Source organism: Meriones unguiculatus, chromosome 9 (assembly GCF_030254825.1).
Source record: "Meriones unguiculatus strain TT.TT164.6M chromosome 9, Bangor_MerUng_6.1, whole genome shotgun sequence".
In the NCBI taxonomy this organism is placed as follows: Eukaryota; Metazoa; Chordata; class Mammalia; order Rodentia; family Muridae; genus Meriones; species Meriones unguiculatus.
The window spans coordinates 54,353,871-54,425,959 of record NC_083357.1 but is presented as its reverse complement, the minus strand read 5'-3'; the positions used below and the strand labels follow the sequence as shown (position 1 = coordinate 54,425,959).

The 72,089-nt window shown below is 42.4% G+C and overlaps 4 gene segments (V, D, J or C); all 4 read left to right on the top strand.

Moving 5' to 3' along the window:
* The first annotated feature begins 8,568 nt into the window (after positions 1-8,568).
* LOC110544430 (T cell receptor alpha variable 13-1-like) lies at positions 8,569-9,201 on the top strand. The segment is given in 2 exon segments: positions 8,569-8,623; positions 8,786-9,201. Coding segments are annotated over 2 exon segments (471 nt in total).
* A 20,268-nt stretch (positions 9,202-29,469) lies between these two features.
* Positions 29,470-36,062, top strand: LOC132656263 (T cell receptor alpha variable 10-like). The segment is given in 2 exon segments: positions 29,470-29,515; positions 35,701-36,062. Coding segments are annotated over 2 exon segments (408 nt in total).
* Positions 36,063-40,120: 4,058 nt separating this feature from the next.
* Positions 40,121-45,159, top strand: LOC132656262 (T cell receptor alpha variable 8-3-like). The segment is given in 4 exon segments: positions 40,121-40,166; positions 40,292-40,573; positions 42,069-42,124; positions 44,950-45,159. Coding segments are annotated over 4 exon segments (594 nt in total).
* Positions 45,160-49,853: 4,694 nt separating this feature from the next.
* Positions 49,854-51,834, top strand: LOC132656261 (T cell receptor alpha variable 13-1-like). The segment is given in 3 exon segments: positions 49,854-49,905; positions 50,066-50,349; positions 51,679-51,834. Coding segments are annotated over 3 exon segments (492 nt in total).
* The last annotated feature ends 20,255 nt before the right edge of the window (positions 51,835-72,089 follow it).

The window sequence follows — 72,089 nt, the reverse complement described above, 5'->3', positions numbered from 1 at the left end:
GGTATATATAAAGAACTAAAGAAGTAAAACAGCAAACAATCAAGTAATCCTTTCTGAGTGGGGATTGAGCATTTTAGCCAGAGTCCTCCCTCTTGATTAGTTTCTTTAGGTCTACAGATTTTAGTAGGTTTATCCTATATTATATGTCTATATGAGTGAGTATATACAGTATGTGTCTTTCTGCTTCTGGGACAGCTCACTCAGGATGATCCTTTCCAGATCCCACCATTTACCTGCAAATTTCGTGAATTCCTTGTTTTTCATTGCTGAGTAATATTCCATTATGTAGATGTACCACAATTTCTGTATTCATTCTTCAGTTGAGGGGCATCTGGGATGTTTTCAGCTTCTAGCTATCACAAATAGAGCTACTACAAATATGGTTGAGCAAATGTCCTTATTGTGTACTTGAGCCTCTTTTGGAAATATGCCTAGGAGTGGTAAAGCTGGATCTTGAGGAAGTGCTATTCCTTGATGTCTGAGAAAGTACCAGATTGATTTCCAGATTGGTTGTACCAGGAAAAAGTAGAAAACAGGAAACAAGTTAGGAGCTTCCCACAAAGGGCTCTGAAAGGCTCTGCCCTGCAGACTATCAAAGTAGATGTTGAGACTCATGGCCAACTGTTGGGCAGAGTGCATGGAATCTTATGAAAGAAGTGGAAAATAGTAAGATCTGGATATGACAGCAACTCCACAAGGAGAGCAACAGAACCAGAAAATTTGAACACAAGGGTCTTTCTAGAGACTCATACGCCAACCAAGCAAGTACCATGCATGGAAGTAACCTAGAACCCCTGCACAGATGTAGCCCATGGCAGTTCAGTGTCCAAGTGGGTTCCAAAGTAATTGGAACAGGGACTGTTTCTGACATGAAATGATTGGCCTGCTCTTTGTTCACCTCCCTCTGAGGGGGAAAGAGCCTTACCATGCTACAGAGGAAGATAATGCAGCCACTCCTGAGGAGACCTAACAGACTAGGACCAGAAGGAAGAAAAAGAAACCCTCCCCTACCAGTCTACTTGGTAGGGTAGTGTGTGGAGAAGGGGGAGGAAGGGAAGGATTGGGAGGGGAGGAGGAAGGGAACTAGAGGGGGGATACAAAGTAAATAAAGTATAATTAAAAATAAAAAATCAAGTAATCCAATTAAAAAATGGAGTACAGAGCTAAACAGAGAATTCTCAATAGAGGAATATCGAATGGCAAAGAAACACTTAAAGAAATGCTCAACTTCATTAGCCATCACAGAAATGCAAATCAAAAGGACTCTAAGATTTTATCTTACACCCATCAGAAAGGATAAGATCAAAAATTCAAGAGACAACACATGATGGAGAGGTTGTGGAGAAAGGGGAACCTTCCTCCGCTGCTGGTGTGAATGCAAACTTGTACAACCACTCTGGAAAGCAATCTGGCACTTTCTCAGACAACTAGGAATAGTGCTTCCTCAAGATCCAGCTATACCTCTCATAGGCATATACCCAAAAGAGTCTCAAGTACACAATGAGGACATTTGCTCAGCCATGTTTGTAGCAGCCTTATTTGTAATATCCAGAAGCTGGAAACAGCCCAGGTGCCCCTCAGTGGAGGAAAGGATATAGAAATTGTGGTACATCTACACAATAGAATATTACTCAGCAATAAAAACAAGGAAATCATGAAAATTGCAGGTAAATGGTGGGATCTGGAAAAGATCATCCTGAGTGAGCTATCCCAGAAACAGAAAGATGCACACGGTATATACTCACTCATATAAACATATGATGTAGGATAAACCTACTAAAATTTGTACACATAAAGAAACTAATCAAGAGGGAGGACTCTTGATTATGCTCAATTCCTATCCAGAAAGGCAAACAGGCTGGACATCAGAATAAGGATAAAAGAGGAAACAAGTCAGGAGCCTGACACAGAGGATCTCTGAAAGGCTCTGCCCTGCAGACTATCAATGCAGATGCTGAGACGTATGGGCAACCTTTGGGCAGAGTGCAGGGAATCTTATGAAAGAAGTGGGAAACAGTAAGATCTGGAGAGGACAGGAAATCAACAAGGAGAACAACAGAACCAAAAAATCTGAGCACAGGGGTCTTTCCTGAGACTGATACTCCAACCAAGGACTATGCATGGAGATAACCTAAGACCTCTGTACAGATGTAACACATAGCAGTTCAGTATCTAAGTGGGTTCCATTGTAATAGGAACAGGGACTGTCTCTGACATGAACTGATTGGTCTGCTCTTTAATTACCTCCCCCCGAGGGAGAAGCAGTATTACCAGGACACAGAAGAAGACAATGCAGCCACTCCTGATGAGACCTAATTGACTAGGATCAGAAGGAATGAAAAGAAGATCTCCCCTATCAATGGACTTGGGGAGGGGCATGCATGCAGAGGGTGGAGGAAGGAAAGGGAGGGATTTGGACAGGAGGAGAGAGGGAACCACAGGGGGGATACAAAGTGAATAAAGTATAATTAATAAAGAATTAAAATAATAAAAATTAAATTTAAAAAATGTACCAGAATTTCTGTTTCCATTCCTCAATTGAGGAACATCTGGGTTATTTCCATATTCTGCCTATTATGAATAAAACTACTACAAAAATGGTTGAACAAATGACCTTGCTGTCTACTTGAGCATGTTTTGGATATATGCCTAAGAGTGGTATAGCTGGATCTTGAGGAAGCATTATTCCTAATTGTCTGAGAAAGTGCCAGATTGATTTTCCAAGTGGTTATACAAGTTTACCTACCCTTTAGCAATGAAGGAGGATTCCCTTTTCTCCACATCCTCTCCAGCTCTGGTTATTGAATACTGTGCACTGGGTTATTTGTTTGTTTGTTTTGTGGAATCCTTGACTGCTCTGGCTCCTACAATCCTTCTACCCCCCTTTCCTCATAATTCCCTTAACTCCAACTAATATATGGCTGTGTGTCCAGTTGCTTTATGAATCCTCTCCAATGGTGAGTATGCTAAACTCTGGTTTACAAGTATACCAGACTGTACTTGGAATCATTTCATTGATTGTTTTCCAGGTCATGTTAGGTTCTATCCTAGGTCTCTGGGCTATTCAGCCCCTGGTACCTGGCTCTCCAGGAAGCATCACATTGGCTCCTTCTCATAGCTCGGGTGTCAACTTGGATCAACAACTGTTTGGCTACTCCCACAATTTTTACTTCACCCTTACCCCACTACATCTTAGAGGAAGGACAATTTTTAGGTTAAAAGTTTAGTTGCTGGGTTGGTGTCCTAGTTCCTCCACTGGGAGCCTTGTCTGGTTTTAGAAGATGGTCAACATGGGCTCGTAATCCACCAATACTAGGATTTTTTTTCTAGGGTTATTCTTGTAGATTGCTGGGAGTTTTTATGGCACTAGGTTTCTATTTTGCTCTGAAATGCTCCCAAATCCAGTCATCTCTCCCAGCACTCTCTCCCTCTCTCCCTTCCTTCACTCCTATTTCCATCTCTACCCACTCCTAGTCCACAGAATCTATCTTATTTGCCCTTCCCATTGAGATCTGTGCCACCCGCCTAAATTCCACCTTGTTACTTTGCTTCTGGGTCTGTGGAGTGTATTTAGCATGATTATCATGTATTTTACAGCTAATATTTACTTCTAAGTGAGTACATACCCAGTTTGCCTTTCTGAGTCTGGGTTACCTCACTCAGGATGATTCTTTTCTAGTTCCAGCCATTTGCCTGTGAATTTCATAATGTAATTTTTAACAGCTTAAAATTATCCCACTGTCTTCCCATTACTATGTAACCCACCTGGACACTAAACTGCCATGGGCTACATCTGTGCAGGGGTTCTAGGTTATCTCCGTGCCTGTTACTTGGTTGGAGTATGAGTCTCTGGGAAGACCCCTGTGTTCAAATTTTCTGGTTCTGTTACTCTCCTTGTGGAGCTGCTGTCCTCTCCAGATCTTACTATTTCCCACTTCTTACATAAGATTCAATGCACTCTGCCCAACAGTTGGCCATAACAGCACCTCCCCTGATAAGGGAGCAGCCTTACCAGGCCACAGAAGATGACAATGCAGCCACTCCTGATGTGATCTGATAGACTAAGATCAGAAGGAAGGAGAGGAGGACCTCCCCTATCAGTGAACTTGGGGAAGGGCATGTGTGAAGAAGGGGGAGGGAGGGTGGGACCAGTAGGGGAGGAAGCAGGGGCTTATGGGGGATATAAAGTGAATAAAGTATAAATAATAAACTAAAATAAAAATTATCCCATTGTATAATTGTACCATATTTTTTTATCTATTCTTCAGTTGAGGACTTCTAGGTTGTTTCCAGTTTCTGTCTATTATGAATAAAGCTGCTGTGAACATAGGAGAACAAGTGCCCTGGTGGTAGAATTCAGAATCTTTGAGTATATGTCCAGGTGTGGTATGGCTGTGTTTTGAGATAGAATGATTTGAATTTTTCTGAAAAACTACCATATTGATTTCCAAAGTGATTGAACATGTTTGCACTCCTATTAGCAATGGAGGAGTGTTCTCCATGCTCCACATCCCTCGTGAGTATGAACTGTCACTTGTGTTTTTGATCTTAGGCATCCTGACAGGTGTAAGATGGAATCTCAGAGTCATTTTGATTTACATTTCTCTGATGGCTAAGGATGTTGGACATTTCTTTTTTTAACTTTTATTAATTACACTTCATTCACTTTCTATCCTCCCATAACCCCCTCTTTCCTCTCCTCCTAATCCCACCTTCCTTTCCCCTTCTTCACGCATGCCCTTCCCCAAGTGCACTGATAGTGGAGGTCCCCCTCTGCTTCCTTCTGATCTTAGTCTATCATATTTCATCAGGAGTGGCTGCATTGTCAACTTCTGTGGTCTGGTAAGGCTGTTGTCACATCAGGGGGAGGTGATCAAAGAGCAGGCCAATCAGTTTATGTCAGAGGCAGTCCCTCTTCCCATTACTACAGAACCCACTTGGACATTGAGCTGCCATGGGCTACATCTGTCCAGAGGTTCTAGTTTATCTCCATGCATGGTACTTGGTTGGAATATGAGTCTCTGGAAAGACCCCTGTGTTCAAGTTTTCTGGTTCTGTTGCTCTCCTTGTGGAGTTCCTGTCCTCTACAGATCTTACTATTTCCCACTTCTTTCATAAGATTCCATGCATTCTGCTCAACAGTTGGCCATAAGTTTCAGTATCTGCTTTGATATTCGGCAGGGCAGAGCCTTTCAGAGGCCCTCTGTTGCAGGTTCTTAAAGTGCTTCTGGGCTGTTTGAGATTTCTCGGTTGAGAATTCCATTTATATCTAAACCACATTTTTAGGAAATAGTTGATTTGTATTGTTCATGTCTAGTCTCTTGGATTCTTCATCTATGTTAAATGTTAGCCCTCTATCAGATTTGGGTTGGTAAAAATCCTTTCCTATTCTGTTGGTTGCCATTTTGTGCTTTTAGAGTAGGTTGCAACTGGATAGCCATTTAACTGTGCTCACTCTATGATGGTAAACTCCCTTTTCTAGAGGGTTTCTAAAAGTCTCCCCTGATCTAGGTGACCCCAGGTATTGTAAGGAGCTAAAAATTGTCACATAGCCCTCAGCACAGATTACAGGACAGACTTTTCCCTAATAAGGAAAGTGCTCTAGGAAGCATCTAGGAATTCCCCAAAACACCCCACCCTGCTAAGGATGTTATTCCAGCAGTGACCTGCAATTGTACTTGGGGATGCCCTCCCCGATAGAATAATTAAGTACGGTATTTTCCTTCTTGTCATAGGACCTTAAGTACCCCTGACCTCCTGAACCACTGGCCCCATTGAATCAAACACATTCACCTTCAAAATCCCTCCCTCTGCTCAGGGTTTATATTGCCTTTGACTACACAGGAGCTTTTCCACATCAAAACCATCTAAGATTTGTCATTTGTCCTCCTATGGGCTGAGTCTCATAGGGTTTGTCCTCTAGCATGCGGGGCCTAGACCTTGCTGGGCCTGTGCCTCACCAGGCCTGTGACTTGGCTGCAAGCCCACCAGGCAAGAGCATTGTCCTGCACCTCTGCTGTACTAAGCACAGCAACTTGACCAAGAGCTGTAACACTTTCTACCACCATAAGTTTGGAATGGCCTGCTTCCATTGCCACTGGCAATTTCATGCTAAGAGACCTAAACTGTAACATTTTTGTGGAAAATCTTTTACACACGCTGGCTTAGCATCCTTATGCCTCATCCTAAGGTGCTATAGCTGCCCCTGAGGGAAATGGAACCCATTGTCTCTGTCTCAGAGCTGAGTTCCAGGACTCCAGCTACAATCCAAGCCTCTGCCAACAGGAATGACAGGTTTCTTCTCCTTTATTTATATCATTTGTAGATTCAATCTCTTTATGGTGTCCTTGCTTTCATGGATATTTTCTCCCAGGGTTTGTTTGTTTGTTTTATTATTGTTTTGTTTTTGTCTTTGTTTTGATTTAACATTTTCTTTGACTAAGACATCTGTCCATTTCTTCCACCTTATCTTCAAAGCCTGAGATTCCATGTCTTGTACTGTGTTGGTGAAGCTTACCTCTGCGGCTTACCAATGGTTTTGTTGTTGTTGTTATGTTTTTGTTTTTTTTTTTTTTTGTATTGGAGGATGACATAAAGGAAAGGAGGTTAATTAGAGGGAGTTCTAAGAGGATCCACAAGAATAAGCCAAGCTCGGTCTTCTGCAATGTTTGGTGGAATACATGAGATATGGAAACAGAGAAGGACAGGCCCATTCAAGTGGTCTGCTTCATGGGTAGGGTTGAAACTGGGGACATTTCACTGTAGGGCATGATGTTGAGTGAGGATGGAGTACCTGTTTCCCAGGCAGGGGTGGCCTTCAGGTTCCCAGGAGGGAGTGTCTCTTTTGGTATTTGATGCAAAGTAATAGGGGTGAGGGAGGAGAGGAAATACAGAGAAGTTCAGCTGAATTCCAGAGAATGGAGGAAGAGTGAAAGGAAAGGTCCATGCAGGTGGTCTGTTACAGGACTGGGGATGGTACCAGGGAATTGAAATGGAGGACAGTAATGCAAAACCTGCACTCCTGGTGCAGGGTCTCCGTACTGCTCCCTCCCCCAAAGAGACTCACAGACCGTGGTTTGATGCAAAAGCAAGAGGCAGTTTATTCCAATCGCGATGGGGGTCGTCCCTTCAAAGCAGGAGGCAACCCGGAGCATACATACCTAAAAATCAGGCCTTTACATTGACTAGTTAGCAGAAAAGATAGCAGTTATGCAGCTGGCAGCTTACAGTTTCTCAAGGACAGTCCTCCCATCTCTCCCATCTCCCGGTTTCGCGGCTGGCAGCTTACAGCTCCAAGGACAGTCTTCCCAGTCCCGGGTCCCTTATCTTAAAACAAGCTTGTCCAGTCTTTTGAGGGGGGTCATCTGGTCTGGCCCCTGCTCAAGATTTAGTAGCCCTTAATTGCCTGACTTGTTTTTCTTTCTTAGCTGGCCCTTATTCAAGGTCCAGTTGTTTTTATTTCTAATTTGGGATGGTCCCATTTCTCAGTAACTCTGTCCTACCTGCTTCTTAAGCCCACATACACTAGATTTCCAGCTAGATGGTGTTTTTAGATATTTGTATTTGACACAAAGGAAAGGGCATGGGCTAGAATCAGAGGGGTGCTACAAAGGAACCAAGGAAGGAGGAAAGCTGGGTTTGTTGCAGTATTTGGCAGATTCTGCAGGGGATCCACACTACTTTTCTACCAGTTATTCAGTCTACAACACTGGATGCTGTGAGAATAAGCCACATGGATGTTGCCGCTCTGATGACCAAATGACTTCTGAGACCTTTTCTAAGAGTAGCTATGTGCATTTGTGATTCCAGGCTGGTTCCTATGGAGGGCAAGATGAAAGCATAAAAACGCCACAGTTATATTATCAGCAAAGACTCACTGAAATAGAATAAACCTTGTCTTCTTGCTACTGAAAGCCCATGAGAGACTTGAAAAACATTTTCTTGAGTGCTATAATTCACAAGCACAACTACAAACCTAAGCATATTTCTCCAAGAAATGGGAGAATACTTGATGAGTGATTCAAGAATTCTGCAGTTTGAGAGTGGAAAGGTAAAAACAGTTCTACACAGAACAAATGTTACACACACACAGACACACACTCACAAACACACCCATATATACGCCATATATATGCATTTATATATGGACATATTATGGATATACATTTGTATATGAAGCATCATACATGTCCTATACTACATGTAAAGAAAAGAAACAGCTTCACTAGTATGTACAAATACCATCCTTGGTCTCTCAGTACTAGAAGCCATGTGATATGACACATTGTGTTTTATGTGTCTGAGTCACATAGGGTCAGAGAACACTTAACCAGACTCTTTGCTGGTTAGAGATTCACCACAAGGTGGTAGTAATTCTCAACTGCTGGGGAGGATGCAGAGAATTCACTTCCTTGTGTACTGACTGTGCAGAAGCTAAGCCCTTTCCTCAGTGGCTGAGGGGAAGACTCCAGAGCTAGAATTGTTACTGAGATAGAACAACACCCTGGTAGCTGTAGCTGACTTGCCAGCCAGCACGATTGACACTGGATTTCAATTTCACTGGGAAGAATGATGAAGTCATATGTTCCTACTTTATTCATGTTTCTGTGGCTGCAGATGGATGGTAAGTTAATATTTTAGGGCCACAAAATAATCAGTAGGCATTACTGAGTCATCTAGGGGAATCAATATTTTATTCAGGTTTTCTCTAGTTACTGTAGAAAAGAGATTTCTGGAAAGTGATGACCTGACAACCTTCCTCCTTTCTCTCCATCGTTCTGCACAGGGATAAGCCAAGGAGAGCAGGTGGAGCAGCACCCTTCCATCCTGAGAGTTCAGGAGGGAGCCAGCGCTGTCATCAACTGCACTTACACAGACAGTGTCTCAGAGTACTTCCCTTGGTACAAACAAGAACCTGGGAAGGCTCTTCAGTTCATCATGGACATTCGTTCAAATGTGGACAGAAAGCAGAACCAAAGACTCACAGTTTTACTGGATAAGAAAGCCAAACACTTCTCCCTGCACATCACAGACACTCAGCCTGGAGACTCAGCCACGTACTTCTGTGCCGCGAGTGCACACTGCTCCACTGGCACCTGCAGCCTGTCCTCAAACCATGGGGCCCTGTCCACATCCTGTGTCACGGGCCTTCCAGGGCCTCATTTGCCAGTTACTAGTTTGCAAGTGCCAAGTATAATCTAGACATTAAAAACACAAAATAAGAAAGATAGCTTCAACTCCCTCAGACAACTTAGGACAGTTTTGTCCATCCTTTAAAAAATATTTTATCAAAGAGCCAGCCACTGAGTTCATGTCAGAGACAGTCCTTTTCCCTTTACTAGGGAAACCACTTGGAGACTGAGCTGCCATGGGCTACATCTGTGCAGTAGTTCTAGGTTATCTTCATGCATGGTTCTTGGTTGGAGTATCAGTCTCAGAAAAGACCCCTGGGCCCAGATATTTTGTTCTGTTGCTCTTCTTGTGGAGCTCCTAGGTCTTTCTGTCTTCCCCTTATTTCATAATATTCCCTGTGCTCTGCTCAAAGTTTGGCTATGAGTCTCAGCATCTGCTTAGATGCACTGCTGGGTAGAGTCTTTCAGAAGCCCTCTGTGGTAGGCTTCTGTCCTGTTCCCTGTTTTCTCCTTCTTCCAATGTCTATCCTCCTTGCCTTTCTGAATGAGGATTGAGCATCTTACCCAGTGTCTTCGTTCTTGCTTAGCTTCTTTAGGTGTATTTATTTTAGTTTGATTATCCTTTACTATATGTCTAATATCCACTTATAAGTGAGTATAAACCATGTGTATCTTTCTGTTTCTGGGATACCTCATTCAGGATGATCTTTTCTAGATCCGAACATTTGCTTGAAAATTTCATGATTTCTTTGTTTTTAAATGCTGAGTGGTGTACCATTGCGCAAATGTGAAACAATTTCTGTATCCATGCACCAATCGAGGGACATCTGGGTTGTTTCCAGGTTCTGGCTATAACAAATAAAGCTGCTTTGAACATGGTGGAACAACTGTCCTTGTATACTTGAGCATCTTTTGTATATATGCTTAGATGTGGTATGGCTTGTACAACCACTTTGGAAATCATTCTGGCGCTTTCTCAGACAATTAGGAATAGTTGTCTGATCCAGCTATACCACTCAAAATCCAGCTATACCACTCCTAAGCATTTCTTTAAGTGTTTCTCTACCATTCTATATTCCTCTACAGAGAATTATCTGTTTAGCTCTGTACCCCATTTTTAAATTTTATTTCTTGATTGTGGTTTTATTTTATTACTTGGTTGTAGTGGAGCACACTAGTAAGATTTGCTGAAGGAAGCAGAGGCAGAAGGATCACGAGTTCGAGGACATCCTGGGCTACACAGTCTTAGGACTGGAGAGATGGCTCAGCTATTAAAGGCTAGGCTCACAACCATAAACAGGGTCATTTTGATTTGCATTTCCCTGATAGCTAAGGATGTTGAACATTTCTTTAAGGGTTTTTCTGCCATTTGATATTCCTTTATTGAGAATTCTCTGTTTAGTGCTGTACCCCATTTTTTAATTGGCTTGCTTGATATGTTACTGTTCAACTTCTTGTGTTCTTCATTTATTCTGGATATTATCCCTCTGTCAGATATAGGGTTGGTGTCAGATATAGATTGTTGTTTTGTTCTGACAACAATATCCTTTTTTTACAGAAGTTTTCAGTTTCTTGAGGTCCCAATTAATGATTGTTGAGCTTATAGCCTGTGCTGTTGGTGTTCTGTTCAGGAAGTTGTCTCCTGTGACAATGAGTTCAAGGCTCTTCCCCACTTTTCCTTCTAACAAGCTTAGTGTGTCCATTTTTATATTGAAGTCTTTGATCCACTTGGACTTTAGTTTTGTGCAAGGTAATAAGAATGGATCTATTTGCATTTTTCTACATGTAGACATCCAGTTAGATGAGCACCATTTGTTAAAGATGTTATCTTTTTCCATTGTATGATTTTAGCATCTTTGTCAAAAATCAGGTGTCCATAAGTCTGTGGGTTTATTTTTGGGTCTTCTTTTTTATTTTTATTTTTTATTATTTGTTACATTTTATTAACTCTGTATCCCCACTGTATCCCGCTCCCTCATTCTCTCTCAAACACTCCCTTCCTCCCTCATCTCCTCCCTCTCCCTATCCAAGTCTACTGATTGGGGAGGAACTCCTCCTCTTTCATCTGACCCTGTTTTATCAGGTATCCTCAGGACTGGCTGCAAAGTCCTCTTCTGTGGCCTATCAGTACTGTTCCTTCCTTGGGGGGTGGGGAGGTCAAAGAGCCTGCCATTGAGTTCCTGTCAGAAATAGTCCCTGTTCCCCTTACTGTGGGAAACCAATTGGTTACTGAGCTACCACGGGCTTCATCCGAGTAGAGGTTCTAGGTTATATCCATATATGATCTTTGATGGAATGTCAGTTTCAGAAAAGACCCGTGTGCTCTTTTCTAATTGATGCCCATGATCCACCAGCCATTTTGTCCCTCAATTGAGGAATGGATACAGAGATTTTGGTATATTTGCACAATGGAATACTACTCAGCAATTAAAAACAAGGTAATTATGAAATTTTCATGCAAATGGCAGTAACTAGAAAAGGTCATTCTGAGTGAGGTATCCCAGAAGCAGAAAGATACACATGGTATATACTTACATATAAGTACATATTAGACATACAATATAGAATAATCATACTAAAAACTGTGCACCTAAAGAATCTAATCAAAAAGGAGGACACTGGGAGGACCCTGCCTCATTCAGAAAGGCAAATGGGATGGACATCAGAAGAGGAAAAAAAACAGCACAGGATCCTACAACAGAGGGACTCTGAAAGAATCTAACTTACAGTGTATCAAAGCAGAGGCTGAGCCTCATAGCCAAACTTTGGGCAGAGTGCAGGGAATCTTTTTAAAGAAGGGGGAGATAGAAAGCCCTGAAGAGAAACGGAGCTCCACAAGGAGAGGAAAACAAATAAACAAACAAAAAAAGACAACCAAAACAAAACTAACAAACAACAACAAACTATATAAAAGTATATATACAAATCAAAACAAACAAACAAAACAAAACAACAAAATATCTGGGCACAGGGATCTTTTCTGAGTTTGATGCTCCACACAAGGACCATTTTTAAAGATAACCTCGAACCCCTGCACACATGTTTGTATGGTATCTCAGTGTCCAAGTGGGTTTCCTAATAATGAGAACAGGGACTGTCTCTGACATGAACTTAGGGACCTGCTCTCTGCTCACATCCACCTGAGAGGGTGTAACCTTACCAGGCCACACTGAAGACGATACAGCCATTCCTGATAAGACTTGATAGACTAGGATCAGATGGAAGGGGAGGAGGAACTCCCCTATCAGTGGACTGGGGGAGGGGCATGGGTGAAGAAGAGGGACAGAGTGTGGGCTATGGATGGAATGAGGGAGGGGGCTAGTGTCAGGATACAAAGTGCATAAAATGTAATAAAGCAAAAGAAAGAAAGAAAGAAAGAAAGAAAGAAAGAAAGAAAGAAAGAAAGAAAGAAAGAAAGAAAGAAAGAACGAAAGAAAGAACGAAAGAAAGAAAGAAAGAAAGAAAGAAAGAAAGAAAGAAGAAGAAGAAAGAAATTTTAAAAAGGCAGAAGCTGGGAGAGCAGGAGTAAGAAGCAAAGTTGAACTTCATAAGACCCTGTTTCAAAAAAGAGATAAAGGAAAAGTAGGAAAGAAGAGATGGAGGAAGGGAAAAAAACATTTTAAACAAATTAAAATGTTTCTCTCACACATATGAGGCCCTAGGTTCAATACCCACACCATTCCAAAAGGAGGGATTTACACACACACACACACACACACACACACACACACGCACACACACAGTCACACAAGCACACACAAAACAATAAACCAAACAACCCAAACCATATCAAACCAAAAGAAACCAAACCAAAACCAAAAAACCAGAAATCAAACCATTGAACAAAAAGCATAGGCATGGAACCTTGAAAACCAGAAGAAGTGACTCACTGAGTAAAGGCACTTGTTGCCAAGCTTGACAACATGAGTTTGCCCACTGGGATGCACATAGTGGGAGAGGCCAACCAACTTCTGCAAGCTGTCTTCTGGCCCCCACACGAGCTATGGTACACCCATGCGCGCGCATGCACACACACACACACACACACACACACACACACACACACACACGAATAAATACATTACTAAATACTTTGGAAACAGATTCCCAAACTAGGCAAGTCTAAATACTGTATTGTCTAATGACATAGACACTCATGACCAAATGATGTAGAAAAGGCAGAGCTCCTTGCAGAGTCACACAGAAGGTCAATGAGAAAAGGAAGGCTAGCAGCACACTTCTAGGGAGGAGACAACAGAGTGCTCCGGATATTCTGGAAGGTTAATTGGTCACAGTGGGAAGAGGAAGACATGGCCATATATATGACAATATGCCCACCAGCTTTTGTGTTTTGTGAATGGACAGACACTGCAGTGAAGAAGCATGGACACTGCTGTGACAGCACAGGGGAGACAATGTCCTTCCCCTTCCTTTCCTGCTGGCTGTGGCACATCCCACTACCATTTAGCACTCATGACCTTCTGCTTGGAATACTGTTAGCAGTTCACAAGTATGTCTTCCTTTGCGCTTTATTTGTTCATTTAGCTGACAATTATGGAATGTTCCTAAAGTGTCAGCATGCAGAAAGGGATATCACTGAAAGGAATATCCAATAAAGAGGATTCACCAGCTCTGTGGGTATGGTGACATGCCTCAGATCCCCACAAGTTGGAAAACAGAAGCAGACGGAATAGGAGTCTCAGTACAGCATGAGGTACATGAGACCCTATTAAAAACCTTAATAAAAACAAAAATAAAGAAAATTCTCTCTTCAGAGTGGTGGAAAGGTTGACAGAGCTATCTGTACAAATGTGTTGGCACTTTGTGTTCTCAGGACCTGTCACTCAAAAGGGACAGGATTGGGGGGAGGGGCTGAAAGCTTGGTCTGTTTGACAACCCAGCCTAGGTTTCTCAGAGCAGGCAGACCCCCTCCCTTGCCCCTGAGCACAGCCAAGAGCATGGAGACAATTGCTTGGGCCTGGGGATATGAAAGTCCCAGTTATCACTCAGAGGAGACTCCCCCAGCTTAAAGGCAAGCACATTCACAAAAGTATTTGGCTTTTCTTGGAGTGGACTTCATGGGGTTCTGGCTCACTGGAGCCTTACTGATAAGGGTCTCTATGGTGTACATGTAGGTTTAGTATCCAGAGGGCCTGAATTGAGTGTCTGTGCCAAAGCCCAGGAACCTGGAAGTCAACATGTCCCTCTAGTGTCTCATGCATAGTCTAGGGATATATCTGTTCTGTGATGAAAAAGGAACTTTAGAGAGCAAAGGTCCTTGTGAACACAGATGAGTACTGGAGAATCCAGGGAAGTCAACACAGAGACTTAACCCACAAAGAGAGGAGATGTTTACTAGTCTCCCTCCAGGAATGGTGGGACAGGGTGTGGTTTAAAGTCTGATGAGCATTTGTAATTTGTAGAGAATGGTATGACCCATATCACCAGAAATGATGAATATTTGTCCTGTATGCTTCTCACTGGACTCTGGAGCATTGCCTCTAAGTTTATTAAATCTTTCCTTATGAGAGATGTCATTTGTAGTTTATAGTAACCTAAGTCCCTTTTATGTGATTTTAGGGCCTGGTCCATCTGGGTTACAACTGGCATTATGCTTACCTCAGTGATTCTCCTCAGACCTTAAATTTTGAGCACTGTTTCTGCATCAACATTACCCATCTTTCAGGGAGATTCATATGGACTTTGAAAAGAGGTTCCGTGTAAACATGTCTTAAGCTTTGTTGTAGACACAGGATGAGTTAATTGTCTTCAGAATACATTTTTTTTTCAAAACTGGTGGTATGTTTAAATATGACTAAAACAAAGAACATGATGCCAGACTCTAGAAGTATGAACCCTTTATGGACAGGTAATTCAAGCAAAAGTGTTTCTTGTCTCTCCCTGGATCCTTTGGCTTCTGGCCAAGAAGCCTTCAGGGACTCCTGCACATCTTATTATTTGGGAATCTCACAAATTTCTGAGACTAAATAAAACTAAGTATAGAAGAGAAATCACATTCCTCTGAAATTCAAATGAGTCCTTCTACTCAGGAGTACCTCAAAGAGTCTACTTGCACATTCCTTTAAAAACATACCTGGAAGGTACAGTGAGGTGGAAAAGAGGCAGACCTGGGTTTGGAAATTTGTGGCTTGCACAGGTGTGTATGTGTGTTGTGCCTCTATGTGTGCCTCTATGTGTGTGTGTGCCCGTGTGTGTGTGTGTGTGTGTGTGTGTGTGTGCCTCTGTGTGTTTCAGGTTGTTAGGATATTGTTTTCAATGCTGAATGCTGAACCCAGTGATTTGAGTATGCCAGGCTGCTCTCTACCATGGGTATGAATATTAACCCCCTTTCTTCTTGCCACATGAGTTGGATCCTCCATAACTCAAGCTTTCCTGTTTGCTTAGTAGAAAGACTAATAATGATATGTATATCAGAGGGTGACTCTGAGGACTGAGTGATGGGAAGCTAAGGAGCCTGGGATGCAATGGACTCCACACTGAGATTTCAGGTCCCTTTGCTCTTGTCTGCTGGTGAAGAGGAGGGCAGTGCTGGGGACAAGTCATTGCAGGGAGGGAGCAGCTGCCTCCCAGAAAAAAAGGAGGCTCAGAGAGGTAGAATACAGGTAACAATCCTGGAACACTGAGGAGGGCCTCCTCTTTCCTGAGAAACCAAGAGAGAAAGGGAAGGAGAGGAGGGAGAAGAGTGGGACTGGAGTGTAAAGTGATTAAACAAATAAAAATTTAAAATGTGTGAAGAGTTGGAATCTGCATTTTTAAAGTTTTGATTAATGAATTATTTTTTAATATTTTTATTAATTACAGTTTATTCACTTAGTATCCCTATGTAGCTCCCTCCCATGTTTCCTCCAAATCCTACCTTCCCTACCTCTTCCTCACCCATGACCCTCCCACAGTACACTGATAAGGGAGGTTCTCCTCCCTTTCCCTCTGATCCTAGTCTATCAGGTCTCATCAGGAGTAGCTGCATTGTCTTCCTCTTCCTGGTAAGGCTGCTCCAATCAGTTTCTGTGTGAGACAGTCCCTGTCCCCATTCCTATGAACTCATTGGACACTGAATTGCCATGGGCTACATCTGTGCAGGGGTTCCAGGCCATCTTCATGAGTGGTCATTGGCTGAGTATCAGTCTCAGAAAAGACCACTGTGCCCAGACTTTTTGTATCTGTTTCTCCCCTTGTGGAGCTCCTGTCCTCTCCAGATCTTACTATCTCCCACTTCTTTCATAAGATTACCTACACGCAGCCCAAAGTTTGGCCATAAGTGTGACCATCTGCTTTGATACCCTGCAGAGTAGAGATTTTCAGAGGCCCTCTGTGGTAGGCTACTGTCCTGTTCCCTTTTTTCTCTCTCCTCCAATGTCCATTCACTGTACCTTTCTGAATGGGGATTGAGCATCTTAGCCAGAGTCCTTCCTTCTTGATTAGCTCCCTTAGGTGTACAGGTTTTAGTATGTTTATCCTATACTACATGTTTAATTTGCACTTATGAATGAGTATATACCCTGTGTGTCTTGCTGCTTCTGGGACACCTCTCAGGATGATCTTTTCCAGTTCCCACCAATTATTTGCAAATTTCCTGATTTCTTTTTTTTTTAATCACTGAATAATATTCCATTTATATATGTACCACAATTTCTGTATCCATTCCTCAACTGAGGGGCATCTGGGCTGTTTCAAGCTTGTGGCTATTACAAATAAAGCTGCTACAAACATGGTTGAGCAAATGTCCTTGTTGTATACTTGATCATATTTTGGATATATGCCTAGGAGTAGTATAGCTGGATCTTGAGGAAGCGCTATTCCTAATTGTCTGAGAAAGTGCCAGATTGATTAACAACGTGGTTGTAAAATTTTACATTCCCACCAGCAGTGGAGGAGGGTTCCCCTTTCTCCACACCCTCTCCAGTATGTGTTTTCACTTGTCTTTTTGATCTTAGCCATTTTGAAGGGTGTAAGGTGAAATAACATGGTTGTTTCAGTTTGTATTTTCCTGGTGACTAAAGACGTTGAACTTTTCTTTAAGTGTTTCTCGGACATTCATCAACCCTATATCTGACAGAGGGCTAATATCCAGTACATATAAAGAACTCAAGAAGTTAAATAGCAACAAATGAAGTAATCCCCTTAAAAATGGGGTACAGAGCTAAACAGAGAATTTTCAATACAGGAATCTGCATTTTTAATCATTTGAAAATACATTTTAAAAACAGTTATTAATAGGGTAGTCAATAAAATAGTCAGTAATCTAACCAAAGTTCATAAAACAATAACAAAAATATATAAGTCAAAATAAAAAATTCAAAAACCAAAACAGCCAAAATAACAACAACCATATCCAAGAAAGCAAAACAACAAACTAAAATTTACACAGAAAATTATGCTCATCAGTTTTCTCTCAGTATAGATTTAGCAAGACAGCTTCACAGCCTGTGGCTAAAATCTTGAACACTTAGTGGCATGGGAGACAGCAGTTTTCTCAAGGGGTGTTGTCAGAAAAGAAAAGGGAATGAGAGGCCAAAGAAGCCTGGCTGGCTCACTGGCTAGATAAAATTAGGGCCTGTTAATACAGAGGAAACCCATTCTGTATAGGACAATTCCTCCCAGTAATTCAGTGTTTCCTGGGGCTAGGTCTCAGCAGGTGGCTCCTGATGCAGCAGCTCCTTCTGCAGGAGGCTCTTCTCATGGGCTGTGGCCACTTCCATTTGAAGGTGCAGCTTTTCAGACCTGGGAGAGGAAGGCAGTTAAGACACAGGCCTGGTTGCAACATGCCATGTCAGCTTTCAAGCTGCTCCCTCCCACCACCTCAGCTGTGCTCCACAGTCAATACTGATCACTTTGCTGCAGTCATTATTTGTAATTCAAGACAAGAGGGTCACACAGTATCTGTGCCTACAAAATGTTTCTGCTATTAAATGCATGTCAGAATTAGATCTAGGAACGGATGTTCTCTGTTCTACTACAAAGACTAGCCCTTTCTCCTACAGCCCAGGAACATCATTATATAAAAGAACCTACCCAAATATGAACACAATATAAGTTATTCATGATGACTCACTGATGGATCACATCATTTAAATAGCTAGAAATACACCCTTGCAACCTGGGCCACTGAACAATGTCATGAGGCCAGCTCATTTCTCCTGCTCAGGAGGCTCCTTGTACTCAAGCACCATGCATGATGGAGCCTGGCATGCTGGAGCAGCCTTTCATGAGTTGTGTGCCTGCCAACAATAGTCCTGCACAGGCTGAGGTACCAGACTGAAAGCTGTGTTTTCCTAAGAACTAGCACTGGCAGACCACATCCTGGCTCATTATGGGAGTGAGTTATAGACAACTCCTTGAATGTCTGATAGTCCCTGCTTCAGAGACACCTGTCTGGCTTCTGGAAACCCCTTAACCTATTCTTTCCAGAGAACCCTTCTCACAGAAATGGGTAAATACTGCAGAGATTAGGGCTAAAGGAGAGAATCTGATCACTACACTGGTTGCTCTTAAACAAAAGTATAATTTCATCCTGGTGTGGTGTGCACATCTTGATTTCCCATCACTTGGGAGGCAGTTGTTGGCAGATCTTGTGATTTTAAACACAGCCTGCTAAGAATATTGTAAAGAACTCAGGAGGGGGGTCACAATGCTCAGGACACATAAGGTGCCAATCACATTGTTTCCTTCACAGAAGTTCCTGTAGACTGGGTCAGCACAACTCTTTGAGGTGTTCTTTCCCAGGAGGGGCTCTTAGCCGTGCTGGAGAGCAAAAGCCTATAAAAGACAGGAATCCAGGAACAGGGTCCCCAGATGTCTTCAACTTCTCCTCCCAGCCTGGGCTCCTACCTCATCCGGAGGTCCTCAAATTGATGTTGCATCTTTATGGCTAAATCCCTTTGCTGGATGGCCAGCTGAGTCTGCTTCCTCAGAGACTGCAGGAGTTTCTCCAGTCTTTCCTCCTCCTGTTCATGACAAGATGTGTTCTCAGTGGAGGGCTGCACACTGGCTTGCACACAGTGTCTTACAAGAGCAAGCACAGATAGAGGACCCAAGAGCTGGCTGGACAGTCAGGCAAGCCAGAACATCCAGCTTCAAGGGATGCAAGAAACCCTGCTCCAAGGTAGAAACTGACATGAAAGTGACCCAATGGCCTTCTGTGGACAATGCACGCATGCATGATGGACTACAAACCTCATAGGATTCCTGCTAGAAGAACATGGAGACATAGCACACAAGCACTTTCACAGCTCTACTATCGTCCATTTGGGAGCTAAGTTAGCTGTGAAGAGCTTGCTCTGCTTGGCTAGAATATGTTGAGGTGGTTAGTGACTTTTTCCCTCTGAAGTCTCAAGATTCTGACCTCCACAAATTGTCAAAGTCTTTCCCATGTCCTTCGTCCAGTCAGCTCCAGACTATACACACTCCCGCAAAACCCAAAGGAAACAGGGCTAAGAAATTAGAAATCAAGCATGTATCAGTGTGAATTAAGAGCTGGCCAAAAGGAAAAGACCCATTGCAGTGACGAAGAATGGGCCAGGCCAAATGACATTGGCTTTGATGACAATAGCACTAGGCTCTTCCTTTGTAAGCTTCTTCCTACCTTGAAGTCACATGACCCTGCCATGCAAAATAGTCACAGGACCTAGAAGGCACCAATAATCCGTTTACATTACAGCTCAGCTATCCAAGGACCATGTGATTTTGGGTTATCATATTCCCCAACTCTGCGTTTTGGAATTCACCTTCAAGCAGAAGAGAAGGGTATGCCTGCCAATAATAGAGTTTCTCACAAGAGCCTAATTTCCTAGAATACTTAGGCAGTGGCCGAAAAAAGTAGTCAGATGGCATGAGGCAGGCAGATGGTGGCAAGTATAAATTAGTAAGGAGGGTGATAGGTTAGAGCTCAGGTGTGTAGATGAGCAGACAAAGAGTCTAGTGGGCAAATGGTTCCAGACCTTGTCCATTTGTGGTGTCTGGTGATCACTGGTGTTCTCCTCTTGGTCCTTACACATCTCCTGCTTTTCCGCCAACTGGTGTTTTAACAAGACCCAATCCTCTTGCGCCATCTCATTGTTCTTCTTCATCATGTCCATCTTCTTTTTCAGCTGAATCTGTTCCATCAGGAGCCGGCTGTGGAGGTTACTGGAAACATCCTCTGAAGAATAAGCCTCTGCCAGCCTCCTCATGCCCCCCACCCGCCAGCATGCATTTGCCATCCCTACCTTCAGGGCCTATCAACACCACAAGGACTAAGGTTTCCATGAGGATCTAGGAAAGAGCCCAATACAACCATGCCTGCTGCACTAAGCAGACCATAGAGAGAACAGCTAATTCACAAAAGAATATCAACTACAAAAGTCCCCAACACTAATAGGGTCCTCTGTCCCTCAGAAAGAACTAGGAGTCTTCACGTGTCCTTTATTGTTGCAAGTAATGCGGAAACATCAAAAATATGAATAAATGCCCTCAAGGTAGGAAAGGAGAATCAAGGGGAGCACATTATGTCTATCTATCTGTTCCATAACACCCAGCTCTGTAAAACCCTGCCTGATTCCCAGATACCCAGGGCTTCCTGTGATGCTATGAATTGATTTCTATCTAGAGTCTCCTGAGGTTAGAATGAAAATCCTGGGAAGGCTAACAGTCTCTTTCATACTTAGCAAATCTGAGTCCAAAAGGAACATGTAGGCAGATGGCTCAGAGGCAGAAGTGATAGAACCAGTACTGGGGACTCCCAGTCCAGAATAAAGGCAAACAGAAACACCATTTCACAACTGTTGGGGTCCATGACAGGCACTTAGCGATAGAAGCCAGTCTCCTTGTCAAGATCCTTGAGGTTCTGTGAGACTTCAGCGTGCTCCTGCTCCAAGGTCTACAGCTCCAATATTACCTGCTTGTGCTGAACCTTGAGTCTTTCATAGAAAGGATTTGACCTGTGGTAGTGTCTGGCCCCCAAAATCAAAGAAGCCCATGAATATAGGTCTCAAGGAACTTGTGAACCCTGGCTGTGACCTAAAATATCCATGCACAGAAGATACCACATTGTGGACCCTCTAGACTGGTTCATTCTGCGGCTTATACTACTTGTTATCCTGGCCCCAGGCCAGCAGAAGTTATAGGTGTCCAGCTGAAAGGTGCCCTGGCTGCATAATTCACTCAGTAACATGGAGGGGCTGTCTACTCCATTACATTTAAGGGGTGTCATTCCACAAGTGTTGGTCCACCAAAGATCTGTGATTTCATTCCTCCTGTTTTCAGAACAATGATTCTTGTTCCTTGGTGACTATTTCTACATAGTTGAACATAATATTGGGATTGAGACCCAGCGTAGAGAAGCCTTAAAAACTGCCCAAGGTATTCTACTGTGCCTCCAATCTGCCACATAGGCTAAGTACTGCTTAAACTGGCACACCCAGAACTCAGAACTGGCATCATAGTATGACTGAGACTCACAGGCCCACCTCACACCACTGGCTCCAAGACTTTAAAGGGATACACAAACATGCAAATATTTATATACACAAACAGATAGACAGAGAGACAGAAAGAGAGAGAATGAGAGAGTGAGAGAGAAAGAGAGGGGGATATGTTAGAGAGACAGATATATATAGAGAGAGAGGAGACAGAGAGAGAGTGTGAGAGAGGTGACAGAAATAGATAAAGACAGTCAGGGTTGGAATGAACAATGGGAAGCTGAAAAAAAATTGCATCCCATGTACTGTCTAAAGATTACAAGGCACAAGGAGAGAGATAAACATTGTTGAGCTCCAGTACTTCCTGTCCTCCACTGAGATAAACCAAGAGGGAGCAGGTCCCTGCAGCAGCTACCAGGAGCTTCCTGCATTAAATCTCCTGCCAGGCAAGTAAATATCTCATGCTAAACCCACAGTAGCTATTGTCTCACGCTAGGCCCCTTTCCAAATGCATGCTGGGAACTCACTCTCTACTGCCTCAATCCCTGTTTTGTGTGATTCAGAGAACAGGCTCGGGGTTTCATTTGGAAGAAGCATATGTGTTTTTTCCAGATATCCCTGCTGCCAAAGCTTAATTTCCTGCCTCTCCTCTGAGCAGCATTTAGGAACATGACACCCTGGAGGTGTCCTTAAAAGGATTAGATGACTTTGCACAGCCAACACTGATACCATGGGGGTGGAAAAAAAATGGATACCGATTTTCCAAGGATCCTTCTGTGAGGAGCAGGAGGCGATCTTGTAGCTCATTTCTCTCCCTGGTCATCAGCTTCAGCTGAGTGGTCAACCTGTCCATTTCCTTCTTCAGCTGCTTCTTGGAGGGGAGCTTTGTGGGACATGGTGTTTCCCCACTGGCCCCTGTAGGGAGAACAAAAGTGAACTTGCATAGTGAGAAGGCACAGTGGATGGAGACAAATAGAGCATGCCTAGAACCCAGTGACAAGATTTTACAGATTATGGCCTGCCACTGACCGGCCCAGTCGGGCTCCCAGCGTCCAAGGGAGAACAAGGCTTTGGACAGGAAGACAAGGTTTTTGTGATGAATTGACAGACAGAGACACTTTAATGGTTTTGGTTCTGCTGCACTTTACTGAAATCAAGCTAGTATTTTTATAATGATTTCACAAAAGGTACGTTAAAGTTGGCATACTTCCCAGAACATTTAGACTTTTACCAAGAATACAAAGTTTACATTTTAACTCAAAATGTAGTCAAACATAAAGCAGTGCCCACAAGAAATCTTGGCCTAAAGACTTTTTGATCAAAAGAAACAAAGAAAAAGAAACCTCAAATGCAGTGTCATTATTGCTAACCAGTGAAGAGGAAAGTCAGGAGCTAAGTCAGATGCCTGCCAAAATCTTTCTCTATATCAAAATCTAATTACACCTTTGTTAACCATCCTCCCATATGTCCTGCTAAAGATTCATAATCTTCCTTAGAAACAAGGCACTGAAGGGAGGGGAAACTCCCGCCAGCTGTACCTCCCATGCTATTTTTTCTTAAGAAGGAGCCTATTATTTTTTCACTATTCTTAATGTCTATTAATACTAAATCTAATTCATTACTTTTCTTAAACATATTCCTTTTACATATTATTTTTATTAAAGCCTTTAATAATCTACTAATAATAAATTTCTTCATAAAATTAGCTGTGCTGTTTCAGGACTCACAGAGAAAAATCAAAGAATTCAAAATTCTATTCCCCAGACCGTGCACAAAAAGCACAGAAATCTCAAAATATGTGTGTTTCCAAGTGGGATGAATCTGCCAGGGACCTTCCAGGGAGCGAATTTCTGAAGACAGCCTGTCTCCCGCCCTGTAGCACATGCTACTATGGGACACTAGCGTGGGTGTGGCAGTGGCCTAAGGCTGAGATGCCTGCTCTCTCAGAACTGCCATTACTCTGTTAAGAAGTGGGTATGTAAGCAGCTAGGTATTTCTGCTGCTTCTCTACATGTGCTTCAGATGACTACAGAGATGGACGCTTCAGGCTTCTTCACAAACCCACAAGATGCAGATTGGTTTCTGAGGCCTCAAGCCTGTGGTTACAGAACCCAAGAGAATAATGGCAGATTTCACAAGCACTCAGGTGCTTTAGAGACATACAGTGCTCCTGCCTTGCCACTCTATGACCGCGATTGTGGTTTAGACAGTCCAGCAGCAGCAGAAGATGATCAAGAGACTGAATAGTTCTGCCCAGAGACACACCAAAACACCACAGAGCTGGCAGTAAAGATTCATTTTCTATCTGGTCTACTGCCTCTGACATTTTGCCCTTAGAAGAGAAATGCCTTCCACCCACAACTACTGATTCAGTATCCTAAGGGCACCACTGTCAGGGAGAGGTTTTTAGAGGCATTATAAGTACATGCACATTTCTGTCCCTGTAACTACTGTCAGATATCCACAGCACCTAAACTAAACCTGTGAGAGTGAAGTGCAATGATGCCCTGCCATAAACTAGGAAATGTTAATTAAACCCCTTGACCCCTGATGGTCACCTTTTGTCCTCATGTTAAACCACAAATGCCCAATAAGTGTAAAGCTAAGAACTTCCAGTGAAACAGCTTTGGCCTTGCCAGCTCCTGGCTTTGGGGACAGACAAAATAATGTTCTGGAATCCTTAACTTTCATGACCTATGTTAAGCAGGAACATCCATTTGTTTCCCAGAGGTTCTTGTTCCACTGCCTTCCTTTTGAAGCTTCCACCTCAAGCCCATCTCCTCTGACCAGGACTCACCGTGCCTTCCCCAGGACAACTTCTTTCTTGATATTTTAAAATGAGATGGAAGGCCATCTGCCTTCTGCCTCTCTTTGATTTTTTCGACTGTCCACATTCTCTTTCCCAAAGAAACTTCTCAGTCTCACCCACATAGCTGTTGATGAGACCTATAGGCAACTGCCCTAAGAGCAGTTGGTGTTGTCACAACACTAGTGACAACACGGCGTTGCCAAGAGCTCTCCAGGATACAATAGAATGTAGAGAAACGGACAGCTGATGTCACGGGGAACCCTGCTGATGTTCACTTTATGCTCACCATTAGCTGAGGGGTCCTTTTTAGGAGACTCTCCTGGGATATTGCCATTGACCACCACCTCTTTCAAAGCTACAAATAGCTCTAGCCATGATTAGAAACATGTTAGCTTTTGCCATGTGAAGAACTAAGTTTTAACTTTCCAACCATGCCTAGCAAAGTCTCATTCTTTCCTCAAAACCTCCTTTTTAGCAATATGAGAAATTAAACAGTAGCGAAATCTCATAACAGGATGAATGTGGCAGAGGAATGGTCTCTTACCTTATGTGTACAAGTGTCTGTGAGAACTTCCAGGAAGAGCCTACAGTGCTGGTTACAATGTGGGATGTTTGCTAGAGGGCACAGTCACAGAAGCCATGTGCCTGGCCTTTGAAATTTGCCTCCAGATGCCTTAGCCAATGGAGAATGTAGCCATCAGTGTGCTGGCATCAGTGTGATGCACTGTTGGTAAAGAAACTTATACAGTGGAGGCACCAAGAGAAAAGGTCTTCAGGCTGAGTGTGGTGCTCTCTATCTACCACAGATACCAAAGCCCTTTTGGTTACAGGATTTCTGTGACTTACATAGTGAGATATTGTCTCAAGAAAGAGAAAAGTCACCAGGAGTGGGTATGAATATATGTTATTTATAGCTCACTTGGCAGAATGACTGCCTAGCATTGAATAGGTTAAGAAATTTCAGGCAGATGCCTCTGCTGTAGGGATGATCAGATCCATCACTGAAGTCTTCTGAAACACACTCACATAGAAATCCAGCATGCAGTTGCTAGCTCTGTTCCTAAGGAAATTCAGGTTCCTGTTCGGTGCCTGAGCCTGTGCAGTGCTGTTTCCCTCAGGCATACAACTGAGGATATGCTGCTCCTGCATGCCAGGCTCTATCTTGCATGATGCTTGGGTGCAAGGTGCCATCAGAGAAGGAAAACTGAGCTAGTTTCCTGATCTTGTTCAGGTGAGCTGGTAGCATGGGTATATTATGCCTATCTATAAAACGATGTGATACATCAGCAGCTCATCATGAATAACATAGATATCGCTCAGATCCTGTTGATTATGATATGATATTTTTACAAAACAATGTCCAGTAATATCGGAGAAAGTAGTGTTCTCTCTAATAGAGAAGAGAATATGCAACACTCAGATCAACTTCTGACATGCATTTAAGGATAAGAAGAGCTCTAGACACAGCTAATGTGTGATTCTTATTCCTTGGGGTGCAATCAATGACTTCAGTCAAAAGCCAAATTCAAGAATGGACTTTGAACTGAACTATTTTGCCAGAAGGACACATCAGGAGGCTCCTTGTGGGTGTCACTGTCTATAAGACCTGGAGACACAATGTACATGAATACATTGACAGCAGTGACCACTAGCATTTCAGTTAACCTAGGAGTGCTTGTGCGCTGTCTGGGTCATGGAGAAATGCAGCTCAGGGAACTGGAACCATTTACAATCACATTGATGAGAGAACACAGAACAAAATTAATGGGCTGAGTTGGGGTGTGGGAGCAGAGGCAAACACCTGGCCAATCATTTATCAATATGGTCATGAAGGAGTGTGCTCCTTGCGCTCAATAGTGACCCTTATCGCAGGTCCTACTCCTGATAGCTACTCCATGAGAGGAGAATTTGCCTCACCTTGGGGACTGCAATGTGCAGTACATGGACCTCTTGATGTTCTCCATGGTGTTGATGTACACCCTGACCTCACTGAGAACAGCCACACTGTCACATTTCAGGGCATAGATGAAATGACTCTGCATTTCATTGTTTACCAGAAAGGCACAAAAGTCTGCAGAACTGCCTGACAATACTTTTTAGCATCAGATTGAAAGGTTTCAGTAGTTTCATAGGTGCACATGCACACAGACATGAAGGTCACAGAACAGTTTGGGGAGGTTTTGTTCTAACATGTGGATCTCTTGGAGGAACTCAGTTCTGTAGTCTTGCAACAAGTACTTTGACATGCTGAGTCATCTCTCAAGGCAATCACCTCAGTCAAGGTATTTTATAAGCCACGTATCGATTTATGTTCTCTATATATGTATCTCTACTTCATTGGTAAGAACAGATTCCTTGTCCACTAAGAAAGAAAGCTCGCCTTAGTGAAAACACATATTACCTAGTGGACACAATGGAGGGACTGGTGTTGAGTTGAAGTGTGGAGGATTTAAAGTAACTATGGAAACACCCCTTTTGTTGACTGTTAAAGGTCAGGTTCACCTTTCTTTTCCTGTGACTGGAAGGCCTGGCAGTCAAGTGGCTTTATTAGGTGGAAATGAATGAAGAGGCTCCTACATCAAGAATGGTGGTTAGGGCTGGTCAGCTACTGTATGAGCTTCCAATTGTCCACTGGATGTTTTGTTTTAATTTTGGGTTTTGTGCTGGAGATGGAACCAAAGCCTTTTGCAAGCTTGGCTTGTATACTACTCCTGAGCCACTGACCTATGACTCTGCATGGACCTTGTGTCAGAAAAGAAAATCTTATGTATTCAGGGCACTGTCTACTACAAGTTTGCATATCTTGTTACCTGAAGGCTGGAGCATACCTGCTTTCTCCGCGATCTCTAGAATGAAAAACTCATTTTTTGTCATTATTAGAATTTTCAAGTCCTTTCTAATTTATTTTACATAATTATTTCTGTATGAGTTTATGCCTCTTTGTGTGTACATGTGAACACATACATGGACACACACATGCCATGGTTCCAATGAGAAGTTAGAGGACAACTTGTAGGGTTTTAACTCTCCTTTCTCTCAGGTCACATGGCCTGGCAATACATACTTTTCCAAGATGAGAAATCTAACCAGCCCCATCAACTACTTTCTAGGTCAAATTCAAGATGACTTGATATCTTTACCATCCTGTATTGACTTAAAATACAGTTGGCAAGACCTTCAACATGCCAGTGCATATAAAAATAAATAAAGCTTAAAAATATATTATGTATAAAATGCTTATGTCATCATCTTATACACCTTTATAATCATAGTCAGTTCTTAGAAGTTCATTTTCTTAGAAATCGGCAGAATATATGTTCATTTTCTCCACCCTTGCCCTGCACAACATCCTTCTGAATAAGCATCCGATGCTGCCATGTGAATTAATCTGTACAGCCCCAGGTTTGCTGCTATAAAAATGTCTCTTCAATCCCAAATTCTCATTCACTGTGATTCCCTCCTTCCACTCTCACCTTACTTTTTTATATCTGTCCAAAGGCAAAATGGTGGTGTTTGGCTACTAAATTACCCTGTATTGTAATTCCATCTTTTCCTTGCAGGTGGAATGCCAAGGTGGGGCTTAGAAGCCTTCAAAGGAAGCAGCTTTTGCAATTCTTGTAAGTGTGCTTAGGTGTGGTAGGTGTTCACATAGAAAGCTTATCCCCTCAGACATTTTAAGGTGGGGGCCTGGCAGAAGTAGAAGGGAGGATGGTATGTGTTTGTGATCAAAACACATCATGTACAATGTATGAAATTCTCTAGTGATAAATTAAAAAATCAGTACAATGGTAAGTATTATTAAGACATTCATATTATGTAACCAGCCATCTCTAGAACTCTTCCTTCTATGAAAATAAAACTTTGTACTTTTCAAACAACCCATTGTCATTCAATTTCAGCTATTGTCTGTGTATAAGAATAAATTTCATATCTGATGTTTACAGAGTTTCTGTTTAGGATAGTTCTCTGAAAAGTTCTGAAGATATGACTTGTAAAGAGAAGAGAAGAAGAGAAAGAAGAGAAGAGAAAGAAGAGAAGAGAAAGAAGAGAAGAGAAGAGAAGAGAAGAGAAGAGAAGAGAAGAGAAGAGAAGAGAAGAGAAGAGAAGAGAAGAGAAGAGAAGAGAAGAAGAAGGGATACATGAACTGAGACAGTATCAGGCCTTGGCTTTGTTCCTTGTGTCTGCATCTGAGGATGTACACACAGGTTGATTCTGTGCTGATGAGCTTCTTTATCTGTGGAGAGTGGGTGCCAGCTTGGCCCATGCTCTAATCAGTGTGGAAAGCATCCTTCCTGCTAGACTGCCACTGGAGTACAGCTTCAGCACATGCCTCATGGTTGTCAGCCCTATGCTGAGGACAAGGAAGAGGTGAGTCAATAAGGCATCAAGATCAGATCATTGGATAAGGATTCAGTTGTTTATGTTATGGAGCTTGTTCTATCTAGAATTCATACTTTCCAGTTTTCAGTGACTGAAATATCAGTAGAACTTGTATATAGATTATGGAGTGAGGAAAACTTCTATGGAAAGATGACAGTCTTAAAATATTATTGTTTTTATGGCTGTTCAAGTAATGACTCTGCTCCCCAAACGAGCTCTTCCTCATTGGTATTTCCTTTCTCAAATACAAATTGCCATCTTGCACATGTCAATCTCTGCCTTAGAGGTTGGAAAGCGTTCTGATGGAGAGAATTCTCCACCTTGAGTTGACTTCTTACTGCTTTCTGTGGTTTTAACCAGAAGCATTTTCATGGGATTTCTGTGGGTTGCCGGCTGACTCACAATAGATGATGGACATATAAAGGCCTATGTTCAAGGGTCCAGCCTCGATCTTAAGTAAAAGAACCTTGAGATGCTCTCCTATGGCTGATGTAGGCCGTAATAGCCTTGCTTAAATGTAAAGGGTGGAAAGACTGACATCTGCATCATTAACAAAGTCAGGGAGAGGATCAGGTTAACATTCATCCTCAGTTCAGTTTCTGTACAGCAGGGGGCGCAGTCTCCTAACACAGGCTCATTTCTGTGTCATGTATAACTAAATCAACTCATAGTTTCTCTGAGTTAACACCTCTTCATGCTAAACATCAAGACCGTTTTCTAGATGACAGTAAAGATGGACTTTTCTCCAGGCTTCGTGGCTTCGCTGATTCTCATACTAGGTAAGTAAAGTGACTTTAAACAGCAAAGTCTTTAGCTGGAATTTACTTAAGAACATTATTCTCAAGGGGATGCTGAGCTCTCTCTCTCTCTCTCTCTCTCTCTCTCTCTCTCTCTCTCTCTCTCTCTCTCTCTCTCTCTCTCTCTCTCTCTCTCCTTTTCTCTCCTTTCCTTGCACTCTAGGAAGGACCCACGGAGACTCTGTGATTCAAACAGGAGGCCAAGTGACCATCTCAGAAGGCAAGTTCCTGACAATAAATTGCACGTATTCAACCACAAGCATAACGTTCCCTGTTCTTTTCTGGTATGTCCGATATCCTGGAGAAGGCCCCCAGCTCCTCCTGAAAGTCATCACAGCTGGCGAGAAGGGAAGCAGCAGAGGGTTTGAAGCCACATATGATAAAGGAACCACCTCCTTCCACTTACAGAAAGCCTCGGTGCAGGAGTCAGACTCGGCTGTGTACTACTGTGCTCTGGGTGACACAGTGGCAGACACTGCCGGGGGAGCTGAGCACAAACCGAGAGGAAACAGGTGGTCTGGCTGCTGCACACCTGCCTCTGAAATCACTAACTTCAGCACAGCCGTCCCTGTGAGTCCTTCCATGTCTCTGCTGGTGAAAATCACAGAAATGTCCGCATGCCAGGCCACATTAACCTCACAAATCAGTAGAATGAAGACGGCTCCGTGGTCATGGCTGTAACTCATTTAATCCATGTTCTCGCAGTGTTGGGGATCAAAACCAGAGCCCCGCACATGCCAGACAAGTGGTCTACCAGTGAGCCACATTTTAAACCTTATCTGTCTTCAGGTAATCAAATGTGCCGGAGAAAGTGATGTTTACATAATGTGACCTAACAGAGTCTGGAAGAAAGGTGGCAGAAAATTGCCACAGACTGGCCCTGTCTTGTGCCCCACATTCTTGGGAGAATCAGAGAATTCATATATCAGGAAGGCACAGATAGGCAAAATGACACAGACCACACCAGGTAGTTGGTTTGGATCTTCTGCCCTTTACTGAAGTCAAGCCAACACTTTTATAGTAATCTTACAAAGAAGAACCTTAAAGTTGACATATTTCCCGGAGCATTCAGACTTTTTACCAACGATACAAAGTTTACATTTCAACTGAAAGAGTAACCTGGTGGAAGCAGTGTCTACAAAAAATCTTGGCCTAACAGCCTCTTAAGCAGAGCAAACATAGAACTAGTGGCGTTTATGCAGTTTACTGCTACTAATTAGTGAGTGGAAGGCCAGGGGCTATCATGGCCCTCTGAACCAAGTTGGCTAAAGATTTACAACCCCCACTAGAGTTAAGCATTGTGGGGAATTCCTCATGTTCCTCTTGCTAAGGATTTACAATCTTTCCTTAGAGATAAGCTGCTTGAGCTAGCCTGTCTGTAAAACTTATAGTAACAAAACTCTCTGACCTTCTATGTTTGCCTATCTTCCTTTTGCCTTATCATAAACATCTGTGTTTGGTAATGGTTTTGAAATAGTTTTACTGCAGTGGGAATATTCAGAGCATTTATCCTAACAGAACCTGATTAAATATTTTCTTTAGAAAACCCTAAAACTCTTGTCCCTTTATTACCTACAAAGTTTGGTTTTCCACAAACAATTCCTGATGCTGAATCTGATTTATAACCTCTCCTAAAATTTTATTTTCCTTCTACTCTTATTTGCTAAAGCTTTTTCGTGATCTTTTAGAAATGTTTCCTTGAATAATTAATTGTACTGTTTCAAGAATCATAGAGAAACAGCAAGAAACTCATCAATTTAATCCTGCATCAAGCAAGTGTGGGACTTAGAACATGTCTTTTGGCTTAGATGGCCATGTTAGGGTTCTTGCTAGGGACTTCCAGGAAGCTGATTCCCTTAGGAAATGTGTCTTCTGTCTTGTAGCACAATCTATTGATATGCTACACTGACGATACTGGAGTTAGTGTAGCAGAAAATGGCAATGATTCCCTAGCAAAGCACTGTGGAATTCTTTCTTTTTCTCTCACATATAAATCCCAACTGCAATTTCCCCTCCTCCCACCAGTCTCTGTCCCTACCCCCACACCCACTCTCCCTGAACCATCAGCCCTCTGTTTCTCCTCAGAAAATAGCAAGCCTCCCAGAGACAACAATCAAACACGATAATACAACTTACAATAAGACCAGAAATTTCCTGTCAGAAATAGTCCCTGTTCCCCTTACTATAGGAAACCAATTGGTTACTGAGCTACCACAGACTTCATCTGAGCAGAGGTTCTAGGTTATATCCATACATGGTCCTTGGTGGAGTGTCAGTCTCAGAAAAGACCCCTGTGCCCAGATATATTTGGTCCTTGTGGAGGTCCTATCCTTTCCACGCCATAGAAACTCCCCTTTCTTTCATATAATTCCCTGCACTCTGCTGAAGGTTTGGTTATGAGTCTTAGTATCTGGTTTGATACACTGCTAGGCCGTGTCTTTCAGGGGCCCTCTGTGGTAGGCTCCTGTCCTGTTACTTGTTTTCTCCTACATCCAATGCAACTCCCATTTGTCTTTCTAAGTGAGGATTGATCATCTTACCCTGGGTCCTCTTTCTTATTTATCTTCTTTAGGTGTATAGATTTCATTATGTTTATCATATCTTATAGGACTATGAATGAGTATATACCATCTGTGTCTTTCTTCTTCTGGGATACCTCACTCAGAATGATTTTTTCTAGATCCTACCATTTGCCTGCAAATTTCATGATTTCCTCATTTTTGATTGCTGAGTAGTATTCCATTGTGTAAAAATACCACAATTTCTGTATCCATTCCTCCATTGATGGACATCTGGGTTGTTTCCAGGTTCTGGCTATTACAAATAAAGCTGCTACAAACACGGTTGAGCAAATGTCCTTGTTGTGTACTTGAGCAAATTTTGAATATATGCCTAGGAGTGGTATAGCAGGCTCTTTGACCTCCCCATCCTCCAAGGGAGGAGCAGTCCTGCTAGGTCACAGAGGAGGACTTTGCAGCCAGTCCTGAAGATACCTGATAAACCTGCTACTTAGCTTATCTCTAAGGAAAGATTGTAAATCCTTAGCAAGAGGAACATGAGGAATTCCCCACAATGCTTAACTCTAGTGGGGGTTGTAAATCTTTAGCCAACTTGGTTCAGAGGGCCATGATAGCCCCTGGCCTTCCACTCACTAATTAGTAGCAGGTTCAGAATCAGTGGACTTGGAAAGGGACAGGGAGGAGATGAGGGAGGGAGGAATAATAAAAAATAAAAATAAAAAAAATCTTCTAACCAAACCAAACAAAATAAAACAAAAACAAACAAACCAGAAATTTATAATCACATCAAGGCTGGATAACGCTACCCAGTAGGAAAATGGTCCACAAGTAGGCAAAAGAGTCAGCAGCAGCCTCATCTCCTATTGTTAGGAATCCTACAAGAACACCAAGCTACTCAGCCATAACATATACACAGAGGAGAGAGAGCAGACCCCTCCTGGCTTCCTGATCCCTTCAAGCACCCATGAGTCCCCTGGGTCAGCCCATTAGTCAGTTGATTCTGTGGGCTGACCCCTCTGGTTCCTCCAATCCTTCCTCTCCCTCTCTCCCTCCTCCACAAAACTCCAGGGTCTCAGCCTAATGTTTGGCTGTAGGATTCGGTATCTGCTCCCAGCAGTTGCTGGATGCAGTCTCTCTGGTCCCTTTGATGAAGATTCTGCCAGGCTCTACTCCCAGAACACTCTGCAGAAAGGAGAAACTGTAGGTCTAAGGCTTTGTGGCAAGGTGGTGTCTAAGTCCCTCCACTTGAGGCCTTGCCTGGCTACAGAAGATGGCTCTGTGGCCCCATTATAGGAGTCTTTGCTAGGGGAAAGTAACCCTAGCAAACATGCTTCACCTAATTCTCAAGGAGAAGAAGGAAAAGCAGGGACTCAGGTGCTGCAGCATGAAGAGATGAAGGAGACACTCATTGTGCGGAAGGAAGGTCACCTTCACAAGCCAAGAGAATGTCTTCTGTTGAGGGAAACTGCTCTCTCTCTCTCTCTCTCTCTCTCTCTCTCTCTCTCTCTCTCTCTCCCCCCCTTTCTTTTCTTTTTCCATAATTTTAATTCGAGACAGGGTTTCTTTCTATAGCCTTGGCTGTCATGGAACTCTCTTTGTAGACCAGGCTGGCCTCAAACTCACAGAGATCTGCCCTCCTCTGCCTCCCAAGTGTTGAGATTAAAGGTGTGAATCACTAGCATTTTTCTTAAATCCTCCAAAGGATCATATGAGATACACCTATTTCACAGTGAGATTTAGCCGAGTGTTAGATTAATTGTCTGGGTACTGTGGCCTGGCTATGCTGCCAGAAAAACTAGTGATCACATTGTCTTTACTTCTCATAATTCTCTTCTCAAAACCTGTCTTGTCCTGTATGAAAGAAGTATTCTAGCTTTGATTTTCAGGCATTCTTTTTGCTTTCTTCATCTCTGTGAATTATTAGTTCTAATATACAGTTAATCTTAAATATCTAAACAATTTTTACATTTTGTATTTGTGCTCTTTGACCACCTCCCCCTGAGGGGGTAGCATTTTTACCAGGCCACAGAAGATGACAATGCAGCCACTCCTGATGTGTTCTGATAGAGTAAGATCAGAAGGAAGGAGAGGAGGACCTCCCCTATCAGTGGAGTTCCAAATTTCACTGAGAAATAAGAAGCTTTAAGAAAGGAATTTTCACACCCTTTAGCATATTCCACTTGTCAGTATTTGTGCCAGATGCTCAACTATTTCTCTGTTAGTGTGTAATTCCTGAGTACAGAATTGCTGATCCTTAGCATTTGTGACCAACTTGAGTAATATAGGTCTTGAAAAGTATTTTTGAACTAATAATGAATGATTTAAAAGCCTATCATTACTACAGGATTTAACATTCCCTCAGAAATACTTTGTATACAAACATGAAATTGTCAAAGAATTAATACAATTTTTTTTTTACATTTTTATGAAAACATTTCGTATTTTAAGGGACTGGAACTTGGCTGCACCTCACAGCAGGTAAATAATACAACTTGAAGTCTATCTGACTTAGCCTGATATCCTACAATGTACTCAGCCTCTCTGTTTAAACAACCTTTAAGTGAACAATGTAAGTATCACTCTTTTTAAAATTTAATTTATTTTATTAATTACACTTTATTCACTTTGTGTCCCCCCATTAGCCCCTCCCTCCCCTTTCTTCACGCATGCCCCTCCCCAAGTCCACTGATAGGGGAGGTCCTCCTCTCCTTCCTTCTGATCTTAGTCTATCAGATCACATCAGCAGTGGCTGCATTGTCATCTTCTGTGGCATGGTAAGGATGCTTCCCCGTCAGGGAGAGGTGATCAGGGAGCACAAATACAAATATTTTTAAACAGAATTTTAATGTACCCGTTTATGACAAAACATATTTTTTGAAACTGGTGACATAGTTGCAAATAGAACGGAGGAAAAGTCACATTATAAAGGAATGTACATTTTAGGTGAGGGCCTAGTTCAGGCTAGTCATGATCATTAGCTCCTACTGTGAATCATTTCTATTCAAACTTTCAGAAGTCCTTAGGCATCTACTTTCTGAGAAGGAAAGTAGATATTAGCTGTTTTATGTAGAGCCAGAGTTGAACTGAGATCCTGAAATACAGTCGAATTGACACTCTACTGTGGTTTCTATATATCCATAAGAATTTACATTCTGCATCACATCTCAAACAGTAAAAAGCAACCACAAAATGCTTACTCTACGGTTTTGAGCAACTATAGCTCTGACCGCGAGATGGCAGTGTTGGCATTGGTCCAGTCTCCAGGAGCTGATGTGAGTGAGCATCGGGTCTCTGATTGGCTGGTGATACTTCTTGAGAGTTCTCATTTAATGTAGAAAAAAGAGCTGAGGAAATGAGGCAGCAGTTTTGGAGTACACTTCTGCAGTAAAAATGGAGAAGCACCTGAGTGCCTGCTGGGTGCTTTTGTGGCTGTATTTTCAGAGTAAGTGAGTGGAAGTGTTAGGCAGGGGCAAAGAACATTTCGTAGGATTTGGGGAAAAGATGAAATACCTTGGGGTGGAAGGAGGGAAGAAAATCGACCTATTTCTAGATAACCTGAGATGCTTATATAGGGTAAGGAAAGATGCTAACTACAAGTGCTAAGTGTGGATGGTCGATGTCTGGAACTTCACATTGTTTTCTGAACAGGGGTGGCTGGCAAGACCCAAGTGGAGCAGAGTCCCGAGTCCTTGGTCGTACTGGAGGGAGAGAGCTGTGTCCTTCAGTGCAACTACAGTGTGAGCCCCTTTAACAACTTAAGGTGGTACAAACAAGACACAGGCAGAGGTCCTGTGTCTCTGGCAATCATGACTTACACAGAGAAGAAAAGGTCAAATGGAAGGTACTCAGCAATTCTGGATGCAGATGCTAAGCACAGCACCCTGCATATCACAGCCTCCCTGCTGGAAGACACGGCCTCCTACATCTGTGTGGTGGGTGCACCGTGCTCCACAGATACTTACAGCCAGTACCAAAACCTGCTCCTGGAGGCTTCAGGGAGGCAGAGGTGATAGAGAAGTCTTTCTAACCCTGTACTGGGGAACTGAATTTCGCTTTTGGGGTTATTAGTATCATTAGAAAGACAACTTTAAAATAGACTGAAAAGCAAGCTTGAGGATTTTTTAATAGATTTTTGAGAGAAAGACAACAGCATAGGAAAGCAGAATATCCTGGGAGTTACCATGAGGTGGGGAGATGGAAAAACCTTAGCCTTTCAGTTAAGCACAGAGGTCAAAGAACAGCTAGGAAGCCAAGAATGTCAAGAAAAATAATTTGGGAGCCTGAGACATGCATCTGTGCACAGAGGGCAGCCACTGCCACACTCTTGTGCCCCAGATAAAAGGATTGCACCAGAGTTACACGCTTAGAAATGTTACCATGCACTAGACCTGCATAGGTTCAAACCAGACAGCGTCCCAGAACTGATAGAAAGAGTAGGGGTAGGATAGTTGGTCCTACTCATAATAATGAAGCTCTTTGAAATGGATACCTGCTGGGAAAGAGAAAACAATTTTTTTTTTTTGCACTAGATTTCTCACTGAGTAGACAAACCAAACACCATTTTCCCATAACAAGGAGAAGTTGGTCAACATAGAATGAACTCCATGGTTTTTGTTGCTGTTGTTTATTTTTATTTTGTTTTTTAAAAAATATGTCTGTGAGGAGCTCTTTGTTTTGGCAGGTTTTGTCTTGTTTTTTTTTTTTGTTGTTTGTTTGTTTTTATTTTTGTTGTTTTGGGTTTATTTATGGCTTAAGAGAGAGAGCATGAGAGCAAGAGTGAGCCCAAATAAGCAAGTGAGCCAGAGAGAGAGTGAGAGAGAGAGAGAGAAAGAGAGTGAGAGTGAAAGGACATAAATTTGGATGTGTAGGAAGATGGATAGAATCTAGGAGGAGTTGTGTGAGGGTAAAAGCATAATCAACATATTGTCTGAAATTTTGAAAACACTATCCAAATCAACAACAACAATCTCCATAAACACAAGAAATCTTCAGAGGAACAAAGAAGGGCCAGACACACTCTGGAGCTTTTGACTTGAGGGATGATAGACTGGTGAATATTCTGGCTTTTTGTTTGTTTGTTTCACAACCTTATCCTGTCATGCATAAGAAAACAAATTGGAACAGTGAGTAGGCTCTCTCTCTCTCTCTCTCTCTCTCACACATTTGCATACTCAGTAAAGTCTCATGAAAATCATGTTGCCTTCAGCCAGATGCTCTCATGTTAAGAAAATCCTGTTATTAGGGCAGCTGACCCATCTATAGTAGCCAAAAAGCCGATAAAATCTGACTGCACAAGAACTAACAATAAAAGTAATTGAAAGATGTATTTTCTTATTTCTGCTCCATGTTTCTTTATGTTTCCTTTTATTGAAAATAGATTTTTTTCTCACATAATATATATTGAATACAATAGCCATGACCTCTACTCCTTCCATTTTCTCCTGTCTCTGCTCTCATCTGGATCTAACACATTTCTGTCTCTCATTAGAAAACAACCAAGAGCTAGGTACAGTGGCATATACCTGTAGTCCAGAACTCAGGGAGGCAGAGGCAAGCAGATCTCAGTGAGTTCAAGGCCAGCCTGGTAAACAAAGTGAGTCCAGGACTGCCAAGACTACATAGAGAAAACATATCTCAAAAAAGAAAAAGAATCAGAGTTCTTAAAGATAAAAAATAAAACAAAACAGAACTAACATTTTGGAGTTGGACAAAACAAACAATTCAAAGGAAAAAGCCTAAGAAAAGGCACAAAAGAACAGACCCACTTGTTCATACATCCAGGAATCCCATATATGTTCCAACCTGGAAGCCATATTTATATGTATATATCCAAAGGACCTGAAACCAATGTGTGAAAGACTATGCATTCTGCCTCAGTCTCTCTGAATTCATATGAGCTTTGATCATGTTGATTTAGAGGGCCTTGTTTTCTTGGTGTCCTCCATCCCTTCTGGCACTTATATTCTTCCTGCTTTCTCTTAAGCAGGCTTCCCTAAACTCTAAGAAGACAAGTGAAGAGATTTGATGAAGATATCTCATTTATGGCTGAAGGTTCTAAGGTCTCTCACTTTCTGTATAACATCTGTCTGTTAGTCTCTGTATTTGTTCCTATCTGCTGATGGCTAAGCAAGAAACTGATCTATGAGTTTGGCAGAATGCCATTAAAAATAATTTAATTGTTACATTTTTAAAGAATAATAGTGTTTTCTTTTGCCCCCAAGATCTCTAGGTCCCCAAGATATCTACTATCAGGTTCTTGGTCACCCAAGCAGTGTCAGGTAGGAGCTCCATATCATGGAGTGGGCCTTAGTCAAACCTGATATTGATTGGTTATTGCCACAACCTTTGCCACCATTTCCTTAGTACATCTTGCACACAAGGCACCATCGAAGATCAAAGGGCTTGTAGCTGAGTTGGTGCTTACATTTGTGTTTTGGTAGTGTGCAGAATATTTTTCTATATCAAAGATGCTAGAACCTAGAGGCAAAAGCTCTGTATAGGCACCAGCTCAAGTTTACATGATAAATGAATTGTGTAAATGATGTCTTCAGCAATGGGGCCTTGCCATTAGTTTGTGGAGAGCAGCATATAGTCCTGACAACAGCTTGGGTTGTTTGGGGAATCTCATGGGACCTCTTTGGTCAACAACTCAATTAGATATAACCCAATCACAGTAATGGAAGCTTCATTGGTGACAAGTGATGTCCAGTTGGAACTCTTTCTCCCCCATTATTTGGCAATTTAATTTAGATCAACTTCATATATGTATACATGTTATGAAGCTTCTACTATATTAGGTTTCTACAGCACTCCTCAAATAGTCTTTAAAGTTCTTTAGCTATTTCTCTCTCTCTCCTTATATTCCCTCCCCCTTCGCTGGCTCTGACAGTCCTTAAACTATATAGGGCCTATGCAGTGGTTTGGTATTATCAAAGTGAAACTTCTTATCAAAGAACAGTGCTTGATTGCCTAGGCCTTTCAGGTGTCTCTCTGAAGGAGCAACCCAAAGAAACTGAGTGTATTTCCTGTAACCAAGGATTCTACCAAGGCAGAGGAGTCACTTTGTGGAGGGAAATACTTTAAAAATGCACTAGAATGAGTAAACAACATTTTTATCACACAAAATAAAGGATTCTTAAAATTGAAGGTCAATTGACATGACCCAGTCTGAAAAGGAGGAATCACACACACACACACACAAACACACACACACACACACACACACACACACAGAGACAGAGAGAGAGAGAAAATGGATAGAATGTGAGACCCACAGATCATTTTCTTATGTAAATACATCAATACAATTATCCTTCACAGCTTGTTTTTCTTTAGGTTAGGATTTGACACAATATAGATTAGTTTAGAAACACAAATTGCACTTTAGACAGAAATAATGCACTATTTTGTTTCAAAAAGTCTTCATCTGTGTTTCCCCTAACAATGGGAGCAGGGGCTGTCTCTGACTCTGTTGCCTGCCGCTGGATCCCTTTGCCCTAGTTTGGCTGCCTTTTTAGGCCCCAGTGGGAGAGAATGCATTTAGTCCCTCTGTGACTTGAGGTGCCTGGGTGGGTTGATAACACTTGGGGGCCTCCCCTTCTTTGAGAAAAACAAGAGGGGAGAGTGGGGGCAGGGATTGGGGGCAGGGAGTGTGAAGGCAGGACTGGGAGGAAAGGGAGCTGGGATCAGGCTGTAAGGAGATTAAATTAATAAATAAATGGTGAAAAAAGAAAGAAAAGAAAAAGAGGGGGAAAGTCATCATCCTGCACTGGCCGAGAGAGGGCGATATTGCACAGACTAGAGGTCTCCATTTCTGATGTTAACTGTCAACTCAGTCTTCCCCTGCATCGTGCAGAGTACCTGCCAATTGAAGACACTCAAGAGTCCAGAAAGTCAGGACCAGGAACACATCTTCAGGTTTTTCTTTTTCTTTAGAATTTCACCTAAACAAGGAAGCTATTTTGTAAACCTTGTGCCACCTGTCCCCAAGAACTGGGAACCGCAGCCACTATCCTGCTTGAACCAAGCTTTTCCATACAGGCATCAGCGGTGTTTCCTGTAATAAGCCATGCTCTGGATCCTCACCTCCTTCCTGGGGATACAGTTTTTCCTGGGTGAGTATAATTATTGTTTGTAGATGCACACAATTCGCTGTTTTTCTTACTTAAACTCAAGGAAGATAATTTTTCATCATAAAGTCCTCATCGCATTTACCGATTTATCATTGATTTCTCAGGAGCTGTCCAGACACAGTCAGTTACCCAGTCTGATGCCCAAGTCACTGTCTTTGAAGGAGAGTCGGCGGAGCTGAAATGCAACTACTCGTATGTTGGAGCCCCTTACCTCTTCTGGTACATCCAGCACCGTGGCCACGGCCCCCAGCTTCTCCTCAGGTACTACTCAGGAGACTCAGTGGTTCACGGCATGAACGGTTTTGAGGCTGAGTTTAGCAAGAAGGACTCTTCCTTCAACCTGAGGAAGGCCCCTGTGCACTGGAGAGACTCAGCTGTGTACTTCTGTGCTCTGAGCGCACAGTGTCTGGGGCTGCAGGGGAGCTGAACACAAACCTGCAAGAACCTGTGAAGCTAGCACAGCTGAGTGATCTTAAATCATCCACACTCCTGTAAGGAATTCAAATAACCTCCCTGGCTCTCCAAGTTGGACTTCTCTGGAATTGTTACTTTTCTCTGTATCTGGGGTATACAGGCATTTGGTCATGTCTCCAAGGAAAAGTGACATAGCAGGGTAAAAAGCACTAAATGATTCCTGAGACACGATTGCTTCCTTAATGGCTGTTTTGTAGACTGTTTTTTCTACTGACAGATTATCTCCATGAGACTTGAAGGTACAAGTCAGTTCCTCCTGAGAATGACTGCAATGGGTGTTTCCATAGTGTGGACCAGAGGGAGAGGTGTTCCTCAGGGTCAGGCTAGTGTCAGGAAGGGTAACTGCTTGCACTCGATGCCTCAAGAGCCTCAGAGACACTCTCCACCTGTGATGGTTGATTTGGTCCCCTTGACTCAGTGTAGAATCACAGTGTAGCATCTCAGCAAGGACTTATGTGGATCAGGTTGGGGTGTGAACATGTCTGTGTCAGATTACAATGACCACTGTGGGAAGACACTGCCTGAACTTGGGCAGCACCATTCCGAGTTTGGGTCCTCAGCCCTGAATGAAATGGAGAGAGTGAGCAGAACATGCCATGCCAACATCCTATGCTCTCTGTTCTTGATTATGGAGGGATGTGACAAGTTCTTCCAAGCTTCTGTTGCTGTGACTTCCATTCTAAGATGGATTGTAACCTGGAATTGTTAGGTCACATAAATTCTCTTCCTTCTAAGTGATCTTTGTCAGACTCATTTGTCATAGCAACTGGATAGGGAAGTAGGACGCCATCCTTACTCCAGCAGACGTAAGCACACAGAGTAAATAGATAGGAGGCAAGTGACTAGAGTATGACCTCAGCAGATGAGATGATTTCAAACAGTGAAGGACACTCTTTTGTGGGTAATGGCGGTCTGCAATGAAAGAGGGAAATACTTGTAGTTCCAAAGGGGATTGTGATGAGAATCGTGTGCAGTTGCAAGGGGCCAGGTACAGGTCTGCAGCCTCTCAGTCCTGGTGTCGTCTGCTCATTTGAGACAGACTGTCTTGGGAAGCAGCCTCTCTCACCAAAACTTTTCCTTTCTGGGGATCGCTGGGGCCAGAGCAAGGACAGCTCTAACCTTATAGGGATTTTGTTTGTACAGCTGAGCATGAGATCATATGTGACCAATACAGTATTATTTATTCTTCTATAAGTGTGGCAAAAGTTTTGTAAATCTACAAATGAGGATGTGGAAAACCTCAAAGCTTTAGGCAGTTATATATGCTATTTGAACAAATTACAACATCCTTTAAGTTTATTTTCTAAATAAATATACTTTTGCTCAAATATAAAGCTTCAATTAAAAATTCAAATATTTACTAATAATGTTGTCATTGCTCTTGCTTTTCTTCTCAGTGTTACTCTCTTTCATTATCTGACAACAAAGATTACAAACTTTGCTTCCCTAGTTTGTATTTTGCATTTGTAATGTATATGTGTTTGTTAACAGTGTGCAGTGTATCCTGGCACGGTGGCGCATGGCTTTAATCCCAGCACGCAGAGAGGCAGGAGCAGGTAGATCTCTATAAGTTCAAGACCAGGCTGATCTGCAAAGTGAGTTCAGGATAGCAAAGGCTCCACAGAGAAACCCTGTCATGAAAAACCAAACCAATCCAAACCAAACCACCACCACCATCACCATCAACAACAAAAGCCAGTGTGCAGCTCTTTGTTTTTAAAATATATGCCAATAATAACTCATTGTAAGCATGATTGCCAAGGTTGATGTTTTCACTAAAATAATTTGAAAGCACGGAAACTTTGTAATAATCTATTTCAAAGTTTTGAATTGCTATGAATCATCTTAATTCAAGAAGAAACAATGTGTCACTTTCAAAGGGCCTTTGGTCAGGGCAGTGCCAGCAGAAGTAATGGCAGTCTCAATCAGAAGTCAGGTTCACAAAGATCAATAGGTCACTAGCAGTCATCTTCAGCCCTCTGCACAGTTCAGTCTGCCTGTATCAGCCCTTGCCACCTCTCCTCCCAAGTCAAGTGCACAGCTATGAGGGAACATGACCAAACAGACCACCCAGACTTAGAAGAAGCATGCCACAATCAGGCACTGATACTGTTACATTTCAAAAGCCACTAGGATTATTTTTAAGTATTTACAATTTCCATATTTCTCTTATAATGTGAGTTATACGGGTTATTCTTAGTTAAATTTATATTTCTGTGAAGAGACACCATGGTCTAGACAACATATAGAAAAAAGTTCATTTGGGCCTTACAGTTTCAGACAGTTGAGTCCCTACCATGAGCTTCATGGTAGGGAGCATGGCAGCAGGCAGGGGTGCATGGTACTGGAGCAGCCCCGAGACCATACATCTTGAGACACAGCACAAGGCAGGGAAAGTGACACTTGAAATTTCTCAAATCTTTTCAAACCTCAAAACAGACCATGCCTAGTAACTCTACCCAGTTTTATCAGCTGGGAACCAAGCATTCTTGAACCTATAGAGACCATTATCATGGAAAAGGACCATAGTGTTTATTATTTTTTTTATCTTTTAAAAATTATCATTTATTAAAGTTTATTTAATTTGTATCACTGTTGTCGCCCCCTCCCTCATCTCCTCCCAATCCCACCCTCCTTCCCTCTTCTCCCATTATGCTCCTCTCCTAGTCCACTGATAGGGGAGGTCATCCTCCATTTCTATTTGACCCTAGCCTATCAGGTCTCATCAGGACTGGTTGCATTGTCTTCCTCTGTGGCCTTGCAAGGCTTCACCACCTCCAGGGGTAGGTGATCAGAGAGACTGTCATTGAGTTCATGCCAGACAAAGCCCCTGCTCCCCTTACTAGGGCACCCACTTGGAGACTCAGCCTATGGTTTGGAGCTCCTGTCCCCTCCAGTTCTTTCTATCTCCCCCTTCTTTCATAAAATTTCATGCACTCTGCTCAAAATTTGGGTACGTGTCTCACCTCTGCTTCGTTATTTCAATCAGTAGTCTTTCAGAGGCCCTCTGTGGTAAGCTCCTCTCCTGTTCCCTGTCTTCTTCTGCTTCCAATATCGATCACATTTGTCCTTCTGAGTGAGGACTGAACATCTTCCCTAGGGACTTCTTGTTGTTTGCAACCTGAAGGCAGAAAGAAGAACATGGTATATGGTCACTTAGAAGTGGATATTAGCCATATAATATAGGATAAACATACTAAAATCTATACTGCTATTATTATTATTCTTGAAGTGATGGAGACTGACCCTAAGGCCTCATGCATGATAAGCTAAGTGCTGTATCAGTAAATAATACCTATGCTATTTAAAAATAAATTATATATATGTAATAGAAAATTGTCGTTTTTCTTTGCAAAATTTTATTAGGCTTAGTTTCTAATGATGAATGTTTCTAATGTGAAAAAAAATTGGTATTTTAAGTAGTGGCATTCCTTTAACAATATAACATTCATTCATGTATTAATTAAATAAATGTTTTAGCTATTTTTTTAGGCTTATTCCATTTGTCCAAGTATGGGGATAACACAATTGAGAAAGTTTGTTTCTTTCCTCAAAAGTAATTTGGTAGTGGTTAAATATGTGTTAACATTCCTTGCTTGTGTCATTTTTTTTTCCAGTGGATTACAACATGTACAAAACTGGCTACATGAGACACTTAGAAATGACATGGAAATGTATTACCAGGTAATACAACACACAAGGTGCAATTAAACCTGTCACAACTACTATTCAGAATTACAGAAATACCATCCCATAGCTACAGGTGTCGTAGGCAAAATAAAAGAGCCAAGAACAGCACACTGTCATTGACTTCTGAGAATATAGGTCAACAATCTTCCAAGGTTCACACATTGCCCACATGTGTATGCGGTGTGTCTACCCAACACATAGCCATTTCCTGTTTAATTCTGAGCTCACAATCATCTTTTCACTATAACTGTAATCTTTCCTAACGTAAAAGGTTAGGGTCCACATCATCCAGTAGCTCAGAAAATGAACTCCTTCCTTGGCCTGATGATTATACTCTTCTTAGTGCTTGGTAAGTGGAATGACTCATTGAGCTTCTGTCTTGCCCCATGCTATTGATGTAAACTTTTAAAACTCTTTTTCCTATGAAGCAGAACCCAGATCATAGCTGTACTGAACTGTTATTAATTTCTCTTTTTAGGAGAAAGCAATGGAGACTCGGTTACTCAAACAGAAGGCCAAGTGACACTCTAAAGGGAGTTCTATGACGGTGAATTGTTCCTATGAAACTAAACAGTACCCCTCCCTGTTCTGGTATGTGCAGTTTCCTGGAGAAGGTCCACAGCTCCTCTTTAGAGTCTCAAAGGCTAATGACAAGGGAAGCAGCAGAGGGTTTGAAGCCACACATGATGAGGAAACCAAATCCTTCCACTTGCAGAAAGCCTCAGTGCAAGAGTCCGACTCGGCTGTGTACTACTGTGCTCTGAGTGACACAGTGACAGAAACCGCAGGGGGAGCTGAGCACAGACTCTGAAGAGGAAGAGACTGGCTGCTGAGTGTTCTGAGATCACTCTTTTAGGGACCACAGGCAGGTCTTCTATTGTTGATAATCACCACACACCTAGGTACTTCTAGAGTACAAAAGCATCCAAACTAACGTTAAGAACAAATTAGGAAGGAAGCATGACTTACTTTAGATTTTATCAGGATGAGTGAAAGCAGTCACACACACAGTGATTTCCCTTTTTTTTTTTTTTTTGTTTTGTTTTTATTTTATGAGATGGGATTTCAGGTAACCCAAGCTGGCCTTGGACAACTTGTGAAGCTGAGGTTGGCCTTGAACTCTTCTCCTGCACCCCTAGTGATCTAGAGTTATAGGCATGAATCACCATCAAGGCAGAATGTGTGATTTCTTAAATACAAACTCTTTTGTTGAATGAAACTGTCTGTATGCTCATCATCCTCTATAATTCTAACCTGTGGAACATGACTCATGTCATTCATGGAATTATTATGTGTAGAGACAAGCCAAGACTTATGAGGTTGCATGTTCCTTCACATCTTCATTGTAAACTGCAGAGATAAAGGGTTAATTCTTTATTTCCTCTCAAAGTCTGATAATGTATTTGTTACTTGTAAAGATTCTTATGTTTGACTGAATTTAGAAGTAGAAGCTCTCAGTGGAAACAATTTATGTCTTGTGAAAATACATTCCTCCCATTTTTATTTGGCTTTCTTTGTTCTTTTGGCCAAAATCTAGCACATTCTGTAGCTTCTTCCTTATGTTTCTAGTGTGTTCTTTTTCAGTGTAATCTGTCAGCAGTCGTGATATGCATGGACTAAAAAGGTGATGCATCTTGGGTGCTTTGGTCCTGGGGGAAAAGTAGAGTAAGATGAAGAGATGAGAGGACTCAGTTCTGTTTACAGGTCAAAGAGAGAAATACTGAATCAAGCACTGGGCAATTCAGAGGTGACCTTGTTAGGAGAAATAAACTTGGATTGTGGTGCACTTAGAAGATAACAGAGGGCAAGAATTAGATAAAGTGGTATAGACAACTATTCCAAAGAGATTCATAGACGTCCAGGAAATCTAGGGACAAATAGATGGACATTCACAAGTTGATGGAAGGAATATTCCTTCTTTCTGTAGGATATTCCAAAAGACAAAATGGATCCCAGACCCAAAATGTAACAACCAACTTATGAATCATTTTCCAAAAATGTATTCAGTTTGGATGGTGTCTCTGTGTGTGTGTGAAGGGAGGGGGAAGAGAGAGAAAGGGAGAGAGAGAGAGGACACATCAAGTGTCCTAGAGCTGTAAGTTACAGGCATCTCACAGCTGGGAGCCAAACTGCAAGAACAGTTAGTGCTCCAAGCTACTGAGCCATCTCTCAAGCCCCAGCATAACATGTTTAAGTAACAGAGGTAAACTTTCATGACATGATTTGGGCAAATGTGTCTAGGTTATGACAATGAAAGGGCAAGAAAACAGTGAATATAAAATATAAACTGAAGATAAAATATAAACTGAAGATAAAATAGTTGGTCCTCACCGATGTGAGAAACATTTAATTTTTTAATTAATAAATTGATTAACCCTAAATTCTGGTTGAAACTTCCCCTCTGTCTTCTCCTCTAAGCCCCTCCCTCAGTTCTCCCCTCCCCACCACCTATGCCTACTTCTGTTCTTCTCAGAGAAGGGGAGACCTCCTGGGGGTATCAACCCACCTTGGCAGATCAAGTAGAACAGGGCTCATCTTCTTCTCTTGAGGCTAGACAAAGCAGTCCAGATAGAGGAGAGAGATCTAAAGACAGGCAACAGAGTCAGAGATAGTGCCTGCTCCTGCTCTTAGAGTTTCCATATGAGGATCAAGCTGTATGTCTGAAGAAACATTTAATTTTTACTTTTTTCAATGCTAGGGTTGAACTTAGGCCTAAATGAATGCTAGGCAAGTGTTCTTCTGAGCTATAGGCTTAGTTTTTAAATGTTTATGATTTAAAGTATACCATTAATAAAGCAAAAAGAGAATCCCAAAGTTGAAGGAAACGTTTGCCAATCATGTAAGTAATACATGTATTACTTAAATTAAGATGTTTTCAGTTCTAAAATTCTGGTGTTCTTGATGCCTATGATGATATTCTCTTTTTTTTTTTTTTTCGGTCTGTCTTCTGTTGCATTGCAATATGTCATATTTTCATTGAACACTTAAGGAAAGATATACTTTTTGTTCTTAGAAGAACACTGTTGTTATATAAGATATCTATATATATGTGTGTTTATATTATTGTGTAAATATTTTTTTCTACATTCCATGTTCTTCTTTTCTCCTTTCCACAAGATTGTTCTAAAAATATTCCATATCTTTTTCACTTCCTCTGGTATGTCTTCTTTTCTTGAGTTACTATTTTTTAACTCAATCTCACTGGCTTGTTGAAAGATACATACCAGCTGTATATCTGATAGAATTCAGAGTTCATCAGTTTGACTGATAAACTGTAGTTATAGCGCACAGATGAGAAGTAACAAAAACAAGGCCAGCATGCAATACTGAGAACATGATTGCACCCTCTCTCCCAGTCAGATCCTTTATCAACTTCCATTTTCACCTCCTGCGTATATGAAGTTCAGAAGTTTTAATGTCTTTAAGTAAAAGCTGTCAAATTTCACAGATCATGAAAGTAGTTCAATTTCCCATATATCCAATATTTTCCCAGAGAGTGCAAGAAACAAAAATAAACAGATGAGAAGAAAACTAAAAAAAAGATACAAAAAAGGAAAAGGAGATAGAAGACCGTGTTATATATAAGCAGTAATGCCTGTCCCGATCAATCTCCATGCTGGACTTTGTGTCTGCCATGAACGTGCACAGGTCTCGAGCATGCTGTACCAGCCACTCTGGGTTCACATGTATAACTTCCCGCTGTGTTTGGAAAATGCTTTGTAGTCACCCACCACCTCCACTCTTGCATTTTCCACTTTCTCTTCTGCAATAACTCCTGAGCCTCGGGAGGAAGGATGTAACACAGATGTCCAGTTTTTGGCTGGTCACTTTGCAGTGTCTTGTCTCTGTATCTTGGCTGGTTGTGGGTCTCTGTGTTAATTTCCGTTTACTTAAACATGATGAAGCTACACCATATCACACTACTGAAGAAAACCTGACTTTCTCCCCTAGCAGCTAACAACTGCTAATAGCTCCTCATCAGGGTGTGGGGACTCATGAGCCCCTCCTCCATGCTGCAATGCTGACTGGCTTAGTCACATTCAGGTCTGTTCAGGCACTCATAGCATTCTGAGTGCAACAGTTCTGTCATATCCTGATGTCACTATTTCATTCCTGATCTGTGGCTCTTAGAACCATCCTACACAACCTTTTCTGATATTTTCTGAGCCTTCTGGAGGAAGTGCTGTTATATAGATGCGAGGATTATAGCTGTGCACTCCGTAGACATTTAATCTTAACACTGCGACTAGTTGCTAGTATATGTATTAGCCACCATCTACAGCACACACAAACGTTTCTCTAATTAGGACTGACTGCCACACTGACCTATGGATATGGTGAAAGTAGAGGGAAGTTTGATACTTCATCCATTTAGCAAAAATGATATCAGTAGCTTCCCCTCGGGGCCTATTAGCTCCATAGGCATAGGTTCTTGGCCAGGTTTACAGTAGCAGCCATGCATGTTTCTGCTGTGAAGAGCCTGCAATCTAATCAGAACGTGGTTGGCCATCCCATAACATTTAGTCCACTCCTGCACCCATGGGCAGATCTGTATCTTGCTATGCTGGTCATTATTGAAGCTCTCAGTGCTCACAGCTGGTTAAGGCTGTTGTTGACTTTTCTCCCCTAGCAGCCTGAGTAGCACTTCTTAACACTATAAAATGTAGCCAGCAGGAAGGAAGTCTCCTGAGTCAAACTGGCTTGATGTCTCTAAGTCCTGTGACCAAAATGTGTCCTGTCTTCAACAACATGATCCTGTAATCAAGTTCTGGAGGGTAACAAAGAGCAGTGGCAACAGGTTATTGTTTTAGGGTCTCTATGACTGCCTAGACCAACAGTTTTAGGGGATGTGTCCCATACCTGGTACCAGACTTTTTATTTGGCAATCTATTGCTCCTGGGGGAAGTATTAGGCTTTGTGTAGAATAATTTACTTAGTCTCTCTCTCTCTCTCTCTCTCTCTCTCACACACACACACACACTCACAAAAATACAATTTTCAAACATCCTCTATGTTAGCTGTCCCTCCCCCCACCTGTCCTTTCTGCTATACTCACCCCCTCCAAATTTAACATTCTGTTGTCCAGAAAACTTGATATTGACTGAAAATTAAAATTTTTCTTTCCTTTCTCCATAAGGATGAATCATAGTGACATTTTGATTTAAAATGTTTTAACTCAGCTTGTTATTCAATGGCTACAAGAGAATGTACCTCTCTCTAGTTTGCTAGTAATGACTCAGAAATTCAACCACTCCCAATCTCTGCAAATTTACTCACAACATGAGGTAATTAGGGATGTGTCCACAAGGTGGCAGGAGGCCGCAGCTGATGAAAAGTGTGCAGCAAGCTCTTGTCATTGCATTCTGAAGGAATAGATGAGAGAGAAGCATATGTTTTCTTATTGGCTGGTTAAATAACATAAGAAGAAAAGGGGACAACCTGGAGACACAAATAGCTTGCTTGTCAAGAGATTGCAAGTCTGCATTGACCCAGGCAGGAAGAGCAATGAAGCCATCCATTCCTACTGTAGTCCCTTTCTTGTGGCTGTGGATGAACTGTGAGTTGAAGTTCTGGGGGCAAGAGAAAATATGTGGTGGATATTTCTTAGGCTTCCATGGGAAATCCACTTCACACAGTTCCCTCTAGGTATCCTAGACAAAGAATTCAGCAGAGTGCTGCTGACTGTCCTCCTCCTTTCTGTTTTTCTTTCTGTGTAGGGGAGAGCCTCGGAGAGCAGGTGGAGCAGCACCCTTCTTCCCTGAGTGTTCACGAGGGAGGCAGCGCTGTCATCAACTGCACTTACACAGACAGTGCTTCCTTATACTTCCCTTGGTACAAACAAGAAGCTGGAAAGGGTCCCCACCTTGGGATAGACATTCATGGAAATGTGGACAGAAAGCAGAACCAAAGGCTCACCATTTTCTTGGATAAGAAAGCCAAATGCTTCTCCCTGCACATCACAGACGCTCAGCCTGGAGACTCAGCCGTGTACTTCTGTGCAGCAAGCACACACTGGTTCCCAGGCACTTGCAGCCTGTCCTCAAACTTGCTATGGGGGTGGAGACCCTTGCACATCCTGTGTCTTGCAACCAAGCATTTGCCATATTGTCTATTGGAAACTGTAACATACAGGGCAGGAGATATGCTTTCTTCAGAAATTTGCTCCCTGGAGGTCAATAGCAGGTCTTCCTGACCACCTAAGTCAAAAAGACGCAGTCTAGGGTCTCTATGCTTTTTTGGTCATGGTTATGGGGCTGGGTTAATGAGTTTTTTGATTTTTCTCTATGATTCCTGAAACAGTACAGTTAACTATTCAAGGAAATATATTTTTGATAGTTTACCAAAAGCTTTAACAAGAATAGGGCAGAAGAAAAGTAGTTTTAAGAGAAGTAATGAATTACATTTAGTATTAAAAGTATAATAAGAATAGTGAAAAAATAATGGGCTTCTTCTTAGGAAAAAATAGCATGAGAAGTACAGCTGGCTCGAGCTTGCCCCCCCTTAGCGTCTTGACTTCACTTTGGTGGAAAGGTTGACAGAGCTATCTGTACAAATATGACCTGAGTTGGCCCTTTTTGTTCTCAGGACCTATCACCCAGAAGAGACAGAATTAGGGGGGGGGGTGAAAGCTTGGCTTGTCTTACAACCCAGCCTAGGTTTCTCAGAGCAGGCAGACCCCTCCCTGAGCATAGCCAAGAGCATGGAGACAATTGCTTGGGCCTGGAGTTATGAAAGTCTTAAGTATCACCCAGAGGAGACTCCCCCAGCTTAAATGCAAGCACAGTTACATAAGTATTTGGCTTTTCTTGGAGGGGACTTCATGGGGTTCTGGTTCACTGGAGTCTTACTGATAAGGGTCTCTATGGTGCACATGCAGGTTTAGTATCCAGAAGGCCTGGCCTGAGTGTCTGTGCCAAAGCCCAGGAATCTGGAAGTCAACATGTCCCTCTAGTGTCTCATGCATAGTCTAGGGTTATAACTGCTCTGTGCTAAAATAGGAATTTTAGAGAGCAAATGACCTTGTGAACACAGATGAATACTGGAGAATCCAGGGAAGTTAACACAGAGAATTAACCTACAAAGAAAGGAGATGTTTACTAGTCTCCACCCCCCCCCCTCCAGGAATGGTGGGAAAGACTGTAGTTTAAAGTCTGATGAGCATTTCCAATTTGAAGAGAATTGTATGGCCCGTATCACTCAGAAATGATTTTTTGTCCTGTATGCTTCTCACCGGAATCTGGAGCATTGCCTCTAAGTTTATTAAATCCTTCCTCATGAGAGATGTCACTTGTAGTTTATAGTAACCTAAGTCCATTTTATGTGTTTTTAGGGCCTGGTCCATCTGGGTTACAATTGGCATTATGCTTACCTCAGTGATTCTCCCCAGACCTTAAATTTTGAGCACTGTTTTTGCATCAACACTAACCATCTGTCAGGGAGATTCCATATGGACTTTGAAAAGAGATTCCATGTAAACATGTCTTAAGCTTTGTCATAGACACAGATTGAGCTAATTCTTTTTCAAAGCTGGTGGTATGTTTAAATATGGCTAAAACAAAGGACCTCATGTCAGACTCTAAAAGTATGAACCCTTTATGGACAGCTAATTCAAGCAAAACTGTTTCTTGTCTCTCCCTGGATCCTTCGGCTTCTGGACATGTATCCTTCAGGGACTCCTGCACATCGTATTGTCTGGGAATCCCACATGTTTCTGAGACTAAAAAAAGCTAAGAATAGAAGAGGAATCACATTCCTATGAAATTCAAATGAGTCCTTCAACTCAGGAGTACTCCAAAGAGTCTACTTGCACATTCCTTTAAAAACATTCCTGGAAGGTACACTGAGATAGAAAAGAGGTAGAACTGGTTTGGAAATTTGTGGCTTGCACAGATGTGTGTGTGTGTGTGTGTGTGTGCACACCTCTGTGTGTTTCAGGTTGTTAGGATATTGTTTTCAATGCTGAATGCTGAACCCAGTGATTTGAGTATGCCAGGCTGCTCTCTGCAATGGGTGTGAATATTAATCCCCTTTCTTCTTTGCCACATGAGTTGGTTCCTCCATAACTCAAGCTTTCCCATTTGCTCAGTAGAAAGACTAATAATGTTATGTATGTCAGAGGGTGACTCTGAGGACTGAGTGATGGGAAGCTAAGGAGCCTGGGATGCAATGGACTCCACACTGAGATTTCAGGTCCCTTTGCTCTTGTCTGTTGATGAAGAGGAGGGCAGTGCTGGGGAGAAGTCATTCCAGGGAGGGAGCAGCTGCCTCCCAGAATAAAGGAGGCTCAGAGAGGTAGAATACAGGTAACCATCCTGGAACCCTGAGGAGGGCCTCCTCTTTAATGAGAAACCAAGTGGGGAAGGGAAGGAGAGGAGGGAGAGGAGTGGGATTGGAGTGTAAAGTGATTAAACAAATAAAATTTTACAATGTGTGAAGAGATGGAATCTGCCTTTTTAATGTTTTGATAAATGAATTATTTTTTATTATTTTTTTATTAATTACAGTTTATTCACTTAGTATCCCACGGTCGTTCCTTCCCACATCCCCTCCCAATCCTACCCTCCCTACCTCTTCCTCACCCATGACCCTTCCCCAGTACACTGATAAGGGAGGTTCTCCTCCCTTTCCATCTGATCCTATCTATCAGGTCTCATCAGGAGTGGCTGCATTATCTTACTCTTTCTGGTAAGGCTGCTCCTCCCTCAGAGTGAGGTGATCAAAGAGCAGGCAATCAGTTTCTGTGTGAGACAGTCCCTGTCCCCATTACTATGAACATTTTGGACACTGAACTGCCATGGGCTACCTCTGTGCAGGGGTTCCAGGCATCTCCGTGAGTGATCCTTGGCTGGAGTATCACTCTCAGAAAATACCCCTGTGCCCAGACTTTTGAATCTGTTGCTCCCCTTGTGGAGCTCCTTTCCTCTCCAGGTCTTACTATCTCCCACTTCTTTCATAAGATTCCCTGCACTCTGCCCAAAGTTTGGCCATAAGTCTGACCATCTGCTTTGATACCCTGAAGGGTAGAGACTTTCAGAGGCCCTCTGTGGTAGGCTACTGTCCTGTTCCCTGTTTTCTCTCTCTTCTGATGTCCATTCACTGTGCCTATCTGAATGAGGATTGAGCATCTTAGCCAGAGTCCTTCCTTCTTGATTAGCTGCCTTAGGTGTACAGGTTTTAATATGTTTATCCTATACTATATGTTTAACATCCACTTATGAATGAGTATATACCCTGTGTGTCTTTCTGCTTCTGGGACACCTCTCAGGATGATCTTTTCCAGTTCCCACCATTTATCTGCAAATTTCATGGTTTCCTTGTTTTTTTATCACTGAAGAATAATTTATATATATATATATATATATATATATATATATATATATATATATTACAATTTCTGTATCCATTCCTCAGTTGAGGGGCATCTGGGCTGTTTCTAGCTTGTGGCTATTACAAATAAGGCTGCTACAAACATGGTTAAGCAAATGTCCTTGTTGTATACTTGAGCATCTTTTGGATATACTAGGAGTAGTATAGCTGGATCTTGAGGAAGCGCTTTTCCTAATTGTCTGAGAAAGGACCAGATTGATTACCAAAGTAGTTGTACAAGTTCACATTCCCACCAGCAGTGGAGGAGGGTTCCCCTTTCTCCACATCATCTCCAGTATGTGTTGTCACTTGACTTTTTGATCTTAGCCATTCTGAAGGGTATAAGGTAAAATATCATGGTTGTTTCAATTTGCATTTTCCTGATGACTAAAGACATTGAACATTTCTTTAAGTGTTTCTCTGCCATTCATCAACCCTATATCTGACAGAGAGCTAATATCCAGTACATATATAGAACTCAAGAAGTTAAACAGCACCAAAGAAGTAATCCACTTAAAAATGGGTTACAGAGCTAAACAGAGAATTTTCAATACAGGAATCTGCATTTTTAATCATAAGGAAATACATTTTAAAAACAGTTATTAACAGGGTAGTCAATAAAATAGTGAGTAATCTAACGAAAGTTTATAAAACAATAAGAAGAATATATAAGTCAAAATAAGAAATTCAAAAACCAAAACAGCCAAAATAACAACTACCACAACCAAGACAGCAAAACAAAAAACTGAAATTTGCACAGAAAATTATGCTTATCAGTCTTCTCTCAGTGAAGATTTAGCAAGACGGTGCCACAGCCTGTGGCTTATCTTGAACACTTAGTGGCAAGAGAGACAGAAGTTTTCTCAAGGGGAGTTGTCAGAAAAGAGAAGGGAATGAGAGGCCAAAGCAGCCTAGCTGGCTCACTGGCTAGATAAAATTAGGGCCTGTTCATACAGAGGAAACCAATTCTGCATAATACAATCCCTCACAGGAATTCAGTGTTTCTTGGGGCTGGGGAACAGCAGGTGGCTCCTGATGCAGCAGCTCCTTCTGCAGGAGTTTCTCCTCATGGGCTGTGGCCACTTCCATTTGAAGGTGCAGCTTTTCAGACCTGGGAGAGGAAGGTAGTTAAGACACAGTCCTGGTTGCAACACCTCATCTCAGCCTTCAAGCTGCTCCCACCCACCACTTCAGCTGTGCTCCACAATCAACACTGATCTCTTCATTGAAGTCAGTGTTTGTAATTCAAGACATGAGGGTCACACAGTATCTGTGCCTACAAAATCTTTCTGCTATTAAACGCATGTCAGAATTACATCTAGGAACTGTATGTTCTCTGTTCTACTACAAAGACTAGCCCTTTCTCCTACAGCCCAGGAACATCATTATATAAAAGAACCTACCCAAAAATGACCAAAATGTAAGTTATTCATGATGACTCACTGATGGATCACGTCATTTAAATAGATAGAAATACATCCTTGCAACCTGGGCCACTGAACAATGTCATGAGGCTAGCTCATTTCTCCTGCTCAGGAGGCTCCTTGTACCCAAATACCATGCATGATGGAGCCTGGCATGCTGGAGCAGCGTTTCGTGTGTTGTGTGCCTGCCAATAATAGTCCTGCACAGGCTGAGGTACCAGACTGAAAGCTGTGTTTTCCTAAGAACTAGAGCTGGCAGACCACATCCTGGCTCATTATGGGAGTGAGTTACAGAACACTCCTTGAATGTCTGATAGTCCCTGCTTCAGAGACATCTGCCTGGCTTCTGGAAACTCCTTAACCTATTCTTTCCAGAGAACCCTTCTCACAGAAATGAGTAAACACTGCAGAGATTAGGGCTAAAGGGGAGAATCTGATCACTACACGGGTTGCTCTTAAACAAAAGTATAATTTCAGCCTGGTGTGGTGTGCACATCTTGAGTTCCCATCACTTGGGAGGCAGATGTTGGCAGATCTTGTGACTTTAAACACAGTCTGCTAAGGATATTGTAAAGAACTAGGAGGGGGTCACAATGCTCTAGACACATAAGGTGCCAATCACATTGTTTCCTTGACAGAAGTTCCTGTAAACTGGGTCAGCACAACTCTTTGAGGTGTTCTTTCCCAGGAGGGGCTCTTAGCCTTGCTGGAGAGCAAAAGCCCATTAAAGACAGAGAATCTAGGAACAGGGTCCCCAGATGTCTTCAACTTCTCCTCCCAGCCTGGGTTCCTACCTCATCTGGAGGTCTTCAAATTGATGCTGCATCTTTATGGCTAAGTCCCTTTGCTGGATGGCCAGCTGAGTCTGCTTCCTCAAATACTGCAGGAGTTTCTCTAGTCTTTCCCGCTCCTGTTCATGACAAGATGGTGTTCTCAGTGGAGGGCTGCACACTGGCTTGCACACACTGTCTTACAAGAGCAAGCATACATAGAAGACCCAAGAGCTGGCAGGACAGCCACCCTAGCCAGAAGATCCAGCTTCAAGGGAAGTAAGAACCCTGTTCCAAGGTTGAAACTGACATGAAAGAAACCCAATGGCCTCCTGTGGACAATGACCACATGCATGATTGTCCACAAAGATCATGGGCTTCCTGCTAGAAGAACATGGAGTTGAGACATAGCACACAAGCAATTTTTCAATGGTCTCACAACTCTGCTATCATCCATTTGGGAGCTAAGTTAGCTGTGAAGAGCTTGCTCTGCTTGGCTAGACTATGTTGAGGTGGTTAGTTACTTTTTCCCTCTGAAGTCTCAAGATTCTGACCTCCACAAATTGTCTGTCAAAAGTCCTTCCCATGTCCCTTGATGTCCAGTCAGCTCCAGACTATACACACTCCCGCAAAACCCAAAGGAAACAGGGCTAAGAAACTAGAAATCAGGCATGTATCAGTGTGAATTAAGAGCTGGCCAAATAGAAACGACCCATTGCAGTGACGAAGAATGGGGCAGGACACATGACATTGGCATTGATGACAAAATTTGAACAATAGCACTAGGCTCTTCCTTTGCAAGCTCCTTCCTACCTTGAAGTCACATGACCCTACCACGCAAAATAGTCACAGGACCCAGAAGGTACCAATAATCAGTTTACATTACAGCCCAGCTATCCAGGGACCATGTAATTGTGGGTTATCATATTCCCCAACTCTGCGTTTTGTAATGCACCTTCAAGCAGAAGAGAAGGGTATGCTTGCCAATAATAGAGTTTCTCACAAGGGGTTAATTTTCCAGAATACTTATGCAGTGGCAGAGAAAAGAAGTCAGATGGCATGATGTGGGCAGATGGTGCCAAGTATAAATTAGTAAGGAGGGTGATGGGTGAGAGCTCAGGTATGTAGATGAGCAGACAAAGAGTCCAGTGGGCAAATGGTTCCAGACCTTGTCCAGTTGCGGTGTCTGGTGGTCACTGGTGTTCTCCTCTTGGTCCTTACACATCTCCTGCATTTCTGCCAACTGGTGCTTTAACAGGACCCAATTCTCTTGGGCCATCTCATTGTCCTGCTTCATCATGTCCATCTTCTTTTTCAGCTGAATCTGTTCCATCAGGAGCCGGCTGTGGAGGTTGCTGGAAACATCCTCTAAAGAATAAGCCTCTGCCAACCTCCTCATGCCCCCCCCCCCCGCCAGCATGCATTTGCCATCCCTACCTTCAGGGCCTATCAACACAACAAGGACTAAGGTTTCCATGAGGATCTAGGAAAGAGCCCAATACAACCATGCCTGCTGCACTCAGCAGACCATAGAGAGAACAGCTAATTCACAAAAGAATATCAACTACAAAAGTCCCCAACACTGATAGGGTTCCCTGTCCCTCAGAAAGAAGTAGAAGTCTCCATGTGTCCTTTATTGCTGCAAGTGATGCAGAAACATAAAAAAGTATGAATAAATGCCCTCAAGGTAGGAAAGGAGAACCAAGGGGAGCACATTCTGTCTATCTATCTGTTCCATAACACCCAGCTCTGTAAAACCCTGCCTGATTCCCAGATACCCAGGGCTGCCTGTGATGCTATAAATTGATTTCTATCTAGTGTCTCCTGAGGTTCAAATGAAAATCCTGGGAAGGCTAACAGTCTCTTTCATACTTAGCAAATCTGAGTCCAAAAGGAACATGTAGGCAGATGGCTCAGAGGCAGAAGGGATAGAACTAGTACTGGGGACTCCCAGTCCAGAATAAAGGCAAACAGAAACACCATTTCACAACTTTTGGGGTCCATGACAGGCACTTACCGATAGAAGCCAGTCTCCTTGTCAAGATCCTTGAGGTTCTGTGAGGCTTCAGCATGCTCCTGCTCTACCGTCTTCAGCTTCAATATCACCCGCTTGTGCTGAGTCTTGAGTATTTCATAGAAAGGATTTGACCTGGGGTAGGGCATGCCCCCAAATAAAAGAAGCCCATGAATACAGGATTCAAGGAACTTGTGAATCCTGGCTGTGACCTAAACTATCCATGCACAGAAGATACCACATTGTGTACCCTCTAGACTGGTTCATTCTGCTGCTTATACTACTTGTTATCCTGGCCCAGGACCAGCAGAGGCTATAGTTATTCAGCTGAAAAGCACCCTGGTTGCATAAGCTCACTCAGTAAGTGTGGAGGGGCTGTCTATCCCGTTACAGTTAAGGGGTGTCATTCCACAAGTGTTGGTCCACCAAAGATCTGTGATTTCATTCCTCCTGTTTTCAGAACAATGATTCGTGATCCTTGGTGACTATTTCTACAGAGTTGGACATAATTCTGGGATTGAGACCCAGCGTCGAGCAGCCTTAAAAACTGCCCAAGGGATTCTACTGTGCCTCCTATCTGGCCACATAGGCTAAGTACTGCTTAAACTGGCACACCCAAAACTCAGAACTGGCATCACATTAAGACTGAGACTCACAGGCCCCACCTCACACCACTGGCACCAAGACTCTAAAGGGATACACAAACATGCAAATATTTATGTACACAAACAGATAGACAGAGAGACAGAAAGAGAGAGAATGAGAGAGTGAGAGAGAAATAGGGGGGATATATTAGAGAGACAGTTATATATAGAGGAGACAGAGATAGAGTGAGAGAGAGGTGACAGAAATAGATAAAGACAGTCAGTGATGAAATGAACATTGGGATGCTGAAAAAATTGCATCCCATGTACTGTCTAAAGATTATAAGGCACAAGGAGAGAGATAAACATTGTTGAGCTCCAGTCCTTCCTATCCTCCACTGAGATAAACCAAGAGGGAGCAGGTCCCTGCAGCAGCTACCAGGAGCTTCCTGCATTAAATCTCCTGCCAGGCAAGTAAATATCTTATGCTAAACCCACAGTAGCTATTGTCTCACACTATCCCCCACATATGAAGACCTTTCCAAATGCATGCTGGGAACTCACTCTCTACTGCCTCAATCCCTGTTTTGTGTGACTCAGAGAACAGGCTCAGGGTTTCATTTGGAAGAAGCATATGTGTTTTTTCCAGATATCACTGCTGCCAAAGCTTAATTTCCTGCCTCTCCTCCGAGCAGCATTTAGGAACATGACACCCTGGAGGTGTCCTTAAAAGGATTAGATGACTTTGCACAGCCAAGACTGATACCATGGGGGTGGAAAAAAAATGGATACCGATTGTCCAAGGATCCTTCTGTGAGGAGCATGAGGCGATCTTGCAGCTCATTTCTCTCCCTGGTCATCAGCTTCAGCTGAGTGGTCAACCTGTCCATTTCCTTCTTCAGCTGCTTCTTGGAGGGGAGCTTTGTGGGACATGGTGTCTCCCCACTGGCCCCTGTAGGGAGAACAAAAGTGAACTTGCATAGTGAGAAGGCACAGTGGATGGAGACAAATAGAGCATGCCTAGAACCCAGTGACAAGATTTTACAGATTGTGGCTTCAGGCTGAGATGCCTGCTCTCTGTATCTCAGATCCGCCATCACTCTGTTAAGAAGTGGGTATCTAAGCAGCCAGGTATTTCTGTTGCTTCTCTACATGTGCTTCAGATGAGTACAGAGATGGACATTTCAGGCTTCTTCACAAACCCACAAGATGCAGATTGGTTTTTGAGGCCTCAGGCCTGTGGTTACAGAACCCAAGAGAATAATGGCAGAGTTCACAAACATTCAGGTGCTTTAGAGATATACAATGCTCCTGCCTTTCCACTCTATGACCATGATTGTGGTTTAGACAGTCCAGCAGCAGCAGAACATGATCAAGAGACTGAATAGTTCTGCCCAGAGACACACCAAAACACCACACAGCTGGCAGTAAAGACTCATTCTCTATCTGGTCTACTGCCTCTGACATTTTGCCTGTAGTAGAGAAATGCCTTCCACCCACAACTACTGATTCAGTATCCTAAGGGCACCACTGTCAGGAAGAGGTTTTCAGAGATGTTATTAGTACATGCACATTTCTGTCCCTGTAACTACTGTCAGATAGCACCTAAACTAAACCTGTGAGAGTGAAGTGCAGTGATGCCCTGCCAAAAACTGGGAAATGTTAATTAAACCCCTTGACCCTTGATGGTCTCCTTTTGTCTTCATGTTGAACCACAAATGCCCAATAAGTGTAAAGCTAAGAACTTCCAATGAAACAGCTTTGGCCTTGCCAGCTCCTGGTTTTGGGGACAGACAAAATAATGTTCTGGAACTTTCAACTTTCATGACCTATGTTAAGCAGGAACATCCGTTTGTTTCCCAGAGGTTCCTGTTCCACTGCCTTACTTTTGTAGCTCCCACCTCAAGCCCATCTTCTCTGCCCAGGACTCACTGTGCCTTCCCCAGGACAACTTCTTTCTTGATATTTTAAAATGAGATGGAAGGTCATCTGCCTTCTGCCTCTCTTTGATTTTTCGACTGTCCATATTCTCTTTCCCAAAGATACTTCTCAGTCTCGCCCACATGGCTGCTGATGAGACCTATAGGCAACTGCCCTAAGAGCAGTTGGTGTTGCTACAACACTAGTGACATCACGGCGTTGCCAAGAGCCCACCAGGATACAATAGAATGTAGAGAAATGGACGGCTGATGTCACGGGGAACCCTGCTGATGTTCACTTTATGCTTACCATTAGCTGAGGGGCCCTTTCCAGGAGACTCTCTTGGGACATTGCCATTGACCACCACCTCTTTCAAAGCTACAGATAGCTCTAGCCATGATTAGAATCATGTTAGCTTTTGCCATGTGAAGAACTGAGTTTTAACTTTCCAACCATGCCTAGCAAAGTCTCATTCTTTCCTCAAAACCTCCTTTTTAGCAATATGAGAAATAAAACAGTAGTGAAATCTCATAACAGGATGAATGTGGCAGAGGAATGGTCTCTTACCTTATGTGTACAAGTGTCTGTGAGAACTTCTAGGAAGAGCCTACAGTGCTGGTTACAATGTGGGATGTTTTTTAGAGAGCACAATCACAGAAACCATGTGCCTTGCCTTTGAAATTTGCCTCCAGATGCCTTAGCCAATGGAGAGTGTAACCATCATAGTGCACTGTTGGTAAAGAAACTTATACAGTGGAGGCACCAAGAGAAAAGGTCTTCAGGCTGAGTGTGGTGCTCTCTGTCTACCACAGATACCAAAGCCCTTTTGGTTACAGGACTTCTGTGACTTCCATAGTGAGATATCGTCTCAAGAAAGAGAAAAGTCACCTGGAGTGGGTATGAATATATGTTATTTATAGCTCACTTGGCAGAATGACTGCCTAGCATTGAATAGGTTAAGGAATTTCAGGCAGATGCCTCTGCTGTAGGGATGATCAGATCTATCACTGAAGTCCTCTGAAACACACTCACATAGAAAGCCAGCATGCAGTTGCTAGCTCTATTCCTAAGGAAATTGAGGTTCCTGTTCGGTGCCTGAGCCTGTGCAGTGCTGTTTCCCTCAGGCATACAACTCAGGATATGCTGCTCCTGCATGCCAGGCTCTATCTTGCATGATGCTTGGGTGCAAGGTGCCATCAGAGAAGGAAAACGGAGCTAGTTTCCTGATCTTGTTCAGGTGAGCTGGTAGCATGGGTATATTATGCCTATCTATAAAACGATGTGATACATCAGCAGCTCATCATGAATAACATAGATATCGCTCAGATCCTGTTGACTGTGATATATTTTTACAAAACAATGTCCAGTAATATCTGAGAAAGTAGTGTTCTCTCTAGTACAACAGAGAACATGCAATACTCAGATCAACTTCTGACATGCATTTAAGGATAAGAAGAGCTCTAGACACAGCTGATGTGTGACTCTTATTCCTTGGGGTGCAAACAATGACTTCAGTCAAAAGCCAAATCCAAGAATGGACTTTGACCTGAACTATTTTGCCAGAAGGACACATCAGGAGGCTCCTTGTGGGTGTCAGTGTCTATAAGTCCTGGCGACACAATGTACATGAATACATTAACAGCAGTGACTACTAGCATTTCAGTTAACCTCGGAGTGTTTGTGCGCTGTCTGGGTCATGGAGAAATGCAGCTCAGGGAACTGGAACCATTTACAATCACATTGATGAGAGAACACACAGAAACTTAATGAGCTGAGTTGGGATGTGAGAACAGAGGCAAACACCTGTCCAATCATTTAACAATATGGTCCTAAAGGGGTATGTACCTTGCCCTCAATAGGGACCTCTATCACAGGTCCTACTCCTAATAGCTGCTCCATGAGAGGAGAATTTGCCTCACCTTGGGGACTGCAATGTGCAGTACATGGACCTCTTGCTGTTCTCCATGGTGTTGATGTACACCATGACCTCACTGAGAACAGCCACACTGTCACATTTCAGGGCATAGATGAAATGGCTCAGCATTTCATTGTTCACCAGAAAGGGAAAAAGTCTGCAGGACTGCTTGACAGTAGTTTTTAGCATCACATTGAAAAGTTTCAGTAGTTCCACAGGTGCACATGCACACACACACATGAAGGTCAGAGAACAGTTTGGGGAAGGTTTGTTCTAACATGTGGGTCTCTTGGAGGAACTCAGTTCCATAAGCTTGGCATCATCTCTCAAGGCAATCACCTGAATCAAGGTGTTTTATAGGCCACATAATCTGTATTTATATTCTCTATACATGTATCTATACTTCATTGGTAAGAACAGATTCCTTGTCCACTAAGAAAGAAAGCTCGCCTTAGTGAAAATACATGTTACCTAGTGGAGACAATGGAGGGACTGGTGTTGAGTTGAAGTGTGGAGGATTTAAAGTGTCTATGGAGACACCCATTTTGTTGACTGTTAAAGGTCAGGTTCACCTCTTTTTCTCTGACTGGAAGGCCTGGCAGTCAAGTGGCATTATTAGGGGGAAATGAATGAGGAGGCTCCTACCTCGAGAATGGTGGGCAGTGCTGGTCAGCTACTGTATGAGCTTCCAGTTGTCCACTGGATGTTTTGTGTTCATTTTGGGTTTTGTGCTGGAGATGGAACCTAAAGCCTTTTGCATGCTTGGCGTGTGCACTAATGCTGAGCCACTGACCCGTGACTCTGCATGGACCTTGTGTCAGAAAAGAAAATTTTATGTATTCGGGGCAGTGTCAAATACAATTTTGCATATATTGTTACCTGAAGGCTGGAGCATACCTGCTTTCTCCAGCCATCTCTAGAAGGAACAACTTAATTTTTTTCAGCATTAGAATTTTCAAGTCCTTTCTAATTTATTTTACATAATTGTTTCTGTATGAGTTTATGCCTCTTTGTATGTACACGTGAACACATACATGGACACACACATGCCATGGTTCCAATGTGAAGTTAGAGGACAACTTGTAGGGTTTTAACTCTCCTTTCTCTCAGTTCACATGGCCTGGCAGCACATACTTTTCCAAGATGAGAAATCTAACCAGCCCCATCAACTACTTTCTAGAAGAAGGTCAACTTCAAGATGACTTGATATCTTTACCATCCTGTATTGACTTAAAATACAGTTGGCAGGACCTTCATTCAACATGCCAGTGCACATAAAAATAAATAAATCTTTAAAATGTATTATGTATAAAATTGCTTGTGTCATCATCTTACACACCTTTATAATCATAGTCATTTTTTGGAAGTTCATTTTCATAGTAAATGACAGAATATATGTTCGTTTTTTCCACCCTTGCCCTGCACAACATTCTTCTGAATAAGCATCCATTGCTGCCATGTGGATTAATAAAATAAAACTTTGTACTTTTCAAACAACCCATTGTCATTCAATTTTCAGCTATTGTCTATGTATAAGAATAAATTTCATATCTGATGTTTACAGAGTTTCCGTTTAGGATAGTTCTGTGAAAAGTTCTGATGATGTGACTTGTAAAGAGAAGAGAAGAAGAGAAGAAAAGAAGAAGGGAAACATGAACTCAGACAGTATCAGGCCTTGGCTTTGTTCCTTGTGTCTGCATCTGAGGAAGTACACACAGGTTGATTCTGTGCTGATGAGCTTCTTTATCTGTGGAGAGTTGGTGCCAGCCTGGCCCATGCTCTAATCAGTGTGGAAAGCATCCTTCCTACTGGACTGCCACTAGAGCACAGCATCAGCACCTCATGGTTGTCAGACCTACACTGAGGACAAGGAAGAGGTGAGTCAATAAGGCATCAAGATCAGATCATTGGATAAGGATTCAGTTGTTTATGTTATGGAGTTTGTTCTGTCTAGAATTCATACTTTCCAGTTTTCAGTGACTCTGAAATATCAGTAGAACTTGTATATAGATTATGGAGTGAGGAAAACTTCTATAGAAAGATGATGGTCTTAAAATATTGTTGTTTTTATGGCTGTTCAAGTAATGACTCTGCTCCCTGAACCAGCTCTTCCTCATTGGTATTTCCTTTCTCAAATACAAATTGCCATCTTGCACATGTCAATCTCTGCCTTACAGGTTGGAAAGCGTTCTCATGGAGAGAATTCTCCTTCATGAGTTGACTTCTTACTGCTTTCTGAGGTTTTACCCTGAAGCACTTTCATGGAATTTCTATGGGTTGCCGCAGGCTTACTCACAATAGATGCATGGACATATAAAGGCCTATGTTCAAGGGTCTAGCTTCGATCTTAAGTAAAAAGAACCTTGAGATGCTCTCCTATGGCTGATGTAGGCCGTAATAGCTGTGCTTAAATGTGAAGGGTGGAAAGACTGACATCTGCATCATTTACAAAGTCAGAGAAAGGCTCAGGTTAACATCCATCCTCAGTTCAGTTTCTGTGCAGCAGGGGGCGCAGTCTCCTAACACAGGCTCATTTCTGTGTCATTTATAACTAAACCACCTCATAGTTTCTCTGAGTTAACACCTCTTCATGCTAAACATCAAGACCGTTTTCTAGATGACAGTAAAGATGGACTTTTCTCCAGGCTTCGTGGCTGCGCTGATTCTCCTACTAGGTAAATTAAAGTGACTTTAAACAGCAAAGTCTTTAGCTGGAATTTACTTAAGAACATTATTCTCAAGGGGACGCTGAGAGCTCTTTCTCTCTCTCTCTCTCTCTCTCTCTCTCTCTCTCTCTCTCTCTGCTTTTCTCTCCTTTCCTTGCACTCTAGGAAGGACCCACGGAGACTCTGTGACTCAAACAGGAGGCCAAGTGACCATCTCAGAAGGCAAGTTCCTGACAATAAATTGCACGTATTCAACCACAAGTATAGCATATCCTGCTCTTTTCTGGTATGTCCAATATCATGGAGAAGGCCCGCATCTCCTCCTGAAAGTCAACACAGCTGGTGAGAAGGGAAGCAGCAGAGGGTTTGAAGCCACATATGATAGAGGAACCACCTCCTTCCACTTGCAGAAAGCCTCGGTGCAGGAGTCAGACTCGGCTGTGTACTACTGTGCTCTGGGTGGCACAGTGGCAGACACTGCCGGGGGAGCTGAGCACAAACCGAGAGGAAACAGGTGGCCTGGCTGCTGCGCACCTGCCTCTGAAATCACTGACTTCAGCACAGCTCCTGTGAGGCCTTCCATGTCTCTGCTGGTGAAAATCACAGAAATGTCCGCATGCCAGGCCACATTAACCTCACAAATCAGTAGAATGAAGACTGCTCCGGGGTCATGGCTGTAACTCATTTAAGCCATGTTCTCTCAGCACTGGGGATTAAACCCAGAGCCCCGCGCATGCCAGACAAGTGGTCTACCAGTGAGGCACATTTTAAACCTTATCTGTCTTCAGGTAATCAAATGTGCTGGAGAAAGTGACGTATACATAATGTGACCTAACAGAGCCTGGAAGAAAGGTGGCAGAAAATGGCAATCATTCCCTAAGAAAGCTCTGTGGAATTCTTTCTTTTTCTCTCACATATAAAACCCAACCGCAATTTCCCCTCCTCCCACCAGTCTCTGCCACCAACACCCCCCCCCCCCCCGCCAGACCCACTCTCCCTGAACCATCAGCCCTGTTTCTCCTCAGAAAATACCAGGCCTCCCAGGGACAGCAACCAAACATGATAATACAAGTTACAACAAGACCAGAAATTTCCTGTCAGAAATAGTCCCTGTTCCCCTTACTAGAAGGAACCAATTGGTTACTGAGCTACCATGGGCTTCATCAGGGCAGAGGTTCTAGGTTATATCCATACATGGTCCTTGGTGGAGTGTCAGTCTCAGAAAAGACCCCTGTGCCCAGATACATTTGGTCCTTGTGGAGCTCATATCCTCACATCATACAAACTCCCCCTTCTTGCATATAATCCCTGCACTCTGCTGGAGGTTTGGTTATGAGTCTTAGTATCTGCTTTGATACACTGCTAGGTAGAGTCTTTCAGGGGCCCTCTGTGGTAGGCTCCTGTCCTGTTACTTGTTTTCTCCTATGTCCAATGCACCTTCCATTTGTCTTTCTAAGTGAGGACTGATCATCTTACCCCGAGGTCCTCTTTTTTTTTTTTAACTTCTTTAGGTGTATAGATTTCATTATGTTTATCATATCTTGTAGGTCTATATAAGTGAGTATATACCGTGTTTGTCTTTCTCTTTCTGGGATACCTCACTCAGAATGATCTTTTCTAGATCCCACCATTTGACTGCAAATTTCATGATTTCCTTGTTTTTGATTGCTGAGTAGTATTCCATTGTATAAAAATACCACAATTTCTGTATCCATTCCTCTGTTGAGGGACATCTGGCTTGTTTCCAGATCCTGGCTATTACAAATAAAGCTGCTACAAACATGGTTGAGCAAATGTCCTTGTTGTGTACTTGAGCATCTTTTAGATATATGACTAGGCATGGTATAGCAGGCTCCTTGATTTCTCCACTCCCCAAGGGAGGAGCAGTCCTGCTAGGCCAAAGAGGAGGACTTTCCAGCCAGTCCTGAAGATACCTGACAAAACAAGGTCATATGAAAGGGGAGGAGGTCCTCCCCAATCAGTGGATTTGGAAAGGGGCAGGGAGGAGATGAGGGAGGGAGGGAGGGTTTGGGAGGGAATGACGGAGTGGGATACAGCTGGGATACAGAGTTAATAAAATGTAACTAATAAAAAATTAAAAAAAAACATAAATTTATCATCACATCAAGGCTAGACAAGGCTACCCAGTAGGAGGAAAATGGTCCCATAAGTAGGCCAAAGAGTCAGGGGCAGCTTCCACACCTACTGTTAGGAATCCCACAAGAACACCAAGATACTCAGCCAGAACATATACAAAGGGAGAGAGAGCAGACCCCTCCTGGCTCCATGATTCCTGCAAGCACCTATGAGTCCCCTGCGTCAGCCCATGAGTCAGTTGATTCTGTGGGCTGACCCCTCTGTTTCCACCAATCTTTCCTCTCCCCCTCTCCCTCCTCCACAAGACTCCAGGAGCTCTGCCTAATGTTTGGTTGTGGGAATCTGTATCTGCTCCCAGCAGTTGCTGGATACAGTCTCTCTGGTCCCTTTGATGAAGATTCTTGCAAGTTCCAGTCCCAGAACACTCTGCAGAAAGGACAAACTATAGGTCTAAGGCTTTGTGGCTAGGCTGGTGTCTTAGTCCCTCCACTTGAGGCCTTGCCTGGCTACAGAAGACGGCTCTGTGTCCCCATTACAGGAGTCTTTGTTAAGGGAAAGTAGCCCTAGCAAACATGCCTCACCTAATTCTCAAGGAGAAGAAGGAAGAACAGGGACTCGGGTGTAGCAGCAGTGTGGAGAGATGAAGGGGACACTCATTGTTCAGAAGACAGGTCACCTTCTTCACAAGCCAACAGAATGTCTTCTGTTGGGGGAAACTGCTCTCTCTCTCTCTCTCTCCTTTCTTTTCTTTTTCCTTTATTTTAATTTGAGACAGGGTTTCTTTCTATAACCTTGGCTGTCATGGAACTCTCTTTGTAGACCAGGCTGGCCTCAAATTCACAGAGATCTGCCCTCCTCTGCTTCCCAAGTGTTGAGATTAAAGGTGTGAATCACTAGCATTTTTCTTAAATCCTCCAAAGGATCATATGAGATCCACCTATTTCACAGTAAGATTTAGCCGAGTGTTAGAGTAATTGTCGGGGTACTGTGGCCTGGCTATGCTGCCAGAAAAAACAGTAAATACATTGTCTTTATTTCTCATAATTCTCTTCTCAAAACCTGTCTTGTCCTGTATGAAATAATTATTCTGGTTTTGATTTTCAGCCATTCTTTTTGCTTTCTTCATCTTTGTGAATTATTAGTTCTCAGATACACAGTTAATCTTCATATATCTAAACAATTTTTACATTTTCCTGGGTTTCAAATTATACTGAGAAATGAGAAACTTTAAGAAAGGAATTTTCACACCCTTCAGCCTATTCCACTTGTCAGTATTTCTGCCAGATGCTCAACTATTTCTCTGTTAGTGTGTAATTCCTGAGCACAGAATTGCTGATCCTTAGCTTTTGTGACCAACTTGAGTAATATAGGTCTTGAAAAGTATTTTTGAACTAATAATGAATGATTTAAAAGCCTATCATTACTACAGGATTTAACATTCCCTCAGAAATACTTTGTATACAAACATGAAATCGTCAAAGAATTAATATAAATATTTTTTCCTTTTTTTTTTTTTTTAATTTTATTTTTCTTTTTGGTTACATTTTGTTAACTCTGTGTCCCAGCTGTATCCCGCTCCTTCATTCCTTCTCCAACCCCACACTTCCTCCCTGGTCTCCTCCCTGCCCCTTTCTAAGTCCACTGATAGGGGAGGACCTCCTCCCCTTTCATTTGACCCTGTTTTATCAGGTATCTTCAGGGCTGGCTGCAAAGTCCTCCTCTGTGGCCTAACAGGACTGCTCCTCCCCTGGGTGGGGGGGGGAGGTCAAAGAGCCTGCCCTTGAGATCCTGTTAGAAATAATCCTTGTTCCCCTTACTTTGGAAAAGTACTTGGCTACTGAGCTACCATGGACCACATCTGAGCAGAAGTTCTAGGTTATATCCATAGATGGTCCTTGGTTGAGTGTCAGTCTCAGAAAAGACCCTGAGCCCGGATATATTTGGTCCTTGTAGAGCTCCTATCCTTTCCATATCATACTAACTCCCCTTCTTTCATATGATTCCCTGCACTCTGCCGAGGGTTTGGTTATGAGTCTTAGTGTCTGCTTTGATACACTGCTAGGTAGTCTTTCAGATGCCTTTTGCGGTAGACTCCTGTCATACATACGTTCAATGCACATCCCATTTGTCTTTCTAAATGAGGATTGATCATCTTCGCCCATGTCCACTTTCTTGATTATCTTCTTTAGGTGTGTAGATTTCATTATGTTTATCCTATCTTGTAGATCTATATAAGTGAGTATATACCGTGTTTGTCTTTCTCCTTCTGGGATACTTCACTCAGAATGATCTTTTCTAGATCCCACCATTTACCTGCAAATTTCATGATTTCCTCCTTTTTCATTGCTGAGTAGTATTCCATTGTGTAAAAATACCACAATTTCTGTATCCATCCCTCCGTTGATGGACATCTGGCTTGTTTCCAGGTTCTGGCTATTACAAATAAAGCTGCTACAAACATGGTTGAACAAATGTCCTTGTTGTGTACTTGAGCAAATTTTGAGTATATACCTAGGAGTGGTATAGCTGAGTCTTGAGGTAGCACTACTCCTAATTGTCTGAGAAAGCGCCAGATTGACTTCCAAAGTGATTGTACCAGTTTACATTCCCACCAGCAATGGAGGAGGGTTCCCCTTTCACCACAACCTCTGCAGCATGTGTTGTCACTTGAGTTTTTGATCTTGGCCATTCTGATGGGTGTAAGGTAAAATCTCAGGGTCCTTTTGATTTGCATTTCCCTAATGGCTAATGAAGTTGAGCATTTCTTTAAGTGTTTCTCTGCCATTAGATGTTGCTATTTCGAGAATTCTCTGTTTAGCTCCATTCCCCATTTTTTAATGGGAGTACTTGGTTTGTTGCTTTTCTGCTTCTTTAGTTCTTTATATATACTGGATATTAGCTCTGTGATAGATAAAGGGTTGGTGAAGATTCTTTCCCAATCTGTAGGCAGTCATTTTGTTGACAGTGTCTTTTGCTTTCCAGAAGCTTTTCAGTTTCATGAGGTCCCATTTATTGATTGTTGCTCTTAGAGCCTGTGCTGTTGGTGTTGTGTTCAGGAAGTTGTCTCCTGTGCCAATGAGTTCTAGGCTGTTCCCCACTTTTTTTTTTCAACTGATTTAGAGTATCTGGTTTTATGTTGAGGTCCTTGATCCACTTTGACTTTAGTTTTGTGTAGGGTGATAAATATGGATCTATTTTCATTTTTCTGCATGTAGACATCCAGTTGGTCCAGCACCATTTGTTGAAGATGCTGTCTTTTTTCCAATGAATGGATTTGGCTTCTTTGTCAAATATCGAGTATTCATAGGTGTGGGTTTATTTCTGGGTCTTCTATGTGGTTCCATTGATCCTCTTTTCTGTTTCTAAGCCAACATCATGCAGTTTTTAGTACTGTTGCCCTGTAGTACAGCTTGAGATCGGGGATGCAGATACCTCCAGATGATCTGTTATTGTACAGGATCATTTTGGAGATTCTGGGTTTTTTGTTTCTCCATATGAAGCTGAGAATCTTTTTTCAAGGTCTGTAAAGAATTGAGTTGGTATTTTGATGGGAATTGCATTGAATCTGTAGATTGCTTTTGGCAGTATGGCCATTTTCACATTGTTAATCCTACCAATCCATGAGCACGGGAGATCTTTCGATCTTCTGATATCTTCTGCAATTTCTTTCTTCAGAGACTTGAAGTTTTTCTCAAACAGGTCTTTCACTTGCTTGTTTAGTGTCACCCCAAGGTACTTCATATTATTAGTGGCTATTGTGAAGGGTGTTGTTTCCCTAATTTCTTTCTCAGTCCTTTTTGTGTTTGGTATACAGGAGGACTTCTGATTTTTTTGAGTTGATTTTGTATCCTGCCACTTTGCTGAAGGTGTTTATCAGCTGGAGGAGTCCTCTGGTTGAATTTTTTGGGTCACTCATATATACTATCATATCATCTTCAAATAGTGACAGTTTGACCTCTTCCTTTCCTATTTGTATCTCTTTGATCTCCTTTAGTTGTCTTATTGCTCAGGGTAGGACTTCAAGTACTATGTTGAAGAGATATGGAGACAATGGGCAGCCTTGTCTTGTCCCTGATTTCAGTGGAATTTATTTAAGTTTCTCTCCATTGAGTTTGATGCTGGCTATAGCCTTGCTGTATATTGCCTTTACTATCTTTATGTATGTGCCTTGTATCCCTGATCTCTCCAAGACTTTAAACATGAATGGGTGTTGGACTTTGTCAAATGCTTTTTCAGCATCTAAGGAGATGATCATGTGGTTTTTCTCCTTCAGTTTGTTTATGTGGTGGGTTATATTGATGGATTTCTGTATGTTGAACCACACTTTCATGCCTGGGATGAAGCCTACTTGGTCATGGTGGATGATATCTTTGATGAGTTCTTGGATTCAGTTTGCAAGTATTTTATTGAGTATTTTTGCATCAATGTTCATAAGAGAGATAGGTCTGAAGTTCTCTTTTTTTGTTGGATCATTGTGTGGTTTAGGTATCAAGGTGACTGTGGCTTCATAGAATGAGCTTGGTAGTGTTCCTTCTGTTTCTATTTTGTGGAATAGTTTGAGGAGAATTGGTGTTAGCACTTCTTTGAAAGTCTTATAGAATTCTGCACTGAAGCCATCTGGTCCAGGGCTTTTTTTGGAGGGGAGACGGTTAATGACTGCTTCAATTTCCTTGGGAGATATAGGGCTATTCAGTCTTTCTACCTGATCTTGACTTAATTTTGGTAGTTGGAATCAGTCAAGAAAATTATCCATTTCATTTAGATTTTCAAATTTTATGGCATATAGGCTTTTGTAGTATGACCTAATAATTGTTTGGATTTCCTCAGTGTCTGTAGTTATGTCCCCATTTTCATTTCTGATTTTGCTGATTTGGATACTTTCTCTCTGCTTTTTAGTTAGTTTGGCTAAGGGTTTGTCTATCTTGTTGATTTTCTCAAAGAACCAGCTTTTTGTTTCATTGATTCTTTGGATAGTTTTATTTGTT